At 33.4% G+C, this 69,913-nt stretch overlaps 5 protein-coding genes and 1 pseudogene across 11 annotated transcripts; 2 read left to right on the top strand and 4 right to left on the bottom strand.

The window, feature by feature from the left end:
• Positions 1-13,650: 13,650 nt before the first annotated feature.
• Positions 13,651-24,618, bottom strand: LOC144553444 (uncharacterized). 3 transcript variants are annotated; one of them, XM_078301616.1, is made up of 23 exons: positions 24,353-24,618; positions 24,145-24,252; positions 23,464-23,612; positions 23,290-23,371; positions 22,810-23,198; positions 20,478-20,910; positions 20,099-20,328; positions 19,414-19,609; positions 18,910-19,049; positions 18,487-18,661; positions 18,083-18,136; positions 17,796-17,972; positions 17,156-17,268; positions 16,576-16,755; positions 16,375-16,432; positions 16,220-16,279; positions 16,093-16,134; positions 15,866-15,996; positions 15,436-15,571; positions 15,072-15,149; positions 14,433-14,549; positions 14,239-14,301; positions 13,651-14,127 (listed from the first exon to the last, which is right to left on the bottom strand). In XM_078301616.1, exons 1-23 carry the CDS (start codon positions 24,500-24,502, stop codon positions 14,029-14,031), a joined length of 3,360 nt encoding a protein of 1,119 aa, XP_078157742.1. In that variant the 5' UTR covers positions 24,503-24,618; the 3' UTR covers positions 13,651-14,028. The 3 variants fall into 3 exon arrangements, with proteins under 3 accessions (XP_078157742.1, XP_078157744.1, XP_078157743.1); XM_078301618.1 differs by having other exon boundaries at positions 15,926-15,996; XM_078301617.1 differs by having other exon boundaries at positions 20,099-20,325.
• Positions 24,619-26,072: 1,454 nt separating this feature from the next.
• Positions 26,073-33,449, bottom strand: APC4 (Transducin/WD40 repeat-like superfamily protein). Its single transcript, XM_078301615.1, has 19 exons — positions 33,241-33,449; positions 32,873-32,984; positions 32,484-32,575; positions 31,981-32,061; positions 31,051-31,272; positions 30,566-30,643; positions 30,324-30,463; positions 29,739-29,899; positions 29,557-29,657; positions 29,272-29,346; positions 29,006-29,185; positions 28,431-28,513; positions 28,237-28,326; positions 28,057-28,161; positions 27,698-27,836; positions 27,375-27,602; positions 26,938-27,090; positions 26,604-26,685; positions 26,073-26,450 (listed from the first exon to the last, which is right to left on the bottom strand). Exons 1-19 carry the CDS (start codon positions 33,346-33,348, stop codon positions 26,356-26,358), a joined length of 2,325 nt encoding a protein of 774 aa, XP_078157741.1. The 5' UTR covers positions 33,349-33,449; the 3' UTR covers positions 26,073-26,355.
• Positions 33,450-37,516: 4,067 nt separating this feature from the next.
• Positions 37,517-40,483, bottom strand: LOC144552893 (F-box/kelch-repeat protein At1g57790-like). 2 transcript variants are annotated; one of them, XM_078300918.1, is made up of 2 exons: positions 40,223-40,483; positions 37,517-38,855 (listed from the first exon to the last, which is right to left on the bottom strand). In XM_078300918.1, exon 2 carries the CDS (start codon positions 38,842-38,844, stop codon positions 37,705-37,707), a length of 1,140 nt encoding a protein of 379 aa, XP_078157044.1. In that variant the 5' UTR covers positions 38,845-38,855; positions 40,223-40,483; the 3' UTR covers positions 37,517-37,704. The 2 variants fall into 2 exon arrangements, with proteins under 2 accessions (XP_078157044.1, XP_078157045.1); XM_078300919.1 differs by having other exon boundaries at positions 37,517-38,850.
• Positions 40,484-42,648: 2,165 nt separating this feature from the next.
• Positions 42,649-45,507, top strand: LOC144552909 (F-box/kelch-repeat protein At1g57790-like). 3 transcript variants are annotated; one of them, XM_078300938.1, is made up of 2 exons: positions 42,649-42,780; positions 44,170-45,507. In XM_078300938.1, exon 2 carries the CDS (start codon positions 44,176-44,178, stop codon positions 45,313-45,315), a length of 1,140 nt encoding a protein of 379 aa, XP_078157064.1. In that variant the 5' UTR covers positions 42,649-42,780; positions 44,170-44,175; the 3' UTR covers positions 45,316-45,507. The 3 variants fall into 3 exon arrangements, with proteins under 3 accessions (XP_078157064.1, XP_078157062.1, XP_078157063.1); XM_078300936.1 differs by having other exon boundaries at positions 42,658-42,780; positions 44,165-45,507; XM_078300937.1 differs by having other exon boundaries at positions 42,706-42,830; positions 44,165-45,507.
• Positions 45,508-48,909: 3,402 nt separating this feature from the next.
• On the bottom strand, positions 48,910-56,615 carry LOC144553268 (anaphase-promoting complex subunit 4-like; annotated as a pseudogene). Its single transcript, XR_013511343.1, has 18 exons — positions 55,501-56,615; positions 55,129-55,240; positions 54,733-54,823; positions 54,226-54,306; positions 53,338-53,543; positions 52,852-52,929; positions 52,610-52,749; positions 52,036-52,199; positions 51,849-51,946; positions 51,564-51,638; positions 51,298-51,477; positions 50,727-50,809; positions 50,539-50,628; positions 50,359-50,463; positions 50,002-50,138; positions 49,652-49,906; positions 49,429-49,510; positions 48,910-49,277 (listed from the first exon to the last, which is right to left on the bottom strand). The product of XR_013511343.1 is annotated as an anaphase-promoting complex subunit 4-like (transcript).
• A 9,931-nt stretch (positions 56,616-66,546) lies between these two features.
• On the top strand, positions 66,547-69,594 carry LOC144553438 (anaphase-promoting complex subunit 4-like). The gene is made up of 9 exons (XM_078301608.1): positions 66,547-66,782; positions 67,160-67,237; positions 67,340-67,479; positions 67,910-68,070; positions 68,151-68,252; positions 68,463-68,510; positions 68,621-68,800; positions 69,310-69,392; positions 69,489-69,594. The coding sequence occupies exons 1-7, from the start codon at positions 66,636-66,638 to the stop codon at positions 68,689-68,691; spliced, it is 747 nt and encodes a 248-aa protein (XP_078157734.1). The 5' UTR covers positions 66,547-66,635; the 3' UTR covers positions 68,692-68,800; positions 69,310-69,392; positions 69,489-69,594.
• Positions 69,595-69,913: the final 319 nt, after the last annotated feature.

Below are 69,913 nucleotides of genomic sequence, written 5' to 3'. Positions count from 1 at the left end.
ATTTTAGTTTGCAGATATTTGATTGTTTTAAGATCATGTAATTTTAGAGAAAATGATTTTTCTTGGTAAATTTTAATTACAAATATGATTAAATCGGTCATTAATTTTTGTTGATAAAATATATATCTTACCATGATATAACAAGTTTAAGACGATTTTTTTTTTTGAATTATATATGTATTTAATGGCACTTATTTTTTAATGAGAAAAAAATATTTTGTTATATTTTTTAATGAGAAAAAATATTTTGTTATATTCTATTTTAGGACTATAAAAAAAATCATAATTCGTGATTTGATTGACTTCGATTCAAAAAAAAATCGCAATTAACTCGTTCGATTGAAGTTTGTTATGAAACAAATCAAATCAGTTCGGTTCGAATCTTATTCAAACTCAAACTAAGTATAGTTCGTTCGAAATTGGTTCGCGAACTATTTAGGTTCAAATATCAAATTAACATATACTGTTCAAATTAGAACAACGCCAGTGGCACAGTGTAAAATCAATATTTCATTTCAAATAAGTACAAATAAGTACCTGATATGATCAAATAAGATCTAATGCAATGCTTAGTTTAACCTATCCAATTTTCAAAATAAGCTCGTAGTTCGTGATTCGATTGACTTTAATTCAAAAAAAAATCTGCAGTTAACTTGTTCGATTGAAGTTCGTTCTGAAACATCAAACCAGTTCGGTTCAAATCTTATTCAAATTCAAACTCAAATTAGAATAAGTTCAATTTGGTTTAATTCGTTTGCAGCCGTATTCTATTCGTATTCGTATTCGTTAAATATATGATCCGTATACCTCTGGATGTGTAGAATGTCATGAAAGAACAAGATTTAAAAATTCGGAAATGAATTATTGTGCCGACCAAGTTATATTCCAAGCCACGCAACGAGCTTTTATTTTAAAATACGAGAGACGAATATTTAAATAGTTCTTGAAAAAAAGATCTACCCGTATGTATTTTCTTTCTTACCCTTGAATTTCCATTATATATATATTTTTTTTTTTTTCCGTGGTGACAAAATTGCGGTTGTTACGTGCGACCTTAAAAAGCTGACAACTAGAGTTTGGACCAGTTGGAGAAACAAAACCACTACTTGTTAATTGGTATCTTCTGAGATGCTAAAAGAACCGTTCGCATGGCCGCATCTTATACTCTTCTATTTTGATTGTTTTCAAGTACTGATCCCAACCGACTGTTTTTGTTCCGGTTAGGCGAATGCGAATTCCCTTTTATATTGAAATCTCAGCAAGGGATTTTAAGAAATTTTGAGTGCAGTTTAGCACATCTACCTAACCTATAGAGAGAGAGTATGGCTAATTTCATAACATTATAATTTCAACATAAGTTATAACGAATCAGTTTTTGCTATTTCAAAATTTAAATAGTTAATCCGAACCACTCAATATGATCTACATATTAAAATGTACTTGGAGATGAAATTTTATATTTTTTTAAATAGGTACAAAATCACTGTTTTGGATGGTCCAGAATTATCTGAAAAACAGTGATTTTGTACCTATCTAAAAAAATAGTAAAAAAAAAATCAAAATATATAAAATTTGGCTTCCAAGAACATTTTAATATGGAGATCATGTTGAACGGTTCAGATTGACTGTTTGAACTTTAAAATTATAAAAACTGATTCATTATAACTTTAGTTGAAATTATAACGTTATGAAATTAACTGTACTCATATATATATATATATATATATATATATATATATATATATTGAATGAAGATTATATAAATTAATATGGTGTATGTTATATTTGAGAATTTTAAGATATGATTTGTAGAAGGATAAAGTAAGGAAATAAAAAGGATAATGCATATCTTCTTCCTTCAATTTTGTCTCTTTATTTAACGTAAAGGTGTTATAAGTTGGAGTATGAAATTCTAATTCTTCAAGAAAGGGTTATCTTCAATTTATATTTAGCCGATGAAAAATATTAATAATATGGTTGAATAATGAATTTAGTAAGTTACTAACCCCATGTGAATTTAAATGGTTAAAATGCCTCTGTGTCTTTCCTACCTCATCATGTCTCACATTCTTTATTTTCGTTTTTAAAATTCAAACAGTTGATATGAATTACTCAACATAATTTACATATTAAAATGTGCTTAAATACCAAAATTTATATATAAAAAAAATTACTATTTTTTTAAAACACGTACAAAAACACTGCTTATGGATCATCCAAAAACAATGATTTTGTACCTATCTAAAAGAATACTAAAAAAAAATTTAATATAAAATTTTGTTTTCAATGATATTTTAATATAAAGATCGTGTTGAGTGGTTTAGATTTGAGTTTTTGGACTTCAAAAACGGAGATAAAGGGTGTGAGACGCAACGAGGCATGAAAGACAAAACATTTGAACCCTCCTCAGGAGGAGTTAATTAAATTAAAATTTGGTTATCAAGTTTACTTTTATAACACAACATAATTACATGTTCATTCATGAGGTGTGTATGTATTTATTTATTATTTTTAAAATTTCTATAAAAGATTCCAATTTGATTAAAATTTGCTTCAATATCCATTAAAAAGTGAAAATCCTCAAATTCTAATTGAATAAAAAATTGCATTAGAATTTTCTAAATTTCTTAATTAAATTATTTTTTAGACTTATGTTAAAATATTTTTTCTCAAAATGGCTAAGAAAAGCCTATAAAAATAACGGTTTATATGCAATTGTGACAACGAGACGTGTATATATTTACCGTTTTCACCAAAGCTTTCGGTAAGAAGATAAGATTTAAATATACAACATGAGAGAAAGAGACACGATGCCGATTTTGCAATTGAGAGAAATAATGAATAATATATGTCATACAATAACTTTATTGCATATTATATTAGTCGACAAGGTTTGTGGGATTAAATTTCAAGCTGTATTAAGAAAATTATCCTCGGTAACAAAGTTATTGCCTTTAACTTTTTCAACAATACTTTTAGAGCAGAGTCTATGGTACTATGCATATTACGATTTGTTACTGTGCTACGGCTCTATATTCGAGTTTTCAAATCCTAACGGTCGATCCGAACCATTCATCTTATTCTCCATATTAATATATGTTTGGAGATCAAATTTTACATTTTTTGAAATTTTTTTACTATTTTTTTAGATTTATTGAAAATCACTGTTTTTGGATGGTCCAGAATTTTCAGATCAAGTGATTTTCTAAATATCTAAAAAAATAGTAAAAAATTTTCAAAAAATTTAAAATTTGGTCTCCAAACACATATTAATATGGAGAACAAGATGAACGGTTCAGATCAACCGTTAGGATTTGAAAACTCGAATATAGAGCCGTAACACGGTATCAACCCGTGATATGCATAGTACCATAGACTCACTCATACTTTTAAGTCAAAAAGAGACGTAAATTAAGAACTTGGGTAAACTTAAAAAAATGAACAAAAGAAGAACTAAGAAAGAGATGTTAAACTTTATGAAGAAGGGGTGGAACTAGAAAAATTTTGTTGAGAGGTTGAAATATAAAATGTATAATATGTGGTAGGTGAAATTTTAACTATCAAGTTATAAATATACACTTAACATTTTACGAGAAAAATTGAACCATTTTAAACTTTAAAAAATCAATTAAATTTTAATATAAATAATTAAAAATTAAAAAGCATAAGAGTGACTAAACAGCAATCTTATGATTCGCTTTAGAATTACTCATGTAAATGAGCACATATTTGACAAGCTGAAGACTCTTTAAACTACTAAAAAGTTCTATGTTCCAACACACTTTATAATTACCCATGTCAAATATTTCAAATTTTCAAATAAATAATTTAGAATAATTTTTTTTCTAGTTCCAACACCGTATAATTCTTAATTAAAGAAACTCAATTTACTTCCTATAAGAACTGATAAAATAATGTTTTATACCAACCAATAAAATATTTCATATACGTACTATGAGACATGTAAAATCTACTTGTGAGTTGTGATATTTTACAGATGCTATATTTTATTGTTGGTATGCTATTTTGTCTTACTAATTAATTTGGTTTATATTGCTTTATTCTATATTTTTCATCATTCGCCTTTTATCTAATAATATTATAAGAGTGAGTATATGGTACTATGCATATTACAATTTGGCATCGTGCTACGGCTTTATATTTGTGTTTTCAAATCCTAACAGTCGATCCGAACCGTTCATCTTGTTCTCCATATTAATATGTGTTTGGAGACCAAATTTTACATTTTTTGAAATTTTTTTACTATTTTTTTAGATATTTAGAAAATCACTTGATCTGAAAATTCTGGACTATCCAAAAACAGTGATTTTCAATAAATTTAAAAAAATAGTAAAAAAATTTTAAAAAATGTAAAATTTGGTCTCCAAACACATATTAATATGGAGAACAAGATGAACGGTTCAGATCGACCGTTAGGATTTTAAAAAGCTGAATATTGAACCATATTACGGGCCAAATCGTAATATGCATAGTACCATAGACTCACTCTTTTACAGATGCTATATTTTATTGGTATGCTATTTTGTCTTACTTATTAATTAGGTTTATATTGCTTTATTCTATATTTTTCATCATTCGCCTTTTATCTAATAATATTATATCTGTCAATACTCTATGAAGGCAGCTAAGTTTTAAGACCTTTCACCTATACATATCATCAACAAATTGATTCAATTATCTATCGCTGTTAATTATGATAAGATGAGTCGTATTTTTTCATGCTCTCTTCATTTATAATTTTTTTTTTTTGTAGAAAATTTTATGCAGCTAATTATATTAGTTTTATTTTTTTAAGGTCAGTTGGCAAGACTGACAATATATTAATAAGAAAAGTTATTTACAATCTCATAAAAAAAATTTGCATTCATAAATTCAAAAAAACTCACCTAATAAATAAGAGGAGGAATCAAGTTACAACAATTTTTGAGTTACAACAAGTTACCACAATTATTTTTTATATTTTCAAAGTCCAAATCGTCGATCCAAACCGTTAGATATGATCTCTACAATAAAATGTGCTTGGAGACCAAATTTTATATTTTCTTGAAATTTTTTTTTACTATTTATTAAGATGGGTACAAAAACTAGTCAAATTCAGACCATTGAATTTTGTACCAATATTAATAAATAATAAAAAAAAATTCAAAAAATGTAAAATTTGATCTAGAGGCACATTTTATTGTGAAAATCACATCTAACGACTTGGATCAACGATTTAAACTTTTAAAATGTAGAAAATAGTTGTGGTAACTTGTTATAACTTGATTCCTCCTCAATAAATAAAACACTACTGAAAACTACAAAAGAGCGGACTTCATCATCAGTGCTCATTTTTTCCCTCACCAATCTCCGATTAACAATTAGTCTCCCAGCATATAGTTTCTTGTACTTAGAGTGGGAAAAATGGCACGGCGGAGCCGGCCCTGCCACGAAACGGTGCATGTGTCAGTTACGTGCCGTGACCATCTTTTGAAAATTTGGCACGTCACGGCTCGGCACGTAATCACGCGAGTCACATGTAATTAGGATCATTAGATTTTGATTAAATGGTGAATCTTGAATAAACTAACTTAAATTATGATTAAATGGTCACGCGAGACACGTTTGGGCATGACGTGACTATTCACGTGCCGTGATCACCCCTTGATATTTTAATCACAGTACGGCACGTGAAAAATTAACTTGATCATGACACGGCACATTTTTTCTACTCTACTTGTACCGCTTCATCTATTAACATATGTGCTCTTTGACGTTCCTGCGAGAATTATTTTGTAGAAATCACCATTGTTAAAATTTTAGTTATTTTGAAATTGAAAAAGAAAATATAATTCTTAACAAAATAAGAGTTGGAGGCAGATAAAATCAATCTTTAATAGTGACGGAAGTATGAAAATACTTTTACGTAACACGTGTCTTATTCATTGATAGTATCAAGTAATGTCACAATTTGATGAAAATAACAGTTCATTATATTTAATGCCAATTTGACATCACATGTTTTGCAAAATTAAACTTAACAAAGAAGAAGACGATTGTTAGTTTGTCACTTGTACCAATACAAAGTTATTCCATCAATACAATTTCAGTAGCTAAATTTGTAAATTAGCATTCAATATTTAATTAATTAAAATGTAAAAGAAAAACCGATTCTAAAAGTAAAACTGTGTATAAAAAACATACATCTTACACGGTTTTTAATAAAAAAAACCGTGTATAATTCATATTTAAAAAAAAAAAAAAAAACTCTAGATCTAAATTTAAATTAAACCCTTGATCTAAATTAAAAAACTAAACTAAATTATATATATATAGAGAGAGAGAGTAAGACTACGCTACTTCGCGAATTAAATGGGTTGTTTTAATTCGCGCTCATATCTCTAGTTTCGAAGTTCAAATAGCCGATCCAAACCGTTAGATGTTTAATTTATATTAAAATGTGCTTGGAGACGAAATTTTACATTTTTTGAAATTTTTTTACTATTTATTAAGATGATTTGAAAATCGCTGTTTTTATTAAAATTCTGCACCATTAAAAAACAGTGATTTTCAAACCATCTTAATAAATAGTAAAAAAATTCCAAAATATGTAAAATTTTGTCTTCAAGCACATTTTAATATAGATTAAACATCTAATGGTTTGGATCGGCTATTTGGATTTCGAAACTAGAGATATGAGCGCAAATTAAAACAACACGTTTAATTCGCAAAGTAGCGTAGCCTTACCCTCTCTCTCTCTCTCTCTATATATATATATATATGAGTAAGGCTACCATACATTGCAATACATAGGCACTTTTGTGCATTGGACTATAAATCACCGGATTCAAAGTCCAAATAGCCAATCCAAATCGTTTATCTTGTTCTCCATATTAATATGTGTTTGGAGACCAAATTTTACATTTTGTGAAATTTTTTTACTATTTATTAAGCCACTTTGAAAATCGCTGATCCAACGGTAACAGTAAAATCAAAAGGCACCGTTGGATTGGCGATTTTCAAAGTGGCTTAATAAATAGTAAAAAAATTTCAAGAAATATAAAATTTGGTCTCCAAATACATATTAATATGGAGAACAAGATGAACGGTTTGGATCGGTCATTTGGACTTCAAATTCGGTGATTATAGTCCAATGCAGAAAAATGCCTATGCATTGCAATGTATGGTAGCCTTAGTGAAAAAAATTCAGAAAAATATAAAATTTGGTCTCCCAGCACATATTAATATGGAGAACAAGATGAACAGTTCAGATCGACTTTTTGAATTTTAAAATTTCAAATTTGGACCGTGTGTATTTCGGCCCATATGCTACCGAAAGCACATTAGCCCCTCTCTCTCTCTCTCTCTCTCTCTCTCTATATATATATATATATATATATATAGAGTTAGGCTGGGGTGCTATGGATAGCATAGTGGCCTCTATGCTACGGCTCAATATTCGAGTTTTCAAAATTCAAACGGTCGATCCGAACCGTTCATCTTATTCTCCATATTAATATCTGCTTGGAGACCAAATTTTACATTTTTCTGAATTTTTTTACTATTTATTAAGTATTTTACAAAATTGTTGATCCAACGGTGGCTGCACAAAACAGTAAAACCGTTGGATTAGCGACTTTCAAAGTGGCTTAATAAATAGTAAAAAAATTCAGAAAATTATAAAATTTGGTCTCCAAGCAGATATTAATATGGAGAATAAGATGAACGGTTCGGATCGACCGTTTGGATTTTGAAAACTCGAATATTGAGCCGTAGCATAGAGGCCACTATGCTATCCATAGCAACCCAGCCTAACTCTATATATATATATATATATTTAAACACAACACTACATTTACCAATATATATATATACCAAAAACACTACAACACTATACCAATATATAAACAACAATTGCAATTACATCACATATTATTAGTTACATGAATAACATTCTAATTACAAAAAATAAAAACACAAATAAAAATTCTAAATCTGAGACTTTATACATCTACATGAACAATTATTTAAAAAAAGTATGATAAATGACAAAAAATAATCAAAAACTTCAACTCAAGTTTTGAGGCTCTTTCACTTGTTTTTTGGGGCTGAAAAATCCGAGATACTCTAAATAAGGGTAGACATTGTAGATCTTCTCACAAACTTTCAAGAAAGTGATCATATGCTGAAATTGGACACTCGAGTTCCAAGATACGCATGTTTAAAATTTCTTCATTAGAGATTACATTTTCAGTGTTTGTCTCTCTTACCTTATCTCTTGTTCTAGCCTCACCTGTTTAGATTTACTTCTCTCAGAAAAATACATGTTCATTTTACATGGAATAGATATTTTAGAAATTACTTCGAAAATATAGAGAGAGATGCATTACAATAGAAAGACGCAGATCGATAATGTGGAAAAATTTGTATTTCTTTTATCACACAAATAAAATTATTGGAGCATTTCATATACACCATCCAAAAATGGGCTTCAACATCATACACGGTTTTTGTACAAAAAAAATTATACACGGTTATAAACAGTAAAATCATATATAATGTACATAAATTTTGGGAGCAAATTTTGGGAGCAATATTTTCTTATTTTGGACACGAATCTAATAGAAATTTTAAACAAACGTGTATAATATGTCACATATGCTTTGCGTTTTTGTGCTAAGAGCAATAATTGTATATTCCTATGCTTGTTTTATTCCTCGACGGCGTACTCAAATTATAAAGGAATCTGGAGAAACATTGCAATCATGCAGACTGATGATGACACTTCAATAATGCTGGCATATGACAAGGCATATCCTCACGAATTTTCAAAAATATGCTGATCCAATCTGGCATTAATGAATGATGCATCTCTAATATTCTAATATTCTAGAGTAATGTATGAGCTAATTTGCCTAGTCTAGTTTTTTTTTTTTTATAAATAGAATCAAATTTAAATATTTCAACCAACCAAGTATATTGGATTTGATTTTTATGAAAAACAGCTTAATGTATGAGCTAATTTGTCTAGTCTAGATTTTCTTTTTTATAAATAGAATCAAATTTAAATATTTCAACCAACCAAGTATATTGGATTTAATTTTTATGAAAAACAGTTTTATCGATCATGTAGATCGGTAGAGGTAGTTTACTATTCAGGCAGTAAGTATGATAGAGAAAAAAAAGTTTTTACCTCCACCGATTTTGTGGAGCTATTTTTTATCACAATCAAATCCAACATGTTTGTTTTGTTGAAATAGTTAAATTTGATGCTATTTAATATATATAGAGAATGGCTAAGCTCAAATCGTTTGTTCCTGGGCTCAGGAACAAACGATTGGGTTCTCCAATTTTCGAAGTTCAAACGGCCGATCCAAACCGTTAGATGTTTAATCTATATTAAAATGTGCTTGGAGACAAAATTTCATATTTTTTGGAATTTTTTTACTATTTATTAAGAGGGTTTGAAAGTTGCTGTTTTTATTAAAATTCTGCACCATAAAAAAACAGCGACTTTCAAACCCTCTTAATAAATAGTAAAAAAATTCCAAAAAATATGAAATTTTGTCTCCAAGCACATTTTAATATAGATTAAACATCTAACGGTTTGGATTGGCCGTTTGAACTTCGAAAATTGGAGAACCCAATCGTTTGTTCCTGAGCCCAGGAACAAACGATTTGAGCTTAGCCACTCTCAATATATATATATATATATATATATATATATATATAGAGTACGGCTAACGCGCTTCCTCTAGCATATGGGCCGAAATGCTTCCGGTGGAAAGTTGAAATTTCAAAATCCAAAAAGTCGATCTGAACCGTTCATCTTCTTCTCCATATTAATATCTGCTTGGAGACCAAATTTTACATTTTTATGAATTTTTTTACTATTTATTAAGCCACTTTGAAAATTGTTGATCTAACGGTGGCTTACCAAACAGTAAAAATCAGAAGCTACCGTTGGATCAGCGATTTTCAAAATGGCTTAATAAATAGTAAAAAATTTCAGAAAAATGTAAAATTTGGTCTCCAAGCAGATATTAATATGGAGAAGAAGATGAACGGTTCAGATCGACTTTTTGGATTTTGAAATTTCAACTTTCCACCGGAAGCATTTCGGTCCATATGCTAGAGGAAGCGCGTTAGCCGTACTCTATATATATATATATATATATATATATAGAGGTAGGCTAATATACAATCGATTGTTCCTGAGGTCCCGTACAACCAAGTCATTTTCTGATTTTTAAAATCCAAATGATCGATCCAAACCGTTCATCTTGTTCTCCATATTAATATGTGTTTGGAGACCAAATTTTACATTTTTCTGAATTTTTTTAATATTTATTAAGTCAATTTGAAAACCGCTGATCCAACGGTGGCTTAACAAAACAGTAAAACCAGAAGCTACCGTTGGATCAGCGATTTTCAAATTGGCTTAATAAATAGTAAAAAAATTCAAAAAAATGTAAAATTTGGTCTCCAAGCACATATTAATATGGAGAACAAGATGAACGGTTTGGATCGATCATTTGAACTTTAAAAATCGAAAAATGACTTGGTTGTACGGGACCCCAGGAACAATCGATTGTATATTAGCCTACCTCTATATATATATATATATATATATATATATATATATATATAGATGGACTATGGTGCATTGCAATGCATGGAGGGGTTTGTGAATTGCAATGTACCATAGCCCACTGTTGATCCAACGGTGGCTTAACAAAACATTAAAATCAGCAGCCACTGTTGGATCAACAATTTTGTAAAATACTTAATAAATAGTAAAAAAATTCAGAAAAATGTAAAATTTGGTCTCCAAGCACATATTAATATGGAGAACAAGATGAACGGTTTGGATCGACCATTTGGATTTTCAATTTTAGATTTATGGTCCAATGCACAAACCCCTCCATATATTGCAATGCACCATAGCCCATCTCTCTCTCTCTCTCTCTCTCTCTCTCTATATATATATATATATATATATATATATAGAAATGGGCTATGGTGCATTGCAATGCATGAACCCTCTTATGCATTGCACTATAAATCATGGATTTAAAGTCCAAACGACCAATCTGAACCGTTCATCTTGTTCTTCATATTAATATGTGCTTGGGGACAAAATTTTACATTTTTTGGAATTTTTTTACTATTTATTAAGCAATTTTGAAAGTCGCTGATCTGATGGTCCAGAAAATTTTACTGTTTTTTACTGTTCACAGCAAAACAGCAATTTTCAAAAATGCTTAATAAATAGTAAAAAAATTCCAAAAAATGTAAAATTTGGTCTCCGAGCACATTTCAATATGGATTAAACATCTAACGGTTCGGATCGGTCGTTTGGACTTTAAATCCTTGATTATAGTGCAATGCATAAGGGGGTTCATGCATTGCAATGCACCATAGCCCATCTCTCTCTCTCTCTCTATATATATATATATATATATATATATATATATATATATATAGTCTACAACCTTGAAACATGTACTGAACCATGAAATGGCTTACTGGGAACTGCTGGGGATGTGGAAGGGTTAACTCAGGCTAAGCTTTTTTTAATCTAAAGAAATTCGGATTTTGATGTTTAATAATTTACTATAACTATTTTCACTTCTTTTTTTTTCCATGCTCTGTTGTTTGAGCATTTTCCATTTGCTTTTGCACCTGTTACAACTCTTGCAACTTTACCATTGTCAATGGAATCAAATGTGGACTTGAGTCACATTTTTTTTTTGTCTCAAATGTTCTGAACCAATATGAGTAAAAATGAAGATATGTAGCAAAAGCAAAAATAGAAGAAAAAGAAAAGAAAAATATATTACATCTACTTATTATTATGATGATGATGATGAGGAAGATGTTAATCAAAATTCAGAAAAATCTGAAGAATCACTAATTATTGAATATATGTTGGTATGTCTGACCGACGTACTTAAAAGTTTTTCTTTGATTTTACACGAATTTTGATGCAGATTTTCCAACCTACCGTGTAGCAAATGAAGTACAGTGATGTAAGGAGTTAAATTTATTTGTTACATATTACGGTCAAAAACATTGCAGCAAAAATCCATAATAAATAGTTATGTAGATCCTTTTGGTTGTTTCGATCTTCTGCGGCACTATCCGTGCAGCAATTATATTGAAGCACTGAAATAGTTCAAAACTCATCCTATATTGATATCTTTTGAAATAATGTTATGATATTCAAATTAAACTCATCCAACATATATTGAAGCGCTTAAAAGTCATCTAATCTTGAGTATTTTTTTTTTTTTAAATTTAACAGTTGTATACTTTATTTTTCAAGATGGACCCTTAAAATATACAAAATTATAAAATATATATCTTTTCGTGAGTACATTAAAATTAAGGTACTAGCCAATCTTTGAATATCATTTCTTTTCCCAGAGTACTTATTCTGAATTTAGAGTTTGAGACCCGGAAAGAGACGGTTTTGAAGTTTTGAAGTTTGAGAATGACTATTTTTTTACTATTGAAAGTTTAAATCATCTGATGAACAAAACATGAATCGAATCTCATGATTTTTCTTTTCTTGTAGATGCCGTATGTGTACCATGCTGATCATAGCTAGAGTTTTTTTTTGGTTTGGAGGAAATATGAAGGTCTGAGACTCTAAGCCCCCCATTTTTTTTATTAATCGAAAAAAATATATCGCAAATGAGGAACGGTTTGATAAAATTTCTATATAAAAAATTTTGATATATAGGTAGGACGGGACAATCTATCCCGTCTCACAAATTCATATGCTACAACACCGAAATAACGATCTGATTTCGAGTGCTCGAAAATTCAAAATCCTTCTTATTTGTGGAACATAATAAATTGTCTTGTCCTACCTATATATCAAATTTCCACCAAACAATTTCCCCATCTGCGATATTTTATTTATTTATTTTCGATTAATAACAAAAATCGGCTTTAAGTCCCTATATTTTCATTAAATGAAAACTATATTAAAGCTGCTCAAGAGAATTGAGTAGGGAAAATTAAATAAAATAAGAGCAGTAAGGAATTGACAGTTAATGAAAGTGCCTTCTATTCAAAGCAAAGCCCAAATGGACTAGAAGTAAAAGTCAATAGCTCTGATACATCTCTTCTAAATCATTAATTGAGAAATCAAGGAATCATAACTACCACGTTGGACTTCTTATATGAACTGTTTTTATAATTATTGTCAATAATATTGTCCACTAACATTATTATCAAGGTACCCTAGTCCACAAAACATATATAAAAACAACTTGATGCAACTAGGTTTCACTTATTAATTTTAATTTTCTTCTTTAGGTTTTCTTGTTTTAAATACAAAGTTAAATGCAACTAGCAAAAAGGATACAAGATAATGCCTCAGATAATTAAAAACATTATCTCAACTTCGCTCTTATCATCAAAAAATCATTGTTTATGTCTCATCAACATATGACTCAAATTTATTCTTAAAACATCTCATCCAGAAACCCTTTATCCTTGACAGATCTCTTTCCTCGTTGGTTTTGGTTTGTGGTGGGGGGTGGGGGGATTATTTATTTTATTGGTTTTTTTTATTTGGAACTAAATACCCAAAAAAAGAAAAAAAAAGCCTCATACGAACATGAACAAGTCTCCAATGAAAACAAATAAATGACTAAAAGATCCAATAGCACATCAAATAGTCACTAGTAGATAGCAATTGTGCTATACATAATTCACACATGATGAAAACTAATACATAATGACAAAACCACCGGGTACTCTCAGATTCTATTATAAGCTCGGTGTTGTACTAAATGTATATCAAACATAAAAAAAATTAAAAAAAGACATTTGCAGCTACAACCTCCTCATCACCTCACCACAATAAACATTTTGTTTTATGAAACTCACCATAATAAACATTGAAAAGAAAAGAAAAAATTAATGCTATATACATTTTTTTTTAACCTTTTCTTTCTGAATACAATGCTACAAGACCAGAATTTGACAATCAATACCAATATCAAGTCAACTTTACAATGACCCATTTTGAACTTGGTTATCTGTTACAGATGACAGCTGCTCTTCCAGCGCATTTAGTAGATCCAAGTACTTTCTGAATTCTTCATGCGACTGTTCAAATTTGTAAAAGCATTAGCCAAAAATGCATCATATATATGTAATGAACAAAATTAAAGTTAAGGTGATATAATAGCACAAATAAAGTATTCTAAATTTGGGGACCTGGAGAGTCATGCTATAGGCTTTCCACAATCGCAAATCGTGCCGAAAAAGATCAACCAAAACCTGGACATAAATCAGTAATTTTTAAATAATCTGCTATACCAGCTGAACAGACCCAGATCCATCTCTGCCCCTCCACACCACCACCCCAAAAATATACAAATAATAAAAAGCAAAAGAAAAGGTGAGATTACCTCAGCACGACGAAGTAGGGTTGCGAGTACAACGATCCACTCCTTAAACTTGACAGAGCACATATGAGCCAGTAAGAATTCGGCATCCAGCCGGCTTTGCAGTGTGTCCATATGAAGCTGTTGTGAGAAAAAAAAAACAGAAGTAAAGATTAGTATATGATACTTACGTGAAACATTCTGGCAAGAGCGAGGCTATGCTACTATGCATAGCACGGAATGGTCCGTACTATGGATCAACATCTTCGTTTTCAAAGTTCAAATAGTGATCTGGACCATCCAACATGATCACCATATGAAAATGTACTTGCAAACAAAATTTTACATTTTTTTAGAATTTGTTTACTATTTTCTTAGATAGGTACAAAATCACTACTTTTCAATAGTCTAGAATTCTTAGATCAAGTGAACCTACGTATCTAAAAAAATAGTAAAAATATTGTAAAAAAATGTAAAATTTGATTTACAAGTACATTTTCATATGAAGATCATGTTCTATGGTTCAGATTGATTGTTTGGACTTCGAACTTTTGAAGAGTAATACATCTTCAAAAGCAAGTGAAGACAAGAAATAAGTTCGTTGTATTACACTTTACAAGAAAAAAAGAGAAGAGAAGAGAAGTAAAGTCAAAATTCAAAAACCTTTTGGCCAATCAATTCCAGGGCTGAAGCAAAATTATCCAGCCGAGCAGACCCCAGTTTTTCTCTCTGAAGGTACTCCTACAGAGGTAATTGCATTTTTTTTATAAAACCATCAATCTCATGTTTTGGATAAACTATTTTCCTGTTCTGTTCTAATTTTTTAACACCTTTCATTGTACATGTATCGAATGGGTCTTTACAGTGCATGAAAAACCCTTTGGTTATCATTTTTCCAGTATCTAGAAGGTACCTGGAAAGGCCTGGCACGCACCAGTACACACACAAAAAAAAAAAAAAAAAGGCCAGTAGCACAAGCTCTGTGAGGTGGAAAAAAAAGAAAGAAAGTGATACAAAGAAAAGGTACCACAAGATCAAATTGGGTTCCTTTCACAAAAGCTACAAGCTTAGAAAGTTCTTTCCCAGACATGAGGTAGCTAGCATGATTCTCTAGAATGTTCTTCACTGATGCAATGTGTGGGCTGAGCTCTTTGAAAGATCCACTGAAACAATATAAATTTAATGAATTAATTGCTCCCAGTAAGTCCAAGTTACACAGTATTAGCAATTTCGTGCAATCGACCATACCAAATTAGCATGAAAAGATGGTTCAGAATAATGGGAGCAGAGTTCAGTCAAAAACAGGGTAGCAATTTTATTCTTAAGTATCAATAGGACCATCATGGCCAACATCAAACAAAGGTATGTCTATTCTCTCACTTCACTAAAAGCCACATCAGCAATTACGAAGTTTGACAGAATTTTCAGTCAATAGTGATTTTTTTAACAAAAATAACCTCTTCAAATCAGAAGACTGCCTCCTAGAAGGGGACCGGAAAAGAAAGTAGCTCAAAAACCTTGGAGAGAGCCGGTCTGAATCTGACGTGGCACTTTCAAACTCTCTTCCAGATCTCAGTAAGAACCGTACCTGAGTTGTACCATTTCCAAAAATTAGTTGACTCATCAAGTGTGTTATGGGGGTGCAAAATATAGCAAATTAATTAGAATTATATGAGCATCATACCAACTCTCCAGCAAGTTCATACAAGGATTCATCAAGTGTAGCCTGCCATAGAATGCAAGATAGTATGATGATTATTCACACAGAGAAAAATAGATAAAAGTTACCCAACAATAAAGGAATAACTTACTTGCAACAAGCGTAAAGCACAATACTGACTAACAGCAGGACCCTCTAGTTTAGCAATCACCTGTAATTCCAAAATATTCATTTCCTCAAATTCTTCAATAATTTAATTTCCAACTTGATTTCATTAGTTAATGACTTTAGAGCAAGTATAAGTACCAGAATATAACAGGCAGCTGTCCGGTACCACCTTCTCAGGAAGCACTCTTCGAATAACCTAAAACAAAAATCAGGACATCAAGCATCATACTAAACTAAAATTGTACATATTCTCATCATTCTCTTTTGGGTTTTTTAATGTTGAGAAAAATAGATAAAGATTTAAGGAATTAGCTTCATTAAAAAAAAAAAAACACTCACTCGGTTGATCGACCAGCAGCAGAAAAGAGATCCGCCCAATGCCGTCCATCGGTCTTTCTGGCAACACTGACAACTACGTCAAAATATTCTGGAAAATTTTTAAGCAGATCACACGTCTTCTCCAAGAGAGAGGGGCTTGGAGGCTTCACAAGTGAACTCTGGTTCTTGTTAGCACTTTGCCTGCGACATTACAGAATATGACTTGATAAAATATGTTTGCAACACAACATAATTAAAAATTATCTAAACAAAATGAATTCCAAAATTACAATTTAGGCTTATTTCAGACCTTACATGGACAAAAACTGCATGCCACACTTTGCCGGGGTGTGCTGTAAAAGCAACAACCATATTTTTATTTTTTATCCCGTGATTTATATCCATTTAACTCGTATTTAGACAAAGAATTGAACGAGACCAGTATGCTGGGAAGTCTTGTTGTACAAGACTTTTTGCACATTTTATTTCAGCAAATACAACCCCCATAACAACAACTATGTTTGTTCACAGCTAGTGAGTTCTCATCACACAAAGCAAAAGAAATATTAAAAAATGCACCAATTCTAAAATAGGTAAGCACCTTGATATCTCTGCATCAAAAACCGTAAATAGAAGCCACTCCAAGCAGTGCGAAAAGTGTGGCTTCTCTGCTGACAGGTGTGCCAGCCGCAATGCTTCTTCACCTTTCTCCCTCTATGCAAAGAGAAATACACAAGGTTATAACTTCCAACTAAACAAGGCTAGCATTTTCAAATGGAACAACAGAGAGTTTTGACTGAACTTTTGACAAGATGGATTGCATTTACAACCACAGTGAACTCTAAAGATGCCTTTTGCTGTCTGTGATGGGGTATTTAAAATATTACCCAATGCCTTTTTATGTTTCTCTATATAAGTTAGTTTTTGGACACATGTAACAGGTTCACTTCCATACTTTAAACGGAAGTAGTAGATGCAGTATCTTCAAAAGACAACAAAAGTTTCCACAGCAAGCTTTCCTGAAGGAACTAGGTACCATATAACTGTAAACCCTACAACAGTTCTCTCTTCTTTATTTGATCAAGTTTGACTTAGAGATTTCTATCTGAAATTTTGGTATTGCATCAATTTCAGCCTGTACTTAAACTAAATCATAAACCCAATTTTCAATCAGTGAAAATTAGAAACCAAACTGCAGATTCCTACACTTAATATAGTTTAGAAAAAGATGAGAATCGTACCTGAAGGAGATGTCGCAACAGGCAATGCAAAATGGTTTGGGCCTGTGGAGTGGGTTCAAAGCACGGGAATTCAGAAGTCGAAAATGACATCCGCTGTGTCACGCCAACTACCACTCCAACATTTGGGAGAAGGCCAAGTGGGTATATCTCACGATCGAACTCAAGCTCCGGGTCCAACTATAGAAGTTCAAATGAGATGTACAACTGTTTAATTCTAACTCCATTGAAAAATAAATTTCATCAATTAACACAACAGACATTAAGTGGATTTTAGGATATAGTTTTACCTGCAAGACATCCTCCTGCTTAAAAGGGTCTCCGCCATGAGACGGGTACCAAACCTACAAGGACAAAATTATACATGAGATTTATAATGGAAAGAGATGTACACGGAGAAACAAAATTCATGTCAGAAAAAATGCCACAGAATTAGAATGAAAATAAGAGAGCTATTTAACCAGGTTATACCATACCAAGCACTCATGACATATAGATCAGGTCTGTGCCAAAGGGTACAGTCCAGAAACAAATGTAACTAGATTCACTGTAATTTGGTCTTCACTCCTCTGTTCATGTCGCTCTCAACTCATTCGGGCATTCAATTGTACAGAGTAAATCAAATTGACACTAGTTGAGGCTTATTGGGGTTCATTTGAGAGAGAAATTAAACGTGAAGTGTAATATATATCACCTGCATTCCTCGGTGGCCATAATCTAACCAAGAAACTTCTTTAATAAGGTTTGACTTATCCTCTGACTTGCCACAAGTAACCCAAAGCAGATCTACGGAATTAGTTAGAACTTTTTCGTGACCGTCATCCAAGTGAAGTAGTGAAAGCTCTCCATTTTTACGCAATATCAAACACCTGGCATTACACTATAGCCCAACTTAGAGCTTGCATGTTACATTAAAATTAAAGGATGACAAATAGAAAATGGACCCACAAAAACAAACAAAACAAGCTTCATTGTGTTTCTTTTAAATGGTCTCCATTTGAGCTTTCATCATTTGATTTATATTTGCTTGAACCTCTATTAGGTGATAGCTATTATGACAGAAACTATCCATAAAAATAAAAGAAAAAAAATAAACACTCAACAATCAAAGAACTACCTAGAAGGTTGTTGAAGCAACAAAGAAGATTGAATAGTGCTCTTTTGGTACTTGTGGTCATCTGACATGTCGGGAATGATGTGCATCGCTGCAGGGTGGCTTTTTACACTCATGATAGATAACTCACGAACAGTATTAAGCTGTATTGAAAAAATAAAATTCACTCTTTCAAAGTTTCTTAAATCTTTGCTATGAATAACAAAAGGAGAACATATCAAACTTGCAGATGCAAACATTTTTCATCATTAAGTTTGCATGCATGCATCTGCATAAACTACATATACTCAGGAAATACTTTCACACAACTTTGATTGTACAAGTCATTTTGCATCATGAGCTTTTACATATGTAGTCAACTACACAAACTCTCCCTTGCTTTTATTCAATGAAGGGAACTTGTGAGTTTGTTATTTTCAAACTTCTAATACAAAGTCAATGATGTGATTCGTTGTTGCAAGAAAAATTCACAACAATTGAGAATAATAAGAGCAAATCTGATCAAACCTGTATAACTGGAGAACCAGCTGGTACAAGTTCACCAGAGATCTTCACATGGAAAATATGAACATCAAAAGGGTTGTAAGTAACAAGGATATAGTTTTGGAAGACGTCCATCACAATTGGTTTCCCGAGTAATGTTTTTCGACATAGAAGGGAACTTTGGTCAAGGTGATACCTTGGATACAATAGCAACTCATACCTGCAAGAACAAACAAAAAGTTAACAAGTAAACAAGGACAAAAGATCATGTGCAGCTGTGCACCACAAGGCCCGCCACGCTACAGGTATAAATCTGTTACTCACTAAACCAACCACTGTCATCTGTTTAAGGTACAGACCTTCGGTATGAATGACCTCAACGAGCAAAGATTAATTCTACACTAATATTATTCTTAATTTTTTGTAGGGGACCAATAATGACTGCAACTGTGCAATCACTGAAGAAAGCCCAAACAAATTGCAAAATTACAATGGTTATCAGTTTTCCGATTAGTAATTGAATAGAATTATCAGAGTTCAACATTTTAATATATATCTATGAAACATTGGAAACACACAACATCATAAACATAAATGTAACGTCATGATTATTTGATTACTGCAATTTATGAGAATGAGGTCAATAACACTATTCTTTCTTACAGTAATTGGTAAAATAAAATAAAAATGTTGGGAGTAAAATACTGACGTGTTAGAAGATTCAATGTAATTGCATACAACAATAATTTTGCTCCCAAGCCAGAGTAATCCTTTGCAATGAATTTTTTGCTCTTGTGTGACATCGCCAAAAAACCGCCACTTCTTGTTCCGCAAGTCGTACAATACAAGCCCATGGTGCCCGGCAACTGCAAGGTATGTACCATCATCACTGGCCACAACATGCAAAATGGGCCAATTCTGTGAGATGTATGTCACCTGCTATACAAAGACATATATCAATTGTAGACCAACAATGAACAATCTTATATATACAATCTATGAATAATTTACATCTATATAAATTTAAAGTAAATGATTGTGTTAGCTTATGGAAACTGAATATGTTATTTTTTTTTTCTGGACTTAACTGGAACATTTAATTGGAGAATTTTGAGCTCATCTGTCCCATCACTCTGTACCAACAAAACACGATCGTCACCATAAAGAAACTGCCGTGCAAAGGTGGTCCCAGATAGGTCTCTATTGAGACAGCACTTGCTGAACGAGAACTCAATAGTCCGATCAGATGAACCTTCCTCAACAGCAAACAATCGATACCCGTGTTCATCCCACTGCAGGTGTGCGGTCCCACCGATGAGAGGCTCAGGTTTGAAATCTGTGTTAGGTTTGACCATAGGGGATGAGGCTGTGGCTAATCCAGTCTGACGTGCTGTGCACATGAGACGGCAGCCTGATACTGACCACACAGCCATGCCTCTGTATCGCCATCCAACAGAAAATGCACAATTATCAGGAGTCCAGGCAATGCATGAAACCGGCCCTGTGTCTTCAGCTGAGTAACTGAATTTGACCAAAAACACAGAGTTCAGTGACCCCCCAAAAAAGGACACATAAAAGAAAAAAAGAAAAACAAAGCACCGCTACAAAAGGTATATCCAAAAGTAATAAGTTATATTGACAACAGCTTTCACAACCATGATAAAAAAGTTCTGGACTGTTAGATAGGTATGTCTATTAATGACCAAGATCGACTTGTTTAATGTCCAACATGTGATTGGGATCAAATTTTAATTACGACTATCCATCTGGTCAGTTAAAAAGTAGTAAGTCTTCTCTCTGCCCTCTATCTCTCTCTTTTCTCATTCTCCCTTATCTCTTTTTTGTGCTTTTGGTTTGGATTTGCAAATAACATCAGATGCTCAAACTAGGAGATGCCCAATCACACTTGAGCTCTTCAACTCCTTCCACTGCAATGGTTCCATGTCAAATTGATCTATACGATGAGAGATAAAACTGAAGAGAACTTGCATGTGTTTTGAAGACAAAGAGGAATTCAAATTACACATATCACTTCAATATGTTGTTGTTTATAAATCAACAGATTTAGTTTGGATTGGGGGGCTTCTTGGGAATTTGTACCCACTCTAGGGTTGTGGATGATTTTTGTTAATTTAGCCAGGATAAATTCTTGTCATGAATTTGCATTGGTGATGAACCTCTTTGGTTTATTTAAATATTTATAATCAAAGAAAATCAAAGACTTGTGATTCTCTTTTTGCTAATTATGAAACTGTTAAGATTGTGATTGGGTTTCATTTCTAGCCTACCCCAACTTGTTTGGGACTAAAGGCTTGGTGGTTGTTGTTGTTGTATGAAACTGTTAATATCTAAGATAGAGAGGCCGGTTGAGATCAGGAACTAGTGGGAAGAGTAAAAATGAGATGGAGGTGCCAAACAAGTATTAGGTTTTTGGGTGGAAGAAGCAGTGGGAAGTGGGACCTAGCAAGAGGTCACGTGTTTCACTTTCACATTAATCTGTAATTCAATCTCAGCCGTTCAAACACATACCAATCCAACGGTTCAGAACTTTGTTGCAACAAGGTTGCTAATAGATCCTATCCAAGGAAAACATTATGTTCCACATCAATAAGGCCTAACAGGAACCACCATTTTTTCAAAATAAAAATTGAACATTAGATCAACAGAGGTATGTTATAACAAAATTGTAGACTACATTAGATTAAAGCAGTCTATCTCATTGAAACAAGGACATTTGGATAAACAAGGGCATGGATCAAAAGACAGCATAATCAGCCAGTTGGTGATGCTGGAGATCCTCATTTTTCCTAGAATGGGGTTGCAATCCTGTATGAAAAAGCTAACTCATGTAACTAGGGATGTAAATACGTGCTATGCCATGTAGTGTCGTGACTTGGATCACATACCGTGTCGTGCCATGACCAAGTCAGATTTTTACGTTGACCAAATTCAGAGGAACAATCAAAGCATATTAGTCACCCTGTGGCCACACGTGTTGTGTCCAAACATGACTGGTCACATTTAACTATTTGTTTCGTAACTTAAGTTAGTTTATTCAAGATTCACCATTCGATCACGATCTAATGATCCTGATCACGCGTGATTCGCGTGACCACATGATGTGACTAGTCGTGATCGTGCCGTGACAATTTTCCAAAAGATGGCCACGTCATGCGAATGGTAACGGCACGGGACACGCGAGTCACGGCACATAAACAGCACACGTGCTGTGACGTGCCATATCCGGTCACGGCGTGACTTTTTACCATCCCTACATGTACCATGCATGACTGGAACAGACAATAATACCAGTACCATAAGAAAACACATTAACCACTCCATCCCCCACTATTGGTTTTTTGTCATTACAGGTTCATTAGTCGTACCAGAAAAAAAAAACAGAGAGAGTTTGACACATACCCCCAGTCGAACAAAGAGATGGTGCGAAGAACCTGTGCACTCTCAGAGAGGTCATACAACTCAACAACCCCTCTGCTACAGCCAACTGCGAGAATTTTCTGATCCGATGCGAATGAAGTGCATGTGGCCCCTTCTGTGGTCAGCCATCTCTCAACTATTATACCACTACTTTGCCTCAAACCCTTTTTACTGACGGAACACAATTCAATCTGACCATTTGAGTACAGCACTACTAATATTCTCAGATGTGTTGAAAATTCAAGATGTGTTATAGATGAATTTTGCACAGCACAACCAGTGCTATGTGATGGTAGATTTGGGTACTGTTTAGAGGTCGAGGGTACATCTGAAGGAGAGTTTCCGCAACATAGTCTGAAACTATCTGAGTACTGTAAATTGAAGAACCAAAGAGAGATTACATTAATATTATGATAATCTCTGACAAAAAAAAAAAAAAATGGAAAGGATATTTGTAAATACCTCTGCATTCCATGAAATAAGCCGTAAATGCCCATTAGATAGGCCAATCAATGTGCTTTTGTTATCGCACACAAAATTACTCCTGGAATATAGTCAACAGAAATTGACATTAACGACTAAAATTATATCTTTACATACACAGAAAATATAATAAAATAAAAAGTAAGGTTTTACACTGCCGAGCAGTCTTCAAAAAAAGGAATTGCTTCTGTGATGGTGAGAGATATGCTGGCAAGAAAAAGACTGGGATATTGCTTGCCACCTATAAGTAGCCTCTTTCCAGTTAGTTGTATCCTATATATGTGCAGGAAATGAGCAGTGGTCTGTGTGAAAGAGAAACAGATAGAAAATTATAAGCTCATTACTAGACAGAATTCAGATACAGCGCAATCCCTGACCATGTAGAATGAGATCTGTGTCATCCGTTTTAATCTGGCATGAATCTCAAAGCAGCACTCATATATCAAGTAGGCACCAAATTGATTTTGGCCGGGCTCTGAGTATTCTACACGGTCAGGTACCTTAGAGGATACTCACTTGGAATAGCATCATTTGCATTTAAAAAGGTTATATTTGAACATGTTAATACTTTGATCAAAGGGAAATCTGAGAAACACCTTATCCCTGTCTTACAAGCATTAGTGTAGTTACAATGCCAGTAACAAATTAAACAAAAAGCCTCAAAACTGGGACAAGTACAAAACTTTAAGGTCCAGTATAAATCACTTCAAAAAGCACTGATTGAAGTATCAGGCATCAAAATTAGAACAACTAAGTTCAGCATTCGTACATGGCAACCAAATAGTTTTAATTAACACAAAGCAATCCAGTAGACGAGAACAAATCCACACTTACAAGCACTGCAACTGTTTTAGTATCTGGACTCCACACGGCACGTGCATTCTCTCCCTCTATGGCTACTGACTTCTCTTCGCGCACATACTTTCCCAACCTCAACCTATGCTGAAAACCCAAATACACAACCAATTATCATCAGAGATTGAAACAACAACCGAGTACCAGTACCAAGCAGTGTGAATGCGAATTTAGTATCGATATAAACCTGAGAAGTGCTCCAGAGCTCGAGATGTGTGGGACCCACAATCAGGAGGAGGCGATTGGTGGACTTGAGGTAGACAACGCGCTCCGACGAGGAAGAGGGGAGGCCAGGATCAAGGGGGATGACCTGCGGCCATCCGTACGCCATGTACATCTTCTCTCCTTATAAAGAGAAGATCCAAAGAGGAGTAAAGAGTAGAGAGATCTGGGATCGAGAGAAGAGAAGGGGGAATTGCAGGTGGGACTTTGTTTTTGTTGCGTTGTGTTGAATGTTAGATTGTTACTTTGTCAGGTAACTTTTTTTTATTTGTATAAAAAACCGGTGAACATTGCTATAGGATGTGTATTATTACCGTAGCTATTAATTATGAAGCGGGCTAAATTACAGGATTAGGATAGTAGTACAAGTCTTAACGATCGATTAAGAATACGGACGAGTTTTGAAGAAAAACAGCATGTCCGATTTAGTGTTCAATTTAGAACAGTCAACAGGTCATGAACCGCCGCATTGGGTCCACAATGGACTAGGTAGGGGTCCGTTTATCCAGGGATGTCAATGGTACTCTTATTCGTTTATCCGTCCGACCCACGGGGTATTTTTCGTAAATTTATCCGATACGAGTTTTTTCATTATCCGTTATCTAATGGTACGGTTAAAGTATATTTCATATCCGTTATCTGATCAGATGATTATATAAGAATTCATAAATATTATATATTTTAATAAATATTGAAAAGAGTAATTTCATTGGTTTAATTGTGCTTAGTATGATCGGAATTTTATTACAATAAAGTACTGTAGTTGTGTGAAATGAATGTATATGTTTTAATATTTTATTTTAATAAATAATAAAAATAATTATGATATTAGTATTATTCGTTTTTTATCTACTACTATTTAGTTATCTAACAACTATAACAAGTAATAGTAGGGTACAAATAAGACAATTTGTAGCGGACAAGGGTAAGGTACAGATAAAGACAATTTGTAACGGATACGAGTATGAAAATACTTTCACCCGATTCTTACCGAATCCGTTGACACCCTACCGTTATCTCCTGAGTAACTCGAATTTTGTGTTTTTACCCAGACCTTGATGAGAATTGGAATTATTTCGACTTTGAAGATAATGTACATCCATTTAACAAAATTGTCTTGTGAGCCTCAACTTTCCACTCCCTCCCTCTCCCTCCTCGAGTCTGTGTTCTCCTAGATATCTAAGTACCATACTACCATTAGCTATCATTAAGTTCCAGCCGAACGATTCATGAATTCAGGGATCAGGTTAGTTTTGGAAAGATATGCCTGCAGAAAGGGAAGGGAATTCTACAGGCAACCTTCCGACTCCGCATCTTCTGCGTTTGACTCAAAAAATAATAGTTAATTGCATCTCAGCCATCTGATCAGGATCGGAGCCAATCCAGCCCACACCTATAACGCACATGACCCTTTAGTATTAGTGCAGATCTCAATCAAACGGTCCATTCCATTAATGCAGAGGATACGAATTACAACCTTTCTGTGGAGGAAATTTTTTCTATTTTCTTTTGACATAATACAGATTAAATTTGTATGTGGGTACGCGTATAATTAATAGACGCTCACTACCAATGTTTCGTCTGTTGCTTATTTGTTTTTGTTTTTGTATTTTTTTTTTCAAAAACATTATTACCAGTTAAGACTTCGACAAATCAAAATTTACCATCGCATAAACAATGGATAATAAATGAAAGAACATTCCATTTCAAGTAGGAGAACAAAAATGCAACGTTCACACAAGGTAAACCTAAATACTTACTTAAACTAGCAATTCCGACTATACCCATACTTTTTTTTTTTTTTTTTGATGAAACTGGTAGTGGCTACCCATACATTAGTCATACAAGAAACACAGCTGTTACTTCGTTTTTCACGGAATTTCTCAACCTTGTGGATGCACAAAAATGGGTTTCACTTGACACCATGAAGAATTCAAAGGCACTGTTTTAAATGAATTATACTGAGGCTCATTCCATTTCTGATATCTCATCCTCATCTTCATCGAGTATGTAAACAAGTGCATGCCTATTAGACGAAAAAACACAAGCCAGGCCTCTTGATGCTGCAAAAGCAAATAAATTCAAGGTCAGCTTTAGTCACACATCTTTGCTCAAGCAGGAAGGATTTACAATTAGGAACATTAAAAAAAAAGCAAACATTTGTTTTAAAAGCCTGAAATTCAACATTAAACAGAAATTGTAACAATTATCTTTACCACTAACAGCCAATGGGGCGGTTACATGGTGAGGTATATCACGGAATTTTCCAATATCGAGGTCCAAGCTCATCACAGAATCCTGCTCAATTTAAAAATGTCTTTCAATTTGCAAATAAAAGAATAATAGAAAAAGTGGTATTCGCTTTTCTTTTTTTTTTATCATGGAGGGCTTTTTATGTCCAAGATCAAAACACAAAAACCAGACAGTGTAACGAGTTAAATTCCCTCATTTTTCTTTCTTCTTTTTTCTCCCTTTCTTGGTGGTTGTGTGTAGACATGTGTGTATTATGGTGGTGCTTTAAGGGGGTTTGAGGGAATTTTCAAAGCGTACCTCTAACTGATGCAAGAAGAAGATGTTATCTGACATACACAGTGGCACAGAAATAAAGGGAAGATCACTTGCTTGTATCATCACCATCAAGGATCTCTCGGAAGTATCCGAATTAGATTCTGATTCATTAAGCAACAATACAATCTGGTTCTCCTGTTTTGGAAAAAGGTACAGAAAAAGGGAAATCAAATCTATGATTCAACCAAATCCAACGGCTCCTACATTTTTAGATCAAGTGATTTTTTACATATCTAAAAAAATTCTAAAAAATGTAAATTTTTTAAGCTAAAAAAAAAATGCCAATTATCATACAGAGCTCATGTTGAATGGTTCAGTTCAACTGTTTGGACTTTAAAAACAAAGATATTGATCCATAGTACAGACCAATCTGTGCTATACATAGTACCATAGCCTCAGTCAAATAGAAGTACAATTACCTTATACAGGGATAAATCAACACATTCATACTGATCTGGTAAATGCACCAGAACAGCATCTAAACACGATTCTTCCCTATCCATAGAAGGATTCAAGCCAGTCATGAAGCCTCTTATAATACCAATACAGTTCTTTAAGCCCAAAGATCCATCAAGTACTTTAAAGCACGTATAATCTGTCAAACTACGAGAAGCTTTATCAAGTTCAGATGATCCGTCAATCTCCTCCTGCATTTTAAGGCAAATTAGTAATTTCACAAGAACTATGATCAGCTTAGTGAAGAATTTACTGTACCAAAAAGAAAATTGAAGTCTTATAGAACCTTGTAGTAATTTATGGACATTGGAATGAGTGGCGATGTAGATGACACAGGGGTTGGAACAGGAAAGAGCGGTGCTATTCCTTTACAAGCAACTGTTTCAGAAACCGTGCTGAATGGCATTAAAAAAGCCTCCTTCAAGCTGGAAACAATTAATGGAGAAAACAATATGCAATTTACATTAGATTTCTTATGTTCATATTCACAAAAATCTCAGGATATCTAGAGCTAGGATCAGAGTTTACAAAATCTCAGATTTATTATATTTGGTAGAACATAACGAAGAAATTTTTTTAAAAAAGAAAGAAAAAAGAAACACATTAAAAATATAGTTGCATATTGGTGAGAGAAATAACGTGTACCATTGCTCCAGTTTATTGCATTCACTGGCTAAAGTTCTTTCCAAGAAGGTTCTATCCTTGTATCCTCCAAACGCTATCAGCTGTTCAATTCTCTTCATAGTTCCCCTATAAAGATTATACTCGATGAAACAAAAATATTAAATTAAGCAAGCAGTAGAAACACAAAAAGAAAACACTTACCTATCAACTTCTACACTGCACTTTGCATCCAATAACTGCTCAACAGGGTCACTCTGAAAAAAAAACTTCAGAAATACAACCACAAGCTCACTAGAGAGAGAGAGAGAGAGAGTGTGTCAGCAGTGCAATGGAATTTAAAATCAAGGTAATGATGTTCTTTTTGCATATAAGAAAAGGTGCACCAACAAACTAACCTATTAGCCTGCTGAACTTGATCTATTGGTTCTTGGAGAAGAATCTTGGTGCATTTCAAAACCCAATTAAAGAAATTCTGGAACTGCAAGATTCATTCAAAGGAATCATATCTTTGAAAACTGATTACAAAGGGATAGAAAGGTATGAGTGAGGCTATGTAAAAAGATAGCGCACATAGGCCCGTACTATGTATTTATATCTCCATTTTCAAACTCCAAATAGTTGATCTGAACCGCTCAGTACAATCTTCAAATGAAAAGTACTTGGATGCCAAATTTTACATTTTTTTAGATAGCTAGAAAATTGCTTGATCTAAAGATTTGGACCATCAAAAAGTAGTGATTTTCTACCTATCTAAAAAAATAGTAACAAAGTTCTAAAAAAAAAAAAAAATTGGCCTCTGAGTGCATTTTCATATAGAGATCATCTTGAGCTATATGGATTGACTAATTTGAACTTTAAAAATGAAAATATGGATCTATAGTACAGACCAATATGCACTATGCATAGTGCTGTAGTCTCACTCAAAAAAGTATAGGACAGCAGGAAAATATTGACAACATGAAAGAAGTACCAGGAACAGGACTATTGTTAGAACCCTAGAAAACCGTTCTGCTTGGACTAGAAGCATTCCGGCACTTTCTGTAACATTATCCATAAGCTTCCCAACCAAACCGACACTTTTATACCGAGCTCGCCACCGTGAAAGGCCTCTTAGTTCTCCTACTCTGAATCCAATTATTTCTAGTGCAGGCTGCCAGAAAAATAATATAAAATGTATCAATCCTTATTTCTGTTTTTCTTTTATGGACTTGCCTGTAAAAAAAGGAAAAGGCATGCCTGAAGGTGTTCGTTTAGAACAGTCCGAAGTTCTTTGCCAGCATTATCAACAGTCTTCGAAAGGCGCTTCACCCCCTATTATGTACCAACCAAAAGAACAAGTTGAAATCTATGTTTACATAAAATTTATTTCTTATCTTTCTTTTTGTTTGGTTACTTGCAAAAGCATTGTGACCTAAAAGAGGCTCAAAAATGTTAATTCTGCACCAAAAAGGCTTCAAAATCCCAACATCAGGGTTAGGTAATGAATCAAACAAAACAGAAAAAAGTAGAAGGTTATGCTACCGCTTCTCCAAGAGAATTCAATAGAAACTGTTGCAGTGCAGGGCTTGTACGGACCCCGAGATGTAGACTTAAAAATTCATCCTGCGGGTTAGAATAAGATCCTGCATAAGTATAAAAATCAAATGCTGAGACAATACTTAAAATTATCCATCCAAAATGGTTTGATTAATTAGACACATTACCATGGTCGGTGATCAATGAAGCGAGAGCTCCGAACTTGGAATTGAACATGCTCATAGCATCAGCCCACTGTTTTGACATGACTGAAATAGATGCACGCACAACTTCAACCAAATCCTCTATATTTGATGCTTGCTGAGCCACCTGATGCAGCTCGTTTTTCCTACATTAAACACCAATCATCATATACTTAAACAGAGGAGAATAAGAAGGATATAGATTTGGAATAGAGTAATATTTTTCAGATTTTGAGAGGAATAAAGGATGTAGATCTGGAATAGAGATTTTCTAGCATCTAGTAGAATGGAGAGGGTTAAGACTAGAATAGAGAAGAATAGAGACTTATTTTCTGGAATGAGTTTTTATATTTAAGTGTGTGATTACTTTTTCGGTTATTAATACAAATCATTAGTAGGCATTTAGGTCACTAACCTTAAAAAAATAAATAAACTAAAACGCTCTTGTAGCTCCAATACCATCAAGTATTGGACAAGAACTCAGTTTGAGCTCTTTGTTTGATTATTTTTTGGGCAGGATCAGGTCTAAAAACCTAAAATGATACAAGTACCTGTAGAGATCAGGCTCACCTGTTGAGAAAAATCGAAGTGTCCAGGTTCAAGCAGTGTAAACCAACTGAAGTATCATTGCAGTTTGTGTTTGTACCCAATTCAATAAGCTCTCCTGAACATAGCACTTCCAGTTGACAGAGGTCTCTTGACAAAGCAACCTAAAGGAAAAATGACAAGAAAAATAAGAATTTGGATTCAAGCTCTTCAAACTTGATATTTCTAATGAAAATTAATTGCATATATACATATAACACGGTTACCTTGCTTATGGACGCGTTCTTCAGTTGATATTGATAGTTGGTACCCAAGCAATTAGGAAGAACGATGCTATGGATGTTCTGAAATGAAAAGATGGAGGAAAGTACCAAGTGTTTTAATTTTCGGTCCAAACTATTTGAACTCTTTTAAGCTATAGAACCAATATCACAAATTTGAGGCATACCAGTGGAATTGCATTTATCCTATAAACTTACAAGCATCTTTTTGCAAATGACGCTAGATATATATAATAAATATGGCTGAGCCAGCTGGAAAAATTTCGAAGTGAATAGTGTCAAATTTTGGCTGAAATATTGTAATATAACTTTGAAATCCATAAATTATCAAAGAGCAAAATGCAAAAAAAAGGGACGTCCAACAACCAAACTAGCCATTATTGTAACCACCAAGTCATACTAACAAGCAAAAAATTAATCATAATGATAACAACAGAAACAACCATTAAATTAAAGGTTTCGAAACTTACAATTTTTCCTATGGGGAAAATTCCAAATATATTGAAGCAAATGCAGCCATCACGATCGCCACTGCACAGGATATTAAAGCGCTGGCAGGAGACGCTTGACAGTTGCTGAGTAGCTTCTTCTAGGTCACCATCACTCAGACCAGGCATTCGTGGGACCTGTGGAGGAGGTGGGAAGAAACGAGCTGTCCTATCCTCATAAACAAAGTGGTTGTCTCTATCTACCTATATAATATAATACAAGAAGAAGAAGATGAAACTTCTTTTCCTCAAGTTGCAAATCATGGTTTCAGCAAGTTGATCATGGAATCCAAATTGGGTGAATCAATAGGAATTGGCAGAATCAGATCAGAAACACTTTTTTTTTAAATAAAGGGTCATTTCCGAGGGCAAATGGGTCATTTCTCTACCTGTTACACACAGTAGCATTTAGGCATATGTTTGTATGTGTCACAAGTAAGAAAATAAACCATTTGCATCACAAGAAAATAGGTATTTTATAAAGTTTTATAAATTTAGAAATAGGTATTTGACAAATTTAAAATGAGTTTAAATAGAATAGGCAATTAATTGGGTAAATTTGTGAGTTCTTGAAATTTAGAAGGGTAAATGTGATATTATGAAGTTTAGAGGGCCAAATACGTAATTTCAAGGTTTTTGAGGGGTATACATGAAATTCCCCCAATATAATACAACAAGAAGAAGACAATGAAACTTCTCTTCCTCGAGTTGCAAATAGTAGCAGTGTCACAGAGCTCTCTGAAGCAGTAAATAAAAGAGACAATGCTGCATTGGTATCCAGCTTTCCAAAATGAGCTACCAATTCTTATATCAGTTAAAGTGTGGAACTAAGGGCTTACTGTTCTGAATGTCAGTGGGTTGTATTTTGTGAGAAAGATTCTGATTATGCAAGTAATAGATTATTCCTCGTACCACTTTTAATGCATCTTCCTCCCAGTTAAGACAGATAACTGCAACATTATGCGTCTTCATGCTTCTCAACATTTTACCGTTCTGTGAAATAGGTGAGCTATTAGAACAGAGGACAGGTTACATTATAACTCCTCAAGGAAAAAAATGAATAAATAGATGCAGTTTGTATATAATTTAAACCAGATTAGAAAGCCCATGAAGATTAATATACTTTCCTATACAACCGATCAAAGGAGGATAAAGTTATCCCCAGCAAGCAGAAAGCGAAAGATTAAGGAGACACTCTGAACGAATAATAAAAAGGCTTTCGGCCAACAATTCATTAAGGCAGCCAGAGGTTACAGAGCATTCCCATGTGGCAGCATTTTGTTTTTATGAATACATGACATATTACTTTTTTTAGCACAAAATGTTATCTTTTCAATGAAGGAGGTTCATGTGCAATTATAAAAGGGTATTCGCAATACGAATCCAATCCATAAATATATTTGAATAAAGCATACCTCGACATCATGCAAAAATATGGACCCGTCTTCAGTGCCAAGAGCTATAACTTTACCATCTGGACTCCAACACAGAGATGATATGGATTTTCCTAGTCAAAGAACAGATTATTTCAGTTGAGGTATCAAACAAGACAAATGCACTAAAAACACCAAATTACTGATGCAGGATATAATAGCAACACAATTGTTTATTTTATTGTCTTATTGTGGCTCCTTCTTGTACACCACATGGCTTGTGAGGCCCGGTACTCAATTCCTAACACCAGTTACTTTATTGAAACGACAACCAGCAGGTGGCACGGAACAAAACTACACTTGAAATTTTGAATCAGTTTCTATATTTCCAAGCCACAACTTAAAAAGAGTTTTGCGGATAAGAGAAGAACCAGGAAACACGGTCCAAAGTCTTTGCCAATTAAACCGATGAAGAAGTACTTTCGAATCGTCAGTCACTATGGCAAGCAGATCTTTCTCTGGATTCCATTCTGCCATTTTAACCTAACAAAATAATAAATTCACATCAACATTCCTCTAACATATAATTAGAGAAAGAAAAAAAAACACTGTGCTAACATTCTTACCACATTTTCCTATAAACAAAAATACTAAATTAGCAAATGGGATTGTGCACAAAGAAGACCTGGTACTGATCGAAAAAAAACAGTTCTGGTATTCACCCTCAAGAATTCCACATATAAAAAAGGAAAATGATAAATTGATTCAAGCCAGCAAAGACAAATGGAGGGATCCCTACCTGGAAAGGCACGGGTTTGTCGAATTGAAGCTGAAAAGGGATCAGTGCAGAACCATCCGCCTCATCTCCGACGCTCTCCATCTCCACCTCTACTACCTGTTCCTCCATTTTCGCGCGGTAGAGAGTACCCAGAGAAGAGTGAGGTTTTGTCTGTGAGAGGGAGAGAGATGAAACAAAAGCCGAATCTATAAACCCTTTACTCGCCGCTCGGCGTGCCGAAATTTTTAAATATACCACAGGTCCACATATTATGAAAAATAATAAACCAAAACACTCCTCATACTGGTTATGTACCAATACCGAATGCCAAACTGTACCAGTGCACTCTGCATACCGGTCCTGCACCCAGTCCTGTACCAGTACTAATCTCAAGCAGTACTTCTGTACCACACGACTATTTATTAATTTGGTATTTGAATATGAAAAACCATTAGGACTGTAGAATACAAAATTACAAATCTCATAATTCCAGCCCCCAATACGATATCTCCAGTACCAGTGGTACATATAAGAATACTATGGTCAGATTATGGTTTTCAACAGTGGTAATTGGTGCACAGTACAAAGTACAAATTAAAGTGGTACTGGTAATTGAAATTTACCATTTGGCATTTACTATTAGTTTGCAACAGTGGTACTTGTAATTGCTTGAAATTTCACTATTATTATTTAATTAGTACACTGTACATAGCGTTTTCAACACATTCTAAGTTAATAGAGAAAGAGCATAAAGAAGAAATTGTGGAGCAATCTAGCAGCAATCCAGCACAGCAGCAAAAACATGAACAAAGGAATTGAAGAAGCAATAGCTTACCAATCCAGCAGCAATTGTGAAGCAAGTGCGGCAGCCGCCAGGGGAAAGGGCGGAGTCACGGAGGCCGGACGACGGGGAACGACGGAGAGAGGGAAGGGACGATGAGCCACAGAGGCGGCCGGTCAGAGGAGGAGGCGGAGGCTCGGTCGGCGGCAAGGGCAGAGGAAGTAAAACACCAGCGATCTCAGACCAACAAAAATAAACCCGACGAAGTGAAGAAAACAAACCAAAAATCTGAAGAACGCATAAAGGAAGAACGAGAGAGAGAGAGATATCGGACTAAGCGACTAGGTGAGAGCTGAGAGGCGATAGCGTGACTGCGTGAGTAGAGGTGCTATCGGGTCGGGTTGGGTTTAGGGTTTAGGGTTTAGGGTCCGGATAGTATTATATTTGGATCCGTACTCTAAAAATATGTTCGGGTTCAAATTTTGATTCATACACTTATTTGTTTCAATTCGGGTCGGGTCCGGATCCGGATACCTATTTACCCGTAGATATTTCGGCTCCAGTCTTTCGGTTCCGGGTAGATATATACCCATAACTTGTTTGTAGATTATCGGGTCCGGTTCGAATACGGGGCGGTTCCAGATCCAGAGCGAGTATATATCACAAAAAAATTAAGAGGATGGAGAGAAAATAACTTTTGAAAAAAAAAATATTGAAAAAGAGATATAATTTTTAAAAAGTAAAATATTAGAGATGATGATTTCATTTTCTATGGTTCAAAAAATCTATGAATGGAATACTAATCATTTGTAGAAATGACATATCAATGAGAGCAATAAATTTTCATTATTATGCAGAGGATATCAAGGCAAATATTGAATGATGTATCCATAGTAATAAATTTTATTTAAAAAATTAATGCGGCTATTATAGAAGGAATAAATTTGGCATTCATCTATGTGTATAAACATAGTGAACATGCCACTACATTCTATTTTCTCATATTCAAAAAAGTACTGGGCTCACCACGGCTTATGCAAAAATTAATATGCAAAGTTGTATTTTTATATATTAATAGTTCTTAATATATGTTTTATCGGGTATTTATACGGGTCAGGTTCGGTTATGGGTCAGATAATTAAATGAAACCCATATCCTAACCATTACAATATCGGTTCCGGTTCGGATCCTGATCGGATATTAAATTATTAATTTTGTAACCATACCCATAATTTAACCGGTTATATTTTTTAAACCATACCCTATCCAAATTAATCGGATCCGGGTCGGTTCCGAGTCGGATCTGGTTCGGTTTCGGATCGGATCCGGGTAATCGGGTAAAAGTAGCACCTCTATGCGTGAGTGAGATCTGTTCAAAACCTACTTAAATGGGCTGCTCAAAACTTGTCCAAATGGGCTTCTCCAACGGACTGCTAATTGAACATAACCGAACTTTGTTCAGGTCCTGTTCAGATTCGATCCATCCATAAAATTTAAATTGAACATGAACTGAATATTGGGCCCGTTCGTATTACAACTCGTCGGTAAAGGCGTTAGACACGGATAAAACCCACACGTTGGGGAGCTGGTACTGTTAAATTCCTGGCTACCTAGTTGGATCGCTATTGCAATGTGATTTGACATTCATATATTGTTTCCATTCCCCTTTAAATGATGCAACTTTTCTATCTCATGGAACTATTCTCTCTTTATTTTCTGTTTTCAGAACATGAAAATGACTTCATAGATAGGAATTCGCATCCTCCGCATTAACTCAAAAGGGAATCTTTTGAGTTAATGAATCTCGACCATCCAATCCGCTTTAAAATTCGTGCAGACTAGATTTCTTTCTAGAGAATGATATAAACCTCAAGAGCCTCATCTAAGTTATCATTATTCATCACAACTAAATAAATTCAAGAGAATTTGATTTTTTAAGTCCAAATTGGCAGCAAGCCTTGTTATTGTTCTACTAATTGACAAAAGTACAACAAAACGGTACAATAAAAAATTACATCAATCATGCTAAAAAATAATAAATTGTTTACATTATACTTAAATTGATAAATATTTCAGACAGTTTTAGTTAAAATAGACATATACATTATAAGTATCAAAATGAAGTGAAAAAAATTATAAAATTAATCAATATATTTGAGTTTGATATATTACATATAAAATAAAAGTTACAAAAAAAAAACGTTAAATGCATACCTCAACTTAATTTGTTATGAATGGAACTTGATGGTTCAATGCTTGAAATTTCAATTGAATTATGTATTTCCATGTAAATTTTGTAACTATGTATATTTCTGTGAGAACTAAAATGTCGTAAAGGAATCCCTCAATGTAAAATAAAATAAAAAATCGCAAAATATATCTAATAGTCAATGTATTAATTACATTATGAAAAAATTTATGATAATTAGAAAGATATTTAAAAAGGATTAAAATTTATTGATCTCTTTCTTAAACTGAAATGAGTTTATATTACACTTTAGGAAATAATTTAATGTGTTCTCATATAAAACTGATAATATTTTTTGTTTATATACATGGAAATTACAAACTTAGGAATGATATGCTGTTTTTTTCATTCATGTGATCGAACAAATTATATATCTTCATTCTTATATTAAGCACGCAGATATGCTGGTCTATCAATGGTTGTGATTAAAAGATAAATTTTAGATTGAACATTTGCCCTCCAATCAAATATGTTACCTTCTTCTATTTTATGCAAATTGTACCATCTTTATAATTGATTCTAATTTCTTTTCATTTTTAAAATGTCTTTTAAGTAATTTTTAGATTACTTGATAATTGATTAGTTATGTTTTTATTTCTTTGCATTTTTTTATATTTAAAAAAATATTATTTGTCATTTAATATATCATTTTATATGAGACTTTTGTGTAAAAATATATATAAAAAAACATGCATGTCATTTAAGGATTGTTATTTATGTGTATTTTTTTTTAATGAAAGGATTAGAGGTGAAGCCACTCAACAACTTTTTCAAATCCTTGTTATTACAACAAAGGATTTGAAAAAAGAATACTTAGTATGTTAAAAAAACTGAAATGACATATATATAAATAATAGAAATTCAAATTACAAGATTCAACAATACTTTATATGGTGAAATTGTTGGAAATTTATGTTTTTATAAGAAAAAATGGACAGAAATGCCCCTTAGCTGAGCCAGTGAAAGCTTTCTTCTGATTTTCTTGCATAAGCTATGCATATCATTGTGCCATATAACTATGCCCAAACACATAAGTGTTATCTTTTCTTTCTTTCTTTTTTTTTTCCAACAATCATCTACTGATATGCGAATAGGCCTATAATATACTATACAATGTTAACTTTATTACTTAAATTAATATTTTCTTATCCACTGATATGCTCACATGCTATTTGATTGTCCTCATATATTTGTTCTAATATCTTATACATCTGCTTGAGCACCTTCATTTTCACATTTTATACTCCAAGAGCAAGAGCAAGAGCAAGAGCAAAGATAGAAATTACACTCATAATAATTCAAGTATTATATAGTAATACAGAAAGAAATTAAGAACCGGACTTAAATATTTTTGAAGCTGAAACTAACAAAATGGAGCCTGACAAATTTAAATTAAATTAACTTGTAATTAAGTAAGACTACTCTTAACCAATTAAGGGAAGCGTGGAGCAGCTAGCTACCATGGATTTGGGGTAAACCAAATGGGTGCACCTACACGACTGTGGTGTATTTCGGGGGGATAAAAGGTGCTAAATGTTTTCTCACTCGTGTTGAAGATACCCATGTCAAATTTTCCAACAAATAATGATTTAGCTACCTCTGTAAAATAGATGCTCTTGGTTTTGCATTTGTATTTGCAGCCTGGAACTAAATCATTTGGATTAATAACTATTGAATCATTTGTCCCCAAGAATATTGCAGCCTCGCCAATAGTTTTACTCCTGTAAACTTTTTTCTTCTCAAAATCAAGTCGAAGGATGTTAAAATAGCGTGTCTTGGAATGCCATTTTCTAAGAGTCTTGGAATGCCCTTTTTCAAGACATATCCAATCCACCACCCTCTCAACAAGTAGTAAATTTCCAAAGTAGTCCACTAGGTACCTCTCTGATGTGGGATCTCTTAGCCTTATATGAAGAGATGTAATATCATGCACTTTAGGATCGGGTTGAAAATCCAGGAATAAAAGTGCGTTATGATTGGTTACAAAATAAAAATGTCCATAAAAATATATGACATCCTTTATCCTTGGTGCACTTATTACCGTCCAAGATGAATCGCCGGGCTTCCAAAAAGCAGGTACACGCTTAAAACCAACCAAGATCATGAGCGTGAAATCAGGTCTCTCCTTTGGATCATGAGATAAGATGGTCTTCTGTACAATAATAACCTGCAACTTTTCAAAATCCCCATAATCAACGGGAACATTCCGATGGGCCGGTAAACCAAGGTTGTCTTGAGGGAAGAGTGGTAGCTCATAAAACTCACGAGTGAAAGGGTTTATCAGGATGCCCGTGAGTTTGATATCGATGGCAATAAGCCATCCGTGTGAAGATCCACAGATGTAACGACCGTACAACTCTGGAATGTCCATGGCATAGTGCATATCTTCTGACAAGTTGTAAAATTTACGTTTACCCGTGCCAGGTTCATCTCCCAGCACCAACCACGGCAACTGAGGAGCTGGAGAGTGTCGCTTCTGCTTTGCTACTAATCTCCAATTTTTGCACACAGCGCTGAATCGGTGATGATCTGTGAGAGGCAGGAAGCTGGTTATGCGTTCCAGCGCATCATACGCCATGTCCGACCAACAAGTCATGGCTCCCTGTACTGTAAGTTGGTTTATAATTAATTCTTACAATGGAAAAATAAGCAATTAAGTATCATGACAACATATATACTAACTCTATGAATTTAATTTCTTAATCATCATTGAACAGGGTGTTAATTATTGTGAAAAGCCAACGGAATATTTTTTTTTTGTAAGATTTGAACAATATGTGATACTAAATATTATAGCACACAAAGATATACTTGAAAAAAATATCAGAAAGTTATGTGTTCCTGCATGCTGGCAGTGGATATATCCAGAAAAAAATAAAATAAAAAAAACAGACCTTTTTTCTGGTTGAAGATAACACAAGGACAGAAATTGGTGCAGGAGATTGATGAGATAAAATAAAATCCTCAAGTAATTGCTAATTAATTAGTGCAAATCAAAGAGGCGACCGGATTGGTATTTATAGGAGGCGACAGCAAGGTTACCTAATTATAAAAGGGGCTGCTGCATATTTTCAAAGCACAAATTCAACTATTTTTTGCCTTTTATATTAAATTATGTTATAATTAGGATAGTTAATAATTCCTTATAAGTTGAAAGAAATCAGTGGCCGAATATATGTCTATTTCAATATCGATATTAGCTTACCTTTTTATTTCATTCAAATTTCATTCTGATTTAAGAATCTTTATATTGGTCATTTTCTAATTAAGAACGAAAATGAATCAAAAGGGGCCACTATTTTCAACGCACAAATTTTCAGCTATTTTTACCTTTCTTAAATACTTTTTTTCCCTTTGTTTCTAATTAAATCATGTGGCAATTAATAAACCAGTTATAAATTGAAAGAAATCTGTAACCGAATATACATGTCTATTTCAATACCTTGTAAAGGTACAAACGGATCGGATAGTGCTACAACCGTATCCGTATATTTTTCCGCATATAGATCGGATATTAATCGGATACGGATAAGGATCGAATATTAAACGGATACAGATACGGATACGAATCGAATATTTTTTGGATACAAATATAATTCGGATTCCTAATTAAAAATATATATGTTATGTCATTACAAAATATATAGCTATAATTAAAATTCACCTTTGTCAAATAGCACTTAAGTATCATATGCATTTATTAGACTGAACATTATAAAGTTTTAGAAATATGCTTAATATTTAGTCTAAAACCCCATTCCTAAAACAAGATCACAAGACCGCAAATCAAAAAATCCAACAAAAATAGTAGAAATTTAGTGAATCAAAATCTAGAATCCAACAAAAACAGTCCAAAATTCAGTGGGACAAGAGTAATAATATTCCAACAATAATAATCAAAATCAAACAACCATAGCTCTGTACCTCATAAGGTCTTAGTAAGAGAAACTTGAGGAACTTGAGAGAAGAAGTACCGTTGAGAGAGGAAGTCGCCAAATTCAGTTAATCGGAGCAGCAATTCAAGAATAATTCGTGGAAGTTTTAAGTGTCGCTCCGCCACAATGAGAGAAGAAGTCCAACAGTTGCTGAGAAGTAGAATACAGAAGTCGAAAGGTCAGATTTCGAAGAGAATTTTACCGGGTTAGTATCGGGTAGGTAATACGGGTCTGATCGGAATGGCCCTTTCTTCGCTCAAACAAGAATCTGAATTGAAATTCATTCTTAATAATCTGATCATAACGACTGAAAGAGGAGAGAAACGAGAATAGAAATGATTCGACGGGATTTCAGGAGCCCCATATCATGCGAAGAAATCACGGGAAAAATTACGGTATTTGGCGAGAATTTGTTCTGCCAGTGTGAAAAGTCCTTTTTACCCTTATCTTCTTTGAGTTGACACAGGAGAGCAATGGAGAGAGAGAGGAAGAAAGCTCTGGACTGGATGTCGGGGCTGGGGAGTAGTGGAGACGGAGAAGGAGAAATTGATTACTTGTGGCCTTATGGGGCGGGCTGGGAAGCAGGGAAGAAGGAGAGAGGAAGAGAGAGTGCGAATCGACATGTGAAATTTTCAATAACATGCATTGTAATTTGAATGAAAATTATGACCTTTTTTCTTTACCTTCAAATCAATTCTTTTTTTAATTTAATCATTCCAATCATTAAAATTCAATTCTAAATCAATTCTTTTAAACTCAAATGAATTGAACTTTGTTTACGTATCTGCTTCTTCTCTGCAAATTTTATCGAGTTAGTATTGTGTAGGTAATATTGAAAGGTCAGATTTTGGAGAGAATCCGTTAAAATAAAAGTTAAGGTATCCGTATCCGTATCTGTTTCTGAAAATTAAAACCGTATTGTGTAGGTAATATACGTATCCATAAATTATCCGCATCTGAGTATTTGTATTCGAAAAAAATCAAATACGGATCCGGACGGATATTATCCGATCCGTTTGCACCCCTATTACCTTGCGTTTACCCTTTTTTTTTGTTCCAAAATTTCTTCAGATTTTAGAATATATTCTTCTTTTTTTAAACAAGAATGAAAATAAATTAAAATATAGAGAAAATTATTTTATTTAATTAAAAAGATTCACAAAATTGTTGAGGGACTTAGATTGAGTACAAAGGTAAGACCAACAAAAAATGATCAAATTGAATCTACGGTACCTTAAAAAGACCATTCTAAAAGCTCAAACTTTAAGTCATTCATATGATTGATTAATTAACTTTTAAACATTTTTTTTCTTTTACTATGTAATATCTGAAATGAGTTTGTAAAATTATAAACTAATTCATTTGATTGATGAATTAATCCTTAAAAATGAGTTTATTGTCCATACAAACATATGAAGACGATATTACATAATGACATGTTGCGTTGAATGCAAATTCATGTATCTTTTCTATTTAAAAAAAGAACGCAAATTCATCTTATATGTAAAATTATATGAGTAAAGCTAGGGTGTGACATGCTCACCAAGAAAGTTTGATGAGCATAACTCCAAAAGTATATCGAATCGACATCAAATGCCGAATCCAAACCGTTGAAATCCATGTACTTCATGAGTGATGCATATACATGCAAAATTTTGAAAGTTTTGAGTTTATTTGCTACACGGTCAAGTGGTCAAAGAAACGAACATTTTATTATAAGTTATTTTATATATTCAATTTTTATTATTTCTTTGACCACTTGACCGTGTAGTAAATAAACTCGAAACTTTCAAAATTTTGCATGTATATGCATCACTCATGAAGTACATCGATTTCAACGGTTTGGATTCAGCATTTGACGTCGATCCGATATACTTTTGGAGTTATGCTCACCAAACTTTCTTGGTGAGCATGTCACACCCTAGCTTTACTCAAATTATATTATTACATTGACGTTGGTTTTGGAAATTTATTTTATTTGAGGATGCATTATCAATTTTGAAATAAAATTATTTTCTAATATTTTATATAACCATTCTAAATATGGTTCACAATTTCACATAACTATCTATTATTTATTTATTTGATGCTAAGTATTTATGTGGAGATCAATTGAATATGTGATTCTTCCTGCACATAATCATGAACATGCCCATAAAGTAAATAAAAAAGGATTAAAAAAATCTTAGTGATGAAGTGCATATCATACAAAAAAAAAAAAGTTACCATATAAAACATATTTCTGAGTGACAAAGCATTTTATATTTTCAAACATGTAAAAAAGATCATGCAATCAAATAGGGGTGATGATATTAAAAGATCATTCTCTCCTCTTTCAGTCGTTATGATCAGATTATTAAGAATGAATTTCAATTCAGATTCTTGTTTGAGCGAGAAAGGGCCATTCCGATCAGACCCGTATTACCTACACGATACTAACCCGGTAAAATTATCTTCGAAATTAACTTCTGTATTCTACTTCTCAGCAACTGTTGGACTTCTTCTCTCATTGTGGCGGAGCGACACTTAAAACTTCCACGAATTATTCTTGAATTGCTGCTCCGATTAACTGAATTTGGCGACTTCCTCTCTCAACGGTACTTCTTCTCTCAAGTTCCTCAAGTTTCTCTTACTAAGACCTTATGAGGTACAGAGCTATGGTTGTTTGATTTTGATTATTATTGTTGGAATATTATTACTCTTGTCCCACTGAATTTTGGACTGTTTTTGTTGGATTCTAGATTTTGATTCACTAAATTTCTACTATTTTTGTTGGATTTTTTGATTTGCGGTCTTGTGATCTTGTTTTAGGAATGGGGTTTTAGACTAAATATTAAGCATATTTCTAAAACTTTATAATGTTCAGTCTAATAAATGCATATGATACTTAAGTGCTATTTGACAAAGGTGAATTTTAATTATAGCTATATATTTTGTAATGACATAACATATATATTTTTAATTAGGAATCCGAATTATATTTGTATATGTATTTGTATCCAAAAAATATTCGATTCGTATCCGTATCTGTATCCGTTTAATATTCGATCCTTATCCGTATCCGATTAATATCCGATCTATATGCGGAAAAAATATACGGATACGGTTTTAGCACTATCCGATCCGTTTGTACCTTTACAAGGTATTGAAATAGACATGTATATTCGGTTACAGATTTCTCTCAATTTATAACTGGTTTATTAATTGCCACATGATTTAATTAGAAACAAAGGGAAAAAAAGTATTTAAGAAAGGTAAAAATAGCTGAAAATTTGTGCGTTGAAAATAGTGGGGCCCCTTTTGATTCATTTTCGTTCTTAATTAGAAAATGACCAATATAAAGATTCTTAAATCAGAATGAAATTTGAATGAAATAAAAAGGTAAGGTATTATCGATATTGAAATAGACATATATTCGGCCACTGATTTCTTTCAACTTATAAGCAATTATTAACTATCCTAATTATAACATAATTTAATATGAAAGGCAAAAAATAGTTGAATTTGTGCTTTGAAAATATGCAGCAGCCCCTTTTATAATTAGGTAACCTTGCTGTCGCCTCCTATAAATACTAATCCGGTCGCCTCTTTGATTTGCACTAATTAATTAGCAATTACTTGAGGATTTTATTTTATCTCATCAATCTCCTGCACCAATTTTTGTCCTTGTGTTATCTTCAACCAGAAAAAAGGTCTGTTTTTATTTTATTTTATTTTTTCTGGATATATCCACTGCCAGCATGCAGGAACACATAACTTTCTGATATTTTTTTCCAAGTATATCTCTGTGTGCTATAATATTCAATATCACATATTGTTCAAATCTTACAAAAAAAAAATATTCCGTTGGCTTTTCACAATAATTAACACCCTGTTCAATGATGATTAAGAAATTAAATTCATAGAGTTAGTATATATGTTGTCATGATTCCTAATTGCTTATTTTTCCATTGTAAGAATTAATTATAAACCAACTTACAGTACAGGGAGCCATGACTTGTTGGTCGGACATGGCGTATGACGCGCTGGAACGCATAACCAGCTTCCTGCCTCTCACAGATCATCACCGATTCAGCGCTGTGTGCAAAAATTGGAGATTAGTAGCAAAGCAGAAGCGACACTATCCAGCTCCTCAGCTGCCGTGGTTGGTGCTGGGAGATGAACCTGGCACCGGTAAACGTAAATTTTACAACTTGTCAGAAGATAAGCACTATGCCATGGACATTCCAGAGTTGTACGGTCGTTACATATGTGGATCTTCACACGGATGGCTTATTGCCATCGATATCAAACTCACGGGCATCCTGATAAACCCTTTCACTCGTGAGTTTTATGAGCTACCACTCTTCCCTCAAGACAACCTTGGTTTACCGGCCCATCAGAATGTTCCCGTTGATTATGGGGATTTTGAAAAGTTGCAGGTTATTATTGTACAGAAGGCCATCTTATCTCATGATCCAAAGGAGAGACCTGATTTCACGCTCATGATCTTGGTTGGTTGGAAGCGTGTACCTGCTTTTTGGAAGCCCGGCGATTCATCTTGGACGGTAATAAGTGCACCAAGGATAAAGGATGTCATATATTTTTATGGACATTTTTATTTTGTAACCAATCATAACGCACTTTTATTCCTGGATTTTCAACCTGATCCTAAAGTGCATGATATTACATCTCTTCATATAAGGCTAAGAGATCCCACATCAGAGAGGTACCTAGTGGACTACTTTGGAAATTTACTACTTGTTGAGAGGGTGGTGGATTGGATATGTCTTGAAAAAGGGCATTCCAAGACTCTTAGAAAATGGCATTCCAAGACACGCTATTTTAACATCCTTCGACTTGATTTTGAGAAGAAAAAAGTTTACAGGAGTAAAACTATTGGCGAGGCTGCAATATTCTTGGGGACAAATGATTCAATAGTTATTAATCCAAATGATTTAGTTCCAGGCTGCAAATACAAATGCAAAACCAAGAGCATCTATTTTACAGAGGTAGCTAAATCATTATTTGTTGGAAAATTTGACATGGGTATCTTCAACACGAGTGAGAAAACATTTAGCACCTTTTATCCCCCCGAAATACACCACAGTCGTGTAGGTGCACCCATTTGGTTTACCCCAAATCCATGGTAGCTAGCTGCTCCACGCTTCCCTTAATTGGTTAAGAGTAGTCTTACTTAATTACAAGTTAATTTAATTTAAATTTGTCAGGCTCCATTTTGTTAGTTTCAGCTTCAAAAAATATTTAATTCTGGTTCTTAATTTCTTTCTGTATTACTATATAATACTTGAATTATTATGAGTGTAATTTTTATATTTGCTCTTGCTCTTGGAGTAGAAAAATGTGAAAATGAAGGTGCTCAAGCAGATGTATAAGATATTATAACAAATATATGAGGACAATCAAATAGCATGTGAGCATATAAGTGGATAAGAAAATATTAATGTAAGTAATAAGAGGAGGGTTCAAATGCCTCCATTTTTTTTGTCTTCATCATGCTTTCATTTTTAAAAACTTAAATAACTCAAAGCTGGATGATACTGTGTCACAAATAGATGTTTTTTTTGCCTTCATCATGCTTTTATTTTTTGTGTACTGGTGCCAGACTTTTCCAGGTACCTTCTAGATTCTATAAAAAAATGTTAACCAAAGAGGTTTTTTATGTATTGTAAAGACCCATTTGATACATGTACAATGAATACAAAGCGATATAATAATAGATGTCAAGTGTCTTGGTAAAAACTGTAGTTCAACTGATAGCCTCTATCGGTATTTCAAAAAAAAAAAAAAAAAAAGATGTACAATGAAAGGTCTTAAAAAATTAGAACAGAAAAGGAAAATAGTTTATTCAAAACATGAGATTGATGGTTTTTTTAAAAAAAATGCAATTACCTCTGTAGACCTTCAGAGAGAAAAACTGGCTTCTGCTCGGCTGGATAATTTTTCATCAGCCCTGGAATTGATTGGCCGAAAGGTTTTTGCATTTTGACTTCTCTCCTATTTTTATTCTTGTAAATGGAAAATATAGTGCAGCAAACTTATTCCTTGTCTTTGGTTGCTTTTGAAGATGCATTACTCTTCAAAAGTTCAAAGTCCAAACAATCAATTGGAAGCGTACAGCGTGACCTTCATATGAAAATGTACTTGTAGATCAAATTTACCGTTTTTACAATATTTTTACTATTTTTTTCGATACTTAGATCTAAAAATTCCAGACCATTCAAAAGTAGTGATTTTCTACATATCTAAAGAAAATAGTAAACAAATTCTAAAAAATGTAAATTTGTTTGCATGTACATTTTCATATGGTAATCCATAGTACGGACCAATCTGTTCTATGCATAGTACCACAGCCTCGCTCTTGCCAGAATGTTTCATGTCAGTATCATATACTAATCTATCCTCTTTTTTTTTTTTTTTTCTCACGACAGCTTCATATGGATACACTGCAAAGCCGGCTGGATGCTGAATTCTTACTAGCTCATATCTGCTCTGTCAAGTTCAAGGAGTGGATCGTTGTACTCGCAACCCTACTTCGTCGTGCTGAGGTAATCTCCTTTTATTTTCCTTCGTATTATTTGTATATTTAGGGGGTGGTCGTGCGCGCGGAGGGGCAGGTATATGGAGATGGGGTCTGTTCAGCTGGTATAGCAGATTATTTAAAAATTTTCTTTTTTATGATTTGGTTGATCTTTTTCAGCTGGTATAGCATGACTCTCCAGGTCCCCAAATTTAGAATACTTTATTTGTACTATTATATCACCTTAGCATCAATTTTGTTCATTACATATATATGATGCATTATTGGCTAATGCTTTTACAAATTTGAACAGTCACACGAAGAATTCAGAAGGTACTTGGATCTACTAAATGCGCTGGAAGAGCAGCTGTCATCTGTAACAGATAACCAGTTCAAAATGGGTCATTGTAAAGTTGACTTGATATTGGTATTGATTGTCAAATTCTGGTCTTGTAGTTTTGTATTAAAAAAAAAGGTTAAAAAAAATGTATATAGCATTAATTTTATTTTTCCTGTCTTCATTTCTTTTTCTTCTTTCAATGTTTATTAATGTGAGTTTCATAAAAAAAATGTTTATTGTGGTGAGGTGATGAGGAGGTTGTAGCGGCAAATCTCTCTCTCTTTTTTTTTTTGGGTATGTTTGATATACCTTTAGTACAACACCGAGCTTATAATAGAATCTGAGAGTACCCGGTTTTGTCTTTATGTATTAGTTTTAATCATACGTGAATTATTTATAGCATAAGTGCTATCTACTAGTGACTATTTGATGTGCTTTTGGATCTTTTGGATCTTTTAGTCATTTATTTGTTTTCAAACTCCTAGTTTGTTTGCATTGGTGACTTGCTGATGTCCGTAAGAGGCTGTTTTTTAAATTTTTATTTTATTTTTGTATTTAGTTCCAAGTCTAAAAAAAACAAAAAATAAAAATAGAAATAATCCGCCCAAGTGATGAGAGAGAAACAATGATTATTTGATGATACGAGCGAACTTGAGATATTGTTTTTATTTATCTGAAGCATTATTTGGTATCCTAATATATATTGGCATTTGGCAAGCATGAATTAATAATATTGTACGAGCCGAATAGGGATGATAATTGGATAGGGTTGTCCGTTGACAAACTGGACTGAATAATTGCTGAACAAATTTCGGACGAGTTATAATACGAACGGGTTCAATGTTCAGTTCAAGTTCAATGTAAATTTTATCAGTGGATCAAATCTGAACAGGATCTGAACAAAGTTTGGTTAGATTTATTTAGTGGCCCGTTTGAAAAGTCTGTTTGGACCGGTTTTGAGCAACTCGTTTCGTTTGAGTAGGTTTTGAACAGATCGATTTCATAGTCACTCAGATCCTCGCGATGTCGCCTTTAACCTAATCCAATCTCTCTCTCTTTCTCCCTTCGCCTCTCCGCCATCGCCTCTCTGCTCAGCCTCCCTCCTCCTCTGGCCTGTTGCCTATCTCCTCTCTCCGGATAAAGGTAGCATCTCTAAACATAACATATATATTTTGAATTAGAAATCCGAATTATATTTGTATTTGTATTCGTATCCGTATCCGTTTAATATCCGATCTGTATCCGTATTCGATCAATATCCGATCTGTATCCGGAAAAAATATATGGATACGGTTCTAGCACTATCCGATCTGTTTGCACCTCTACAAGATATTGAAATAGACATGTATATTCGGTCACAGATTTCTTTCAATTTATAACTGGTTTATTAATTGTACAGGCAACCTTCCGACTCCGCATCTTCTGCGTTTGACTCAAAAAATAATAGTTAATTGCATCTCGGCCATCTGATCAGGATCGGAGCCAATCCGGCCCACACCTATAATACACATGACGGAGCCAATCCGGCCCACACCTATAACGCACATGACCCTTTAACATTAGTGCAGATCTCAATCAGACAGTCCACATCTATTAATGCACATTCCATTAATGCAGAGGATACGAATTACAACCGTGCAGGAGGAAATTTATTTTATTTTCTTTTGACATAATACAGATTAAATTTGGATGTGGGTACGCGTATAATAAATGCAGTTAATTGGTTTGTAAATTAATAGACGCTCACTACCAATGTTTCATCTGTTGCTTATTTGTTTTGTTTTTGTATTTTTTTTTTTCAAAAACATTATTACCAGTTAAGACTTCGACAAATCAAAATTTACCATCGCATAAACAATGGATAATAAATGAAAGAACATTCCATTTCAAGTAGGAGAAAAAAAATGCAACGTTCACACAAGGTAAACCTAAATACTTACCTTAAACTAGCAATTCCGACTATACCCATACATTTTTTTTTTTTTTGATGAAACTGGTAGTGGCTACCCATACATTAGTAAACACAGCTGTTACTTCGTTTTTCACGGAATTTCTCAACCTTGTGGATGCACAAAAATGGGTTTCACTTGACACCATGAAGAATTCAAAGGCACTGTTTTAAATGAATTATACTGAGGCTCATTCCATTTCTGATATCTCATCCTCATCTTCATCGAGTATATAAACAAGTGCATGCCTATTAGACGAAAAAACACAAGCCAGGCCTCTTGATGCTGCAAAAGCAAATAAATTCAAGGTCAGCTTTAGTCACACATCTTTGCTCAAGCAGGAAGGATTTACAATTAGGAACATTAAAAAAAAGCAAACATTTGTTTTAAAAGCCTGAAATTCAACATTAAACAGAAATTGTAACAATTACTTTACCACTAACAGCCAATGGGGCGGTTACATGGTGAGGTATATCACGGAATTTTCCAATATCGAGGTCCAAGCTCATCACAGAATCCTGCTCAATTTAAAAATGTCTTTCAATTTGCAAATAAAAGAATAATAGAAAAAGTGTATTGGCTTTTTCTTTTTTTTATCATGGAGGGTTTTTTATGTCCAAGATCAAAACACAAAAACCAGACAGTGTAACAAGTTAAATTCCCTCCTTATTTTTCTTTCTTCTTTTTTCTCCCTTTCTTGGTGGTTGTGTGTACGTCAGATCTGGTAAATGCACCAGAACAGCATCTAAACACGATTCTTCCCTATCCATAGAAGGATTCAAGCCAGTCATGAAGCCTCTTATAATACCAATACAGTTCTTTAAGCCCAAAGATCCATCAAGTACTTTAAAGCACGTATAATCTGTCAAACTACGAGAAGCTTTATCAAGTTCAGATGATCCGTCAATCTCCTCCTGCATTTTAAGGCAAATTAGTAATTTCACAAGAACTATGATCAGCTTAGTGAAGAATTTACTGTACCAAAAAGAAAATTGAAGTCTTATAGAACCTTGTAGTAATTTATGGACATTGGAATGAGTGGCGATGTAGATGACACGGGTTGGAACAGGAAAGAGCGGTGCTATTCCTTTACAAGCAACTGTTTCAGAAACCGTGCTGAATGGCATTAAAAAAGCCTCCTTCAAGCTGGAAATAATTAATGGAGAAAACAATGTACAATTTACATTAGATTTCTTATGTTCATATTCACAAAAATCTCAGGATATCTAGAGCTAGGATCAGAGTTTACAAAATCTCAGATCTCTTATGTTTGGTAGAACATAACGAAGAAAAAATTTTAAAAAAGAAAGAAAAAAGAAACACATTAAAAATATAGTTGCATATTGGTGAGAGAAATAACGGGTACCATTGCTCCAGTTTATTGCATTCACTGGCTAAAGTTCTTTCCAAGAAGGTTCTATCCTTGTATCCTCCAAACGCTATCAGCTGTTCAATTCTCTTCATAGTTCCCCTATAAAGATTATACTCGATGAAACAAAAATATTAAATTAAGCAAGCATTAGAAACACAAAAAGAAAACACTTACCTATCAACTTCTACACTGCACTTTGCATCCAATAACTGCTCAACAGGGTCACTCTGAAAAAGGAACTTCAGAAATACAACCACAAGCTCACTAGAGAGAGAGAGAGTGTGTCAGCAGTGCAATGGAATTTCAAATCAAGGTAATGATGTTCTTTTTGCATATAAGAAAAGGTGCACCAACAATCTAACCTAATAGCCTGCTGAACTTGATCTATTGGTTCTTGGAGAAGAATCTTGGTGCATTTCAAAACCTAATTGAAGAAATTCTGGAACTGCAAGATTCATTCAAAGGAATCATATCTTTGAAAACTGATTACAAAGGGGTAAAAAGGTACGAGTGAGGCTCTGTAAAAAGATAGCGCACATAGGTCCGTACTATGTATTTATATCTCCATTTTCAAAGTACAAATAGTTGATCTGAACCGCTCAGTACAATCTTCAAATGAAAAGTACTTGGATGCCAAATTTTACATTTTTTAGATAGCTAGAAAATCACTTGATCTAAAGATTTGGACCATCAACAAGTCGTGATTTTCTACCTATCTAAAAAAATAGTAACAAAGTTCTGAAAAAAAAACAATGGCCTCTGAGTGCATTTTCATATAGAGATCATCTTGAGCTATATGGATTGACTAATTTGAACTTTAAAAATGAAAATATGGATCTATAGTACAGACCAATATGCACTATGCGTAGTGCTGTAGCCTCACTCAAAAAAGTATAGGACAGCAGGAAAATATTGACAACATGAAAGAAGTGCCAGGAACAGGACTATTGTTAGAACCCTAGAAAACCGTTCTGCTTGGACTAGAAGCATTCCGGCACTTTCTGTGACATTATCCATAAGCTTCTCAACCAAACCGACACTTTTATACCGAGCTCGCCACCGTGAAAGGCCTCTTAGTTCTCCTACTCTGAATCCAATTATTTCTAGTGTAGGCTACCAGAAATATAATATAAAATGTATCAATCCTTATTTCTGTTTTTCTTTCATGGACTTGCCTGTAAAAAAAGGAAAAGGCATGCCTGAAGGTGTTCGTTTAGAACAGTCCGAAGTTCTTTGCCAGCATTATCAACAGTCTTCGATAGGCGCTTCACCCCCTATTATGTACCAACCAAAAGAACAAGTTGAAATCTATGTCTACATAAAATTTATTTCTTATCTTTCTTTTTGTTTGGTTACTTGCGAAAGCATTGTGACCTAAAAGAGGCTCAAAAATGTTAATTCCGCACCAAAAAGGCTTCAAAATCCCAACATCAAGGTTAAGTAATGAATCAAACGAAACAGAAAAAAGTAGAAGGTTATGCTACCGCTTCCCCGAGAGAATTCAATAGAAACTGTTGCAGTGCAGGGATTGTACGGACCCCGAGATGTTGACTTAAAAATTTGTCCTGCGGGTTACTGGGTTAGAATAAGACCCTGCATAAGTATAAAAATCAAATGCTGAGACAGTACCTAAAATTATCCATCCAAAATGGTTTGATTAATTAGGCACATTACCATGGTCAGTGATCAATGAAGCGAGAACTCCGAACTTGGAATTGAACAAGTTCATAGCATCCGCCCACTGTTTTGACATGACTGAAATAGATGCACGCACAACTTCAACCAAATCCTCTATATTTGATGCTTGCTGAGCCGCCTGATGCAGCTCGTTTTTCCTACATTAAGAACCAATCATCATATACTTAAACAGAGGAGAATAAGAAGGATATAGATCTGGAATAGAGTAATATTTTTCAGATTTTGAGAGGAATATAGGGCAATAAGAAGGATGCAGATCTAGAATAGAGAGGGTTAAGACTAGAATAGAGACTTATTTTCTGGAATGAGTTTTTATATTTAAGTGTTGTGATTAATTTTTCAGTTATTAATACAATCATTAGTAGGCATTTAGGTCACTAACCTTAAAAAAAAATATAAACTAAAACGCTCTTGTAGCTCCAGTACCATCAAGTAACAAACCTGTATGGACAAGAACTCAGTTTGAGCTCTTCGTTTGATTAATTTTTGGGCAGGATCAGGTCTAAAAACCTAAAATGATACAAGCACCTGTAGAGATCAGGCTCACCTGTTGAAAAAAGTTGAGGTGTCCAGGTTCAAGCAGTGTAAACCAACTGAAGTATCATTGCTGTTTGTGTTTGTACCCAATTCAATAAGTTCTCCAGAACATAGCACTTTCAGTCGACAGAGGTCTCTTGACAAAGCAACCTAAAGGAAAAATGGCAAGAAAAATAAGAATTTGGATTCAAGCTCTTCAAACTTGACATTTCTAATGAAAATTAATTTCTTAAATACATATAACACGGATACCTTGCTTATGGACGCGTTCTTCAGTTGATATTGATAGTTCGTACCCAAGCAATTAGGAAGAACGATGCTATGGATGTTCTGAAATGAAAAGATGGAGGAAAGTACCAAGTGTTTTAATATTCGGTCCAAACTATTTGAATTCTTTAAAGCTATAGAACCAATATCACAAATTTGAGGCAGATCAGTGGAATTGCATTTATCCTATAAACTTACAAGCATCTTTTTGCAAATGACGCTATATGCATATAATAAATTTGGCTGAGCCAGCAGGAAAAATTTCGAAGTGCATAGTGTCAAATTTTGGCTGAAATACTGTAATATTACTTTGAAATCCAATAAATTATCAAAGAGCAAAATGCAAAAAAAATGGACGTCCAACAACCAAACTAGCCATTATTGGAACCACCAGGTCATACTAACAAGCAAAAAATTAATCATAATGATAACAACAGAAACAACCATTAAATTAAAGGTTTAGAAACTTACAATTTTTCCTATGGGGAAAATTCCAAATATATTGAAGCAAATGCAGCCATCACGATCGCCACTGCACAGGATATTAAAGTGCTGGCAGGAGACGCTTGACAGTTGCTGAGTAGCTTCTTCTAGGTCGCCATCACTTAGACCTGTGGAGGAGGTGCGAAGAAATGAGCTGTCCTATCCTCATAAACAAAGTGGTTGTCTCTATCAACCTATATAATATAATACAAGAAGAAGAAGATGAAACTTCTTTTCCTCAAGTTGCAAATCATGGTTTCAGCAAGTTGATCATGGAATCCGAATTGGGTGAATCAATAGGAATTGGCAGAATCAGATCAGAAACTCATTTGTATTTAAAAAAAAGGATTTTTTTTTTTAATAAAGGGTTTCCAAGGGAAAATGGGTCATTTCTCTACCTGTTACACACAGTGGCATTTAGGCATATGTTTGTGTCATTGTGTGTGTCACAGGTATGAAAATAAACCATTTGCCCTCACAAGTAAAATAGGTATTTTATAAATTTAGAATGAGTAATATAAATTTAGAAATAGGTATTTGACAAATTTTGAATGAGTTTAAAGAGAATAGGTAATTAATTGGTATAATTTGTGAGTTCTTCAAATTTACAAGGGTAAATATTATATTATGAAGTTTAGAGGGCCAAATACGTAATTTCAAGGTTTTTGAGGGGTATACATGAAATTCCTCGAGTTGCAAATAGTAGCAGTGTCACAGAGCTCTCTGAAGCAGTAAATAAAAGAGACAATGCTGCATTGCTACCAATTCTTATATCAGTTAAAACGTGGAACTGAGGACTTACTGTTCTGAATGTCAGTGGGTTGTATTTTGTGAGAAAGATTCTGTATTATGCAAGTAATAGATTATTCCTCGTACCACTTTTAATGCATCTTCCTCCCAATTAAGACAGATAACTGCAACATCATGCATCTTCATGCTTCTCAACATTTTACCGTTCTGTGAAATATGAGAGTTATTAGAATGGAGGACAGGTTACATTATAACTCCTCAAGAAAAAATTGAATTAATAGATGCAGCCTGTATATAATTTAAACCAGATTAGAAAGCCCATGAAAATTAATATACTTTCCTATACAACCAATCAAAGGAGGATAAAGTTATCCCCAGTAGGCAGAAAGCGAAAGATTGAGGAGTCACTCTGAACAAATGATAAAAAGGCTTTCGGCCAACAATTCATTAAGGCGGCCAGAGGTAACTCTACAAAGCATTTCCATGTGGCAGCATTTTGTTTTTATGAATACATGACATATTACTTTTTTTAGCACAAAATGTTATCTTTTCAATGAAGGAGGTTCACATCCAATTATGAAAGGGTATTCACAAATTGAATCCAATCCATAAATATATTTGAATAAAGCATACCTCGACATCATTGAAAAATATGGACCCGTCTTCAGTGCCAAGAGCTATAACTTTACCTCTGGACTCCAACACAGAGATGATATGAATTTTCCTAGTCAAAGAACAGACTACTTCAGTTGAGGTATCAAACAAGACAAATGCACTAAAAGCACCAAATTACTGTTGCAGGATATAATAGCAACACAATTGTTTATTTTATTGTCTTATTGTGGCTTCTTCTTGTACACCACAGGGCTTGTGAGGCCTGGTACTCAATTCCTAACACCAGTTACTTTATTGAAATGACAACCAGCAGGCGGCACGGAATAAAACTACACTTGAAATTTTGAATCAGTTTCTATATTTCCAAGCCACAACTTAAAAACTTAAAAAGAGTTTTGCGGATAAGAGAAGAACCAGGAAACACAGTCCAAAGTCTTTGCCAATTAAACAGATGAAGAAGTACTTTCGAATCGTCAGTCACTATGGCAAGCAGATCTTTCTCTGGATTCCATTCTGCCATTTTAACCTAACAAAATAATAAATTCACATCAACATTCCTCTAACATATAATTAGAGAAAGAAAAAATAAAAAACACTGTGCTAACATTCTTACCACATTTTTCTATAAACAAAAATACTAAATTAACAATTGGGATTGTGCACAGAGTACACCTGGTACTGATAAAAAAAAAACAGTTCTGGTATTCACCCTCAAGAATTCCACACACAAAAAAGGAAAATGATAAATTGATTCGGGCCAGCAGAGACAAATGGAGGGATGCCTACCTGGAAAGGCACGTGTTTGTCGAATTGAAGCTGAAAAAGGATCAGTACAGAATCATCCGCCTCATCTCCGACGCTCTCCATCTCCACCTCTACTACCTGTTCCTCCATTTTCGCGCGGTAGAGAGTATCTAGAGGGAAGTGAGGTTTTGTCTGTGCGAGGGGGAGAGAGAGATGAAACAAAAGCCGAATTATTCGCCGCTAGGCGTGGTTTGGGTTTCGTGGTGGGAAGCGAGATTCGCGATCTCATGCATGTGGCAGAAGTGTTGGCTTTACGCCAGTATGTGATTTATTTCTAAGCATTGGAAATCGTGTTTCATTAAGGTGGAGAGGAGAGGAAAGGCTCAATTAGTCGCTAGCTTATGAATCTAGTAAAGTGAGGAGTCAACAGACGATCGATGCCTTTATTCATAATCTAAAGATTAGGGGTGTCAACGGGTTCTCACTGGTAATTGGTCTTACACGCAAAGGTACTTGCATGCTCCAACCAAAGCTTAATTTCTTCTCCATCAAAGTGTCAAATCCTTCAAAACTATGCAACACTCAATTAAAGCTCCATGCTTTACAAAATCACAAATTAGCATTCCTCTTCAAATGCTCAAACAAGACTTCATAATTCCTACCACAACTGTACCTGTAATGGGCCTTCTAACATCAAATGTTCTACCTCTCCAAAAAAAACCTCTGAAAAACCAACCAAAGCTCTCTAAATCTACCAAAATTCTAATCTTTTTCCCTCTTTTAATACTTGGTTTTATTTATCTATTTCTATACCCCAAAGGAGTTCTACCTGCAGTCGCTCGTCAAGTCATGTACCGGCTTCACATACACCAGTGTAGAAAAATTCACCGATCCAGTCAGCCGGAAGCCCGATTTCAGACTACTGATTGGGGTTTTGACACGTGCCGATTGGTATGAGAGGAGGCACCTACTAAGGATGGTCTACTCGTTGCAAATGGGAAATCTGACAGCACATGTAGATGTGAAATATGTGTTCTGTAGGTTGTATAAGGACGATCAACGCATCCTCGTGCCACTCGAGATACTCAAGCATGATGATATTATCATAATGGATTGCGAGGAGAATTTGAACGATGCATGGAAAGACATACAGCTTCTTCTCTAGCATTGCACAAATGTATAATGGTATGTGTTACGTATCCTCCTCTGTTAATTAAACATGTTTCAAGAAAAAACAATTTATAACGTAGTTATATATGCGATAAAAATAATCTGATTGAACATTTTTATCAATATTTATTTTTCAAGGGTTATATTTGCATGATAAATAAGATGAACTAGTATAATGATTTTATTTACAAAAAAGTAAAAACTTAAATTATATTTTTACTGTTTTGTAAACTAGGTACAAATAGAGATGAGAAACCCTATGACTATGTAATGAAGGCGGATGATGACATATTCGTCCGACTGCAGAAGTTGATCGACTTGTTAAATCCCTTGCCCAGGAAAAACATGTGGCCAACTTATCTTTAGAAAATAATTTCTTATTAAGCAATTTTTTTCAATAATTACTAAATAAGCAATAGTCATACAACTCAGCAATTACAAAAACAATTGACACATTAACATAAACAATCCATAAGCAATCACTGTTGGAGATGCTCTGAGATTATACTAAAATAAGCAATGTGCATATAAGATTATAATTAAATAAGCAATGTGCATATAAGATTATAATTAAATAAGCAGATCATCCATAAAAGTTTTTGAATATCATAACTAACAAACATTTTAGATGAGGGATCAAGTTACAACAAGCATTTTTTACATTTTCAAAGTCCAAATCGTCGATCCAAACCGTTAGATGTGATCTCTACAATAAAATGTGATTGGAGACCAAATTTTACATTTTTTGAATTTTTTTTACTATTTATTAAGATGGGTACAAAAACTAGTCGAATTCATACCATTGAATTTTGTACCCATCTTAATAAATAGTAAAAAATTCCAAAAAATATAAAATTTGGTCTCCAAGCATATTTTATTGTAGAGATCACATCTAACGGTTTGGATCGACGATTTGGACTTTGAAAATGTAAAAAATGCTTGTTGTAACTTGATCCCTCCTCAACATTTTATTATAAGTTATATTGTTTAGAAGATACTTCAATACTTGCATTAATTATAAGTCTTTGTTTTAAAACTTTAGTAATGTAAATTTGAAAATTTAAATGTTAAATAAAACGGTTAGGTATGGTACCTTTTTTTATTTTTTTAATGTACACATGTACAATATTACGATAGTTTAACTTTATTTTATTGGTGTCAATTATCAAGAGCTTCCAACTTACACCGAAGGGATAATTTTTGACGTTGATTTTTTTTTCAACTCGATTCATATAAAATAAAGAGTGAGGCTATAGTACTATGCATAGCACGTGTATGTATTACAAATTAATATTTTTATTTTCAAAATCTCATTGGTCTATGTAAACCGTCCATCATCACCTCTGAACGAATATATACTTGTAGACAAAAATATCAACACATGAGAAAACAATGTGAAAGATAAGAACAGTAAGCGTCGTTACGTGTTATGTAGTGTCGTGGTCGAGTCAATTCGTATATCGTAAGGTGTTGTGTTATTTTTTTCACGAGGGTGGTCATGTCATGCGATGTACTGAAATTTTTATTAATATACAAAAAATAAAGAATTTTAAAAACTATCTAGATTTTTGCGTTATTTCAAAATCTATTCAAATCATAATTTTTTTTTGCGGTTTTAGAATTCTAAACTGCATAAATTTGTTGCGGTTTTGTTTTATTTATTTTTCTAAAACTCACTTTCCACAAAAAATATTTGTGATTTTGTCTTTTTTTTAAGCATAAAAATTTATAATTTATTTATTTTTCATATTAAAATGTTAGCAATATATAATATATTTCTTTTAAAATAGATGAAATATTATATAATTTGATTTATTAGAAAGACTGCGACAAATAATTCGGATTTAAATTTTTCAGGCTGGATTTTTCACAGTTGTAAGAAAAATAATATATATTTTTCTGCGTGTTATTGAAAAAAAATAAAAATGCTTGGATTCTGAGTTATTGATCGCAGTTCAAAAGTCACTTCTAGGTAATTCATAAAATATTGTGATTCCTCTAGTACATTTAATTTTTAAAATGTTGTATCTATTTTGAGAATTCTTATTGAATAACGATCATTAAATGACCTAAAGTTTTTATTTTTTTTCAAAAATGGATACAAATTTTTAAAAATTGAATATACTAGAAGGTTCACAATATTCTCTGTATTTATCTAGAAGTGACTTTTGAACTTGAATCAATAACTCATAATGCAAGCTTTTTTATTTTTTTTTCCAATAACACACAAAGAAATATATTAATTTTTCTTACATCCGTGAAAAATCCGTCCTAAAAAATGTTGATCTGAGTTATTTGTCGCAGTCTTTCTATTAAATTAAATGATAAAATATTCTATCTATTTTCAAAGAAATATATTAAATATTTATAATATTTCAATATGAAAAAATTATAAATTATAATTTTTTCTGTTAAAAAAAAGAAAGACAAAAGCAAAAATAATTTTTGTCGGAAGAGAGTTTTGAAAAAAAAAAAAGCAAAACCGCAAATTTTGTTTGAGGAAAGTAGGTTCAAAACGGCAAAAATTTGCGATTTGAAATTCAAAAATCGCAAAAAAAAATTACAGTTTGGGTAGATTTCGAAATAACACAAAAATCTGAATAGTTTTAAAATTCTTTATTTTTTTATACTAATAAAAATTTCGGTGCGATGTACGTGTCACGCTTTTCGTCATATGTCCAACAAAAATAAGATATTTATATATATTTAAAGAGGAGGGTTCAAATGCCTCCATCGTGCCTTCATTTTTAAAAACTTTAATAACTCAAAATTTAAATCTTAAAATTCAAAATAAAACCGTTGGATATGAACTATGTCATTTTATCTATCCACATGTAAAAAATTATTGCATTTCAACTTTGTTTTGATTGTTATCTTGAGCTTGTAAAAATGTATACAAATGTGGATAATTTCTAGACGTTGATTTTTCAACTTATTGATTAATATAAAAGCAAAATCAAAATGTGATAATTTTTTATGGGTTCATAGAGAAAATAACATAGATTACATCTAACGGTTTTATTTTGACATTTAAGTTTTAAACTTTGAGTTATTTAAGTTTTTAAAAAAAAAGGCATGTTGGAAACAAAAAAATGGAGGCATTTGAATCCTCCTCATATTTAAAAGGGCTTGTTTATATGGTAATAAAACTTTGGGATCAATGTTATTTGATTTTTTTTTTTAAATATTACACTTACTTTTTTATCATTAGAAAAGTGTAGGATCCCACCAATTTCATTAAAATCGAGAAAGAACAATCAACCAACCAGTACTTCATTGTGAATGCAATATACGATGTTAATAGTTTATATAAAAATAAAGCAATATAAATATGTCTACAAACTAACTAAAATTATATATTATACTAAGGGCATGTTTATCTTCCAGATAATTACATGAAATGGGATTTGATGGAAATGAGAATTTACTTTTGAAAAACCAAGAATATGAAGATGGAAATGAAAATGTACAAGATTAATTATGGAAATTTGCTGAAATAAGTGTTCGGCTATATCGTGAAATTAGTTATGAAAAAAAAAAATTCTCTCCAAAATGCATGACATCATTCAATTATACAAATAAATAACACTATTATTATAATTAAATAAAGTAGACTAACATAATAATGTTTATTCAAATATACTAATAAAAAGGACTAGGTGAGGCATATATCATCTAGAAAAAAATGTATGTAGCTGTCTGGGTACGCTGAGTCAGCATCCTCCACATTAACTCAGCATCTTTTGATTAAATAGATAGATATCAGCTGTTCGATTATAAACGGAGTCCATCCGGCCTCCCATGTAAAACATTGTGTTCTTTAATTGTAGTGCAGATCTATCTTGCACGAATCTCAAAGCTTGTCAGACGGTTCAGATACGTTAACTCAAAACATTCCTTTCCGAGTTAATGCAGAGGATACGAATTGGTGTACGCTATGATATGGTATCGTGTAGAATTCGCATCCTCTGAGATATCTTATATTTTGCGTGACATTCTGGAAAATCTCAACTGTTGAAGTACGTTCTGCGCGAATCTCAAAGCTCAAATAATATTGGCCCCTACGTCACCCCCGAATAGGCACCGGACACGTCGGTCACGCAAAATATGAGATATACACGCACTCGTTTGGTCTATGTTGTATCTTTTGGAAATAGATCTGCTGTGATCCTTTAGAATTGCAGGACCCTGTTATTCAAAATGTACCCTTTCATTTGTTTTGAGATTTGTGCATATAAACAACTTATATTGAGCTTCGTGCGTTCCAAAAAATAAAAGGATAGATTTTAAATAACAGGGTCCTGCAATTGGAACGTATTACAGCAGATTTATTTCCGTATCTTTTCATGTTGCACAAGAATCAAAATCACAATATTTACCAATTTTAAATTGGTAACGGTACTCCATGGCTCCATGCAAACTTCAAATCCCTTATTTACTTTATGTCTTTTCTTCTTCCTTTATTTATGTTTCCAATAAGGAAAGAGTTCCAAAGAAAAGGGATCTTTTGAGATATTATTCATTTCTTTAACCTAAAAAGTACAATTATTACATGCTACACTCTACTTACTAGCCATTAATGCTATCATGCAAAGATATCAGGATTGTACGCCAAAATAGAGCAAATTCATTTCTCTCTTTTTTTTAAAAAAAGAAAAATTATTTATAAATATAATTAATTAAATTAAGAATAATAAATTGGATTAATTTTTTTTAACTTGTGGGGATTCAATTAGTTTAATTCGTTCAAAAACCAAATAAACTAATTTTGATATAGCAAATAATTTTTAAGAGAAATAAATTGTTAAAGCACCAGATGGGTGTCATAAATTTTGTTTTTCAATTATAAAAAGCCATTCAATCAAATTTTTTTTGACATGCATTCTACTCATTATTTTGTTTTACTACGTTTATTTTATTAAGAATAGATTTTATGTGTGCTTTTCGAAATGATTCAAATAGTGAGTGTTAAAGTATGAAATTGAGGGTCCGACAATGAATCTAGATTTACAACTTTAGAAAAAGATGTATAGCTCTCAAAAGTTGTATTTAATTGCAACAAAGAAATATACATTTTCCAATACTCGAAATGTGCAATGTAAGGTATTTATCTGACCCTTTTTTTTTGAAAAAACTAGCTAATAGAATAAAAATGAAATTATTATTATTATAACGAATGTAAACTAGCTAATACTCGAAGGGCCTGTTCGGCACCTCATATACCTATGGGTTTCAAGGGGAAAAAAAAGCAACTTGGTAATTTTACTTTGTTTCCGTTCGGCAGCTATGTATTTTTCCCTAAATCAATTCCCAGGAGAGGAAAATTTTCCTTCTAGCAGTCAAAATTTTTGGAAAAAAAAAATTGACTCTAACCTCCGTTTTTTTTTTTCAAGTGGCGCAGCTTGCAACGTGTTAGGCGAACGTGACTTCAAATTTAGTTGTCATTTTGTCTCTAATACTAATTAATTAAAAGAGAAATTATACTAATGAATACTTGTTTGATTAATCAAAATGAAATTAACTTGTACAATCAAGCACTTAATTAAACAAACACAATTTAATAAGTAACATTATATATTTAATTTATATTTTTAATTAACTAAAATTTGATTTCTATAATTCTAAATGTGTCGCAAAATTTGTATTTTAAATTACGTAAACACTTAACATTAAATAATTACCCCTTGTTTATTTCGGATCTAAAGTCTCGATTTACCTTTCAGATTTAATTTAATATTTTTTGTGTTAGTTTAATGTATGTCTTCATAATTTAGTTCATTCTTTAATTAACTAAATGTTTTAATTAGCAGTGAGTTACAAATTATTAGTTAATTAAAGATTTAAAATTATTTGTTAATTAAATATTTAATTTTTTTTTAGAATCAGATATATACAATTATATTGATCATAATAAGTAATTAGTAATAATACACTTAATATAGTTTAATTGTAGTATTATATCTTCTATAAAAATAAAAATAAAAATTAACATCCTAACAAATTTCCAATGCATTTGCCGAAAACCTATATTCTAAAATTTTCTGTGAGTTAAATAACTTTAGTTTTAACAAATTAAAATTTTCATTCACACATTAAAAATTCTCATGTTGCCGAACAGCCCTGAAATGTGCAATGTAAGGTATTTAATCCATTTTACCAAGTACCCAACCGAAATCGTTTATTTAAAACGAATTAAGTTTAGTAATTGCTTGTTGACTACGCATGGGACCCACACTTGTCTTGTGAAACTGTTAAAATATTCTTAAATAATAATAATAAATAATAACAATATTAAATAAATAAATAAATAAAAAAAAAGACTGTCTTTCTGGTTCCAATGCAACAAGCTTTTCTTGGTTCCGATGCAAAAAAAAAGGCAATAATATTGTCAGTACAGTATAGATACTAGCCATAAATGCTGTCAACAAATTCTTTTGAATTTTCAGGCATTCTTCCTATATAAGATTTACAAGCCATTTTAGTTGCTTGTTCATCTTCCTTTCTTTTATAAGACTCCACCATTATTTACAAGCTCCTTTTTTTTTTTTAATTTTTAATTTTTTTTGCTGATTGTATCAAAATTTGATGCTTCTAATTCATACAAGTTGAATATTTTCCCTAATGTCTATTGTTTTTGTTGATGGTTAATTATATTATTTTTAAAAAGCATATTCATCTACATATTTTATCTTTATAATCTTTATAAGAATCATCCCTAATTTTTATGATGAAGTTCTTAAACTAAATTTATTTTCCTACATTTGGAGTTCTCTTCCTACATCTAATTTTTTTTTAAATTTGAGTCTACATACTCTCCAATTCTTATTTTTGAAAATGGTTAAGCTTTTAATTTCTACTATTTTTTTTAGACGCATATTATTTTGTGCTTCTCAATAACTTCATGATTTAATTTTTTACTTATATTTTATTTTATTTCATTAAATATATATAAGTCCATTTAAGGCCATTTGAGGCATTTGAGCCCTATACCGGATTATAGAGAGCCCATGCAAGGCCTTTGCACCTAAGGTCTTTTAAAGCCCTTCTCGAAGCCCGCCTTTCCGCCCTTGTTTTGTACAAGGCCTTTATACGGTCTCCCATCTCGAAGCCCATTTGGGGCCTTTTAACAGTCGACCATATCTCAAATTCGTATCCTCTGCATTAACTCAAAAAGGAATCTTTTGTGTTAATGCATCTGGTCCGTCCAATCAGCTATAAGATTGATGTGATTTAAATCCGCACTAATATTGAAGACCCCTATGTTTTAGGCCGGTGTCTGATGGGCTCCATTTTACAATCAGACGGCCAGGATGGATTAACTCAAAAGAGCATCTTTTGAGTTATTGCAGGCGATGCGGGTTCCCCTTCTCTGAACGCCTTTTAAATCCCCTCCCCCTATTTTCCCCGCCTCCTAGTTTCATTCAAACTTTTCATTAATCAGAAAGAAAGAAAGAAAGCAAGAAAGAAAGATGGCGAGACGCAGCGGGAACCGTTGGGTGGGCCAGGGGGTGAGGGTGCGCCGCCAGGGCGTGAGGGTGCGCATCCTACGATCAGGGCCTGGTGGAGTTCCCGGGAGGAATGCCCGGCGGAATGCCCGGCGGAATGCCAGGCGGAGGGCCCAGGCGCTGGCTGAGGTTTGTACTTATCTGGTTGTGACTGATCTTGTTTTTGCATCTAATTTTATCTGTTTCGACTGATCTGGTATTCTAATTTTATCTGTTTCGACTGATCTGGTATTTTCATATAATATTTTCTGTTTTGATCAGATCAACCAGCTTGTCAGGGGAGAGCCGTTCACCTGTCAGAGGATGGCCCACTCCCGCTGGTTGCGGAGATGGTTCAAGAAGCGCTGCATGCTGTGTTGCTACCGGTTTAGATCTCATAGGTGCCAGAAGGAGCATATGTCAAATTCGCATGCTGAGATGGACCAGATTTGTCCAGCATGTTACCAGTGTTTTCAAATGGAAGTAAATGAAGAGCACGGATGGATTGAGGTTCCATATGAGTTCGTTCTAGCGGATTAAACACTTACAGTGTCTGGGAATGCGTGTCTGGGAACACTTAGTGTCTGGGATTAAAAAAGTCAATACAGATTACGGTTACATCAGTAAGTATAGTTTAGAGTGTATGTAGTTGATCTTCATTAAGTACAGGTGGTATACAGTTTTGAGTTTTATATTTCAACAAGTCTGTATAGTTTGGTATACAATCAGTATAGTTTACATGTTGATTTTTCATTCAATAATGGCTGCTATAGTGTTTTGTAACAGTTGCAGTGTTTGTTATGGATTTGTTCTTGTCTACTGGCTTTCCTTTTGTTAATTGAGACTTTGTTCTCGTCTACTGGATTTGTTCTAATTTTGATGCATGATACTTCAATCAGTTCCTTTTGAATCGAAATATACTGGATTGTAAAGTTTTGTAATTCTCCCTGATTTTGATACACTAATGCTTGTAAGACAGGAGGGATAAGGTGTTTCTCAGATTTCCCTTTGAACAAAATTTTAACATGTTCAAATATAACCTTTTTTAATAATGGCTATTGCAGTGTGTAATTGTTTTGTAATTTTGGATTTGTTAATTTGGGTAATATTCACAGACAGCAAAAGGCATCTTTAGAGTTTACTGAGGCTGTAAATGCAATCCCTCTTGTCAAATATTTAGGCAAACTCTCTGTTGCTCCTGAAAATGCATTCCTTGTTTAGTTAGAAGTTATAACCTTGTGTATTTCTCTTTGAATAGAGGGAGAAAGGTGAAGAAGCATTGCGGCTGGCATACCTGTCAAATTGCGAATACCCTTTCATAATTGGACGTGAACCTCCTTTGTTGAAAAGATAACATTTTGTGCTAAAAAAAGTAATATGTCATGTATTCATAAAAACAAAATGCTGCCACACGGGAATGCTTTGTAGAGTTACCTCTGGCCGCCGTAATGAATTGTTGTCCGAAAGCCTTTTTATTATTCGTTCGGAGTGTGACTCCTTGACCTTTCGCTTTCTGCTTGCTGAGGATAACTTATTCTCCTTCGATCGGTTGTATAGGAAAGTATATTAATTTTCATGGGCTTTCTAATCTGGTTTAAATTATATACATGCTGCATCTATTAATTCAATTTTTTCTTGAGAAGTAATAATGTAACCTGTCCTCCGTTCTAATAGCTCTCCTATTTCACAGAACGGTAAAATGTTGAGAAGCATGAAGACGCATTAAAAGTGGTATCAGGAATAATCTATTACTTGCATAATACAGATTGTTTCTCACAAAATACAACCCTCAGTTCCACATTTTAACTGATATAAGAATTGGTACCTCACTTTGGAAAGCTGGATACCAATGCAGCATTGTCTCTTTTATTTACTGCTTCAGAGAGCTCTGTATCACTGCTACTATTTGCAACTCGAGGAAAAGAAGTTTCATCGTCTTCTTCTTGTTGTATTATATTGGGGGAATTTCATGTATACCCCTCAAAAACCTTGAAATTACTTATTTGGTCTTCTAAACTTCATAATATCATATTTACCCTTCTAAATTTCAAGAACTCACAAATTTACCCAATTAATTGCCTATTCTATTTAAACTCATTCTAAATTTGTCAAATACCTATTTCTAAATTTATAAAACTCATTCTAAATTTACATTACCTATTTTACTTGTGAGGGCAAATGGTTTATTTTCTTACTTGTGACACACACAAACGTATGCCTAAATGCTACTGTGTTTAACAAGTAGAGAAATAACCCATTTGCCCTCAGAAATCACTCTTTATATAAAAAAAATCCTTTTTTTTTTAAATACAAATGAGTTTCTGATTTGATTATGCCAATTCCTATTGATTCACCCAATTCAGATTCCATGGTCAACTTGCCGAAACCATGATTTGAAACTTGAGGAAAAGAAGTTTCATCTTCTTCTTCTTGTATTATATTATATAGGTTGATAGAGACAACCACTTTGTTTATGAGGATAGGACATCTCGTTTTTTCGCACCTCCTCCACAGGTCCCACGAATGCCTGGTCTGAGTGATGGCGACCTAGAAGAAGCTACTCAGCAAGTGTCAAGCGTCTCCTGCCAGCGCTTTAATATCCTGTGCAGTGGCGATCGTGATGGCTGCATTTGCTTCAATATATTTGGAATTTTCCCCATAGGAAAAATTGTAAGTTTCTAAACCTTTAATTTAATGGTTGTTTCGGTTGTTATCATTATGATTAATTTTTTGCTTGTTAGTATGACCTGGTGGTTACAATAATGGCTAGTTTGGTTGTTGGACGTCCCTTTTTTTTTGCATTTTGCTCTTTGATAATTTATTGGATTTCAAAGTTATATTACAATATTTCAGCCAAAATTTGACACTATTCACTTGGAAATTTTTCCTGTTGGCTCAGCCAAAAGATGCTTGTAAGTTTATAGGATAAATGAAATTCCACTGGTCTGCCTGAAATTTGTGATATTGGTTTTATAGCTTAAAAGAGTTCAAATAGTTTGGACCGAATATTAAAACACTTGGTACTTTCCTCCATCTTTTCATTGCAGAACATCCATAGCATCGTTCTTCCTAGTTGCTTGGGTACTAACTATCAATACCAATTGAAGAACGCGTCCATAAGCAAGGTATCCGTGTTATATGTATATATGCAATTAATTTTCATTAGAAATGTCAAGTTTGAAGAGCTTGAATCCAAATTCTTATTTTTCTCGTCATTTTTCCTCCAGGTTGCTTTGTCAAGAGACCTATATCAACTGGAAATGCTATGTTCTGGAGAGCTTATTGAATTGGGTACAAACACAAACCGCAATGATAATTCAGTTGGTTTACACTGCTTGAACCTGGACACTTCGATTTTTCTCAACTGGTGAGCCTGATCTCTACAGGTGCTTGTATCATTTTAGGTTTTTAGACCTGGTCCTGCCCAAAAATTAATCAAACAAAGAGCTCAAACTGAGTTCTTGTCCATACAGGTTCATTACTTGATGATACTGGAGCTACAAGAGCATTATAGTTTATATTTTTTTTTATGGTTAGTGACCTAAATGCCTACTAATGATTGTATGAATAACCGAAAAAGTAATCACAACACTTAAATATAAAACCTCATTCCAGAAAATAACTCTCTATTCTTCTCTATTCTAGTCTTAACCCTCTCTATTCTACTATACGCTAGAAAATCTCTATTCCAGATCTACATCCTTCTTATTTCCCTTAATTCCTCTCAAAATCTGAAAAATATACTCTATTCCAGATTCTCCTCTGTTTAAGCATATGATGATTGGTTTTTAATGTAGGAAAAACGAGCTGCATCAGGTGGCTCAGCAAGCATCAAATATAGAGGATTTGGTTGAAGTTGTGCGTGCATCTATTTCAGTCATGTCAAAACAGTGGGCTGATGCTATGAACTTGTTCAATTCCAAGTTCGGAGCTCTCGCTTCATTGATCACCGACCATGGTAATGTGTCTAATTAATCAAACCATTTTGAATGGATAATTTTTTGTACTGACTCAGCATTTGATTTTATACTTATGCAGGGTCTTATTCTAACTCGCAGGACGAATTTTTAAGTCTACATCTCGGGGTCCGTACAAGCCCTGCACTGCAACAGTTTCTATTGAATTCTCTTGGAGAAGCGGTAGCATAACCTTCTACTTTTTTCTGTTTCGTTTGATTCATTACCTAACCCTGATGTTGGGATTTTGAAGCCTTTTTGGCGCAGAATTAACATTTTTGAGCCTCTTTTAGGTCATAATGCTTTCGCAAGTAACCAAACAAAAAGAATGATAAGAAATAGATTTTATGTAAACATAGATTTCAACTTGTTCTTTTGGTTGGTACATAATCGGGGGTGAAGCGCCTATCGAAGACTGTTGATAATGCTGGCAAAGAACTTCGTACTGTTCTAAACAAACACCTTCAGGCATGCCTTTTTCTTTTTACAGGCAAGTCCATGAAAGAAAAATAGAAATAAGGATTGATACATTTTTTATTATTTTTCTGGCAGCCTGCACTAGAAATAATTGGATTCAGAGTAGGAGAACTAAGAGGCCTTTCACAGTGGCGAGCTCAGTATAAAAGTGTCGGTTTGGTTGAGAAGCTTATGGATAATGTCACAGAAAGTGCCGGAATGCTTCTAGTCCAAGCAGAACGGTTTTCTAGGGTTCTAACAATAGTCCTGTTCCTGGTACTTCTTTCTTGTTGTCAATATTTTCTTGATGTCCTATACTTTCTGAGTGAGAGTACAGCACTATGCATGCGCATATTGGTCTATAGATCCATATTTTCATTTTTAAAGTTCAAATTAGTCTATCCAAACAGCTCAAGATGATCTCCATATGAAAATGCACTTGGAGGCCAAATTTTATTTTTTTTTAGAACTTTTTTACTATTTTTTTAGATAGGTAGAAAATCACTACTTTTTGATGGTCCAAATCTTTAGATGAAGCAATTTTCCAACTATCTAAAAAAATTGTAAAAAAATTATAAAAAATGTAAAATTTGGCATCCAAGTACTTTTTCATTTGAAGATCGTACTTAGCGGTTCGGATCAACTGTTTGGACTTTGAAAGTGGAGATATGAATACATAGTACGGACCCATGTGTGCTATGCATAGTACCATAGCCTCACTCATACTTTTTTACCCCTTTTTAATCAGTTTTCTAAGATATCATTCCTTTGAATGAATCTTGCAGTTGCAGAATTTTTTTAATTGGGTTTTGAAATGCACCAAGATTCTTCTCCAAGAACCAATAGATCAAGTTCAGCAGGCTAATAGGTTAGTTTGTTGGTGCACCTTTTCTTATATGCAAAAAGAACATCATTACCTCGATTTTAAATTCCATTGCACTGCTGACTCTCTCTCTCTCTCTAGTGAGCTTGTGGTTGTATTTCTGAAGTTTCTTTTTCAGAGTGGCCCTGTTGAGCAGTTATTGGATGCAAAGTGCAGTGTAGAAGTTGATAGGTAAGTGTTTTCTTTTTGTGTTTCTGCTGTTTGCTTAATTTAATTTTTTTGTTTCATCGAGTATGATCTTTATTGGGGAACTATGAAGAGAATTGAACAGTTGATAGCGTTTGGAGGATACAATGATTGGAGGATACAATGATGGAACCTTCTTGGAAAGAACTTTAGCCAGTGAATGCAATAAATTGGAGCAATGGTACGTTATTTCTCTCACCAATATGCAACTTTATTTTTAATGTGTTTCTTTTTTCTTTCTTTTTATAAAAAATGTTCTTCGTTCTGTTCTACCAAACATAAGAAATCCTGAGATTTTGTAAACTCTGATCCTAGCTCTA

The sequence above is a fragment of the Carex rostrata genome, chromosome 4 (assembly GCF_964058835.1).
Source record: "Carex rostrata chromosome 4, lpCarRost1.2, whole genome shotgun sequence".
NCBI lineage: Eukaryota > Viridiplantae > Streptophyta > Magnoliopsida > Poales > Cyperaceae > Carex > Carex rostrata.
The sequence above is the reverse complement of the archived record's forward strand: the minus strand, read 5'-3'. Positions and strand labels throughout refer to the sequence as shown.

Bases quoted from the DNA above. Each gene is read 5' to 3' on its own strand.
- LOC144553438 (XM_078301608.1), top strand. From the start codon at position 66,636: ATGCCTGGTCTGAGTGATGGCGACCTAGAAGAAGCTACTCAGCAAGTG. The intron at 68,071-68,150 runs GTAATGTGTCTA...ATACTTATGCAG, and splicing joins TTCATTGATCACCGACCATG to GGTCTTATTCTAACTCGCAG. The intron at 68,511-68,620 runs GTACTGTTCTAA...TTTTTCTGGCAG, and splicing joins TAATGCTGGCAAAGAACTTC to CCTGCACTAGAAATAATTGG.
- LOC144552893 (XM_078300918.1), bottom strand. From the start codon at position 38,844: ATGACTTGTTGGTCGGACATGGCGTATGATGCGCTGGAACGCATAACC.
- LOC144553444 (XM_078301616.1), bottom strand. From the start codon at position 24,502: ATGTACATGGCGTACGGATGGCCGCAGGTCATCCCCCTTGATCCTGGC. The intron at 24,253-24,352 runs GTTTATATCGAT...TTGGGTTTTCAG, and splicing joins AGCTCTGGAGCACTTCTCAG to CATAGGTTGAGGTTGGGAAA. The intron at 15,150-15,435 runs GTACCTTTTCTT...TTACCTCTGTAG, and splicing joins GAACCCAATTTGATCTTGTG to GAGTACCTTCAGAGAGAAAA.
- APC4 (XM_078301615.1), bottom strand. From the start codon at position 33,348: ATGGAGGAACAGGTAGTAGAGGTGGAGATGGAGAGCGTCGGAGATGAG. The intron at 32,576-32,872 runs GTTCTTCTCTTA...TTCTTTGACTAG, and splicing joins ACTTTGGACCGTGTTTCCTG to GAAAATCCATATCATCTCTG. The intron at 30,464-30,565 runs GTAACCGTGTTA...TTTTTCCTTTAG, and splicing joins AGAACGCGTCCATAAGCAAG to GTTGCTTTGTCAAGAGACCT.
- LOC144552909 (XM_078300938.1), top strand. From the start codon at position 44,176: ATGACTTGTTGGTCGGACATGGCGTATGACGCGCTGGAACGCATAACC.